We start from the raw sequence: 59777 nt of genomic DNA on the forward strand, positions 1-59777 counted from the left end.
TGGTGTGGGCTGTTTTGTCCAAAAATGGCGGCCCATAAACCTGGAGAAAAAAACCAAACAGATTCTGTCCGTCGGAATGCACTGAAATTGATGGTAATGCCTTTCCCTTTAGGACATGGAGGATGTATGAGTCCAGTGTTGGCTTTGAAAGTGTGTGTGTGTGTGTGGATTGGGAAGACCGGGGGAGAGAGCGGCGCAGTGTGTGTGCTCTCGATCGAACTCTCGCGCAGTGACGTCTGCCACAACTCATGTCGGAACACCGTGATTCACGACCCTCGAGACGGCCACCTATACACACACACACACCGGTGCGCGCTCGTGCGGGCCCTCGTTCGCAAACGACTCGCGGCCGCATAAACACGCGGCATAGACGCGCGACCTACGAAGACCCGCGCACCACAGTCACCTCATCGCTGACTCGCCCCGTCGAGGACATTTGGTTCACAAGAAACCAACGATTCCCCCCCTCTTCCTGCCTTCCTCCCTTCCATGTCCCTCCCTCCCCTCCCTTCCTTCCTCTCTCCCCACAGAGCTGGACAATCCCGAGGCCAGAGTGACGGAGATCCACAGCATTGTCCACCGTCTTCCCGAGAAGAACCGTCAGATGCTGGAGCTGCTCACCCAACACTTGGCAAAGTAGGTTTGGCGAAAAGGCCCCCCTCCTCTCTCCGCCCTTCCCCTCCACCCCCCCCCCCCCCCCCCCACGCCCACCCCCCTTTTAACTTGGTAACAAAACCCCGCCCCCTCCTCCTCCACTCCACTCTCCTCCGCTCCGCGCCCCGCTTAAGGCTATAAGCCGATTGGCCGGGTAAAGCGCAGGGTGAAAACACCTTTGTGGTGTTCACATCCAACCCAGCTTTGTTTGTCTCTATCTCCCTCTCTCTCTCTTTCTCTTTCTCCCTCTCTCTCCCTCTCTCTCTTTCTCTCTGTGTGTGTGTTTGTGTTTCCGCATTTGTGGGAAGCTGTTGTTGTTCATCGTATTCGAAGAGGATTACAGAGAGGAAAAGCAGGCTGTAATTCCCTGGTCTACATGCATTAAAATACCGTAGGCCCATGAATACGGACAAGTCGAGGACATTAACCAGATGTCGGTCCTCCCTGGGGGTCTGTCTCTGGTTTGGGATATCGACATGGGTAGGGTTCCCTCGGGTCTGTGTTGGACAGCACAGCACAGATATTATGCATTATGATGCCGAGTTTTTAACTTCCCCTAATCCTTCCCCCGCCCAGACAGGATTAACCGTTAACGAAACAACAACACTACCATAACCCTTGAAAAGTGAGCCCCCGTTCAAAACAAACAAATAAATACAGTTTTCCGGGGCGTGGTGCCGGGTGGTCGAGGAGGTCTTGAAAGGTGTTTTAACGCTAGTTGTAGCTTCAGCGACGTACTGCCACTCTCCCTCTCTCTCCCCTTCTCCTCCAGCGTGGCCAGCCATCACCCACAGAACCTCATGACGGTGGCCAACCTGGGCGTGGTCTTCGGCCCCACCCTGCTCCGCCCCCAGGAGGAGACGGTGGCGGCCATCATGGACATCAAGTTCCAGAACATTGTGGTGGAGATCCTCATCGAGAACCACGAGAGGGTGAGGACCCGGGAGGAGGGCTTTTTGCAGGAGGCGCGAGAGAGAACGGCATGAACGTGACGAGGGGGAGGGGGAAGCCTGGGAGGGGAGGGAGGAGGGAAGGGTAGCAGAAGGGAGGAAGGAAGGATGGAGGGACGGAGGGAAGGGTAGCAGAAGGGAGGAAGGAAGGATGGAGGGACGGAGGGAAGAAAGAAAGAAAGGAGAGGAATGAGGAAAGAAGGGATAGAAGAGAAAGGATGGAGGGAAGGAAGGAAGGAAGAAAGGAAAGAAGGAAGGAAGGAGAGGAGGAAGAAGAGAGGAAGGAAGGAAGGAAGGAAGGACAGGAAGGAAGGAAGGAAGGAAGAAAGAGGAAGAAAGGAAGGAAGAGAAGTCTTGAGGAAAAAGACGATCCCTTCATTCCCCCAGGGTTGTGTTTTTTCCCGGAGTCACATGACATTCTCCCTCGGAGCCCACCGACTGTCGCTTCACATCAAGACCCCCCCCTCCCCTCCCCTCAAATCTCTCTCTCTACACCAAGCTGCTTAAGCCAAGCCTCTTATGAGGGTCACTATGGCAACGGCCAAAACAGTATATGGTGGTCAAGAAACTGGTGTTACATGTGATATCACACACACACACGCACAGACACACACACACACACTTATAAGCACACAGCTGGACCTTGCGATACAGCATATCCTTGCAAGGTGACCCTGGACTGAGTGTTCAGTACAAAAAGAACATACAAATCTGTGGCCGGCAGGATGAAATATCAACCTTCACTGGTGTGAGTGTCCAGTTAAACATGAGGGGAATTCGCACAAGAGTTTCTCTGTGCTTGGGAGCGAGACGAGTGCAGGGCAGGGCAGATCCTGAACTCGGGATCCCTTAGGCTAGACTGCAGTCAGTGTACACATTGGGGGGGGGGGGGGAGCCATAACTGTACCTTTAATCCTGTTAGCCAGCAGAGCTTGGCCCTGGGAGAACTAATGACCTACTTCGAGTGAGCTAGTCATGTGGGTCTCTCCAATGCGCTGCATGGCTGAATGGCCTGCCATGTTGTTAAGAGAGACACCATAGATTCTGGGGCGTGCTAAGATGGCGTGCGACTCGACTGTGAAGGTGGGCCGAGGTCATCGACGAGATATTCCGAGTTCTCATGTTGTCGTTTGAGAACGGTTTGAGGCCAAACACAAACTTTTCCACGTGTTTTCAAAACATTTACATTTCAGAAATCTGGAGCGACTGGTGGCTTTATAGTTATTTTGGTCCGATGGTTTCAACAACGTGTTTGTGGTAAAAAATCGTCTCATTACACGATTCTATCTCAAACTAATTGTTTAGTCTCTATTCATAAAAAGGCCCATCATCACGTCATAATAAAAAATAACGTGTTTTCACACGTTATGATTACAGCTCGGCTTGTATCTCCTGTGTTCCAGATCTTCAGGGACACGCCCGGCGTCGGAGGCGGGCAGGCTCCCCAGCAGGTCGACCCGACCCGGAGACGCAGCGGCGAGAGCAAAGCCGCGTCCTGCAGCGAGAGACCGCTCACTCTCTTCCACACGCCCACGCACTCCAAGAAAGGTAGGCGCGCCGGTCGCACCCTTTATACACGCCGGGGCGTCGAATATGTGGCGTCACGCGTAGACGCGGGCTTTTTCGAGGCTGCACTCCTCGGATCGTTCCAAAAAATCAATAAAAAAAAAAATCAATTAAAAGATAGTTCAATGTTTACAAACTCTGTCACTTCTGTATGGCCGCTTTCCACCGAGTAGAGAAGAGAAACAGCGTGGGGGTGAACTCGGTCTCCGAGCCCCCGGCCCCGAGCCAGGACAGCCAGTCCTCCTCATCGGTCCACTGCAACAACAGCAGCAGCAGCAGCAGGAGCCGGACGCCCCGAAACAGCCTGACGAGCAACGACGGAGACCCCGACACCAGGCCCAGCCAGAACAGGCCCAACTCCCTGTGAGTCCACCACACACACGCGCACACACGCACACTCTTATAGACGCCCTCCCTATCTTATCTCTCTGTTCCTTTCTTCGCCTGTTTATCATCAGACAACTGGAGAAGGTTGGGTGTGGACAGACGTGTAGAGAAGGGGAAAGCAGGATGAATGGAAAGGGAGTCCAAGCCAAGTGCACCCTGTGGGGAAAAGCGGCGTAAAAGACGAGATATTTCCCTCAAAGACTCTCTCTCTCACTCTCCTTTTACCTGTCGCTCGCTCTCGTACTGTAACGTGAGACATCCTGTGACGCTCGCACGCAAACACATGCCATGTTAGTCGGGTCTCAAGTATCAAAATCCACTCTCTGCCTCTCTCGCTCGTCCATCTCTCTTTTTGTGAAATAGATGGGGCCGCGGCTAATTAAGGAGAAGTGATTGATTTCCCGCTTGGACCCGGTGGCATTTTTTAGCAGACTTAATTGTCGTCTGTTTAGAGAGAGAGCAGGTGAAACGGAGACAGTCAGAGAGAGCGCGAGAGAGAGATTGTTTAGGCTGCCTCCGCCAACCTGTCTCTGCCAGCCTATCTTTGAACCTCCCCGAAAAGTTGAACAGCAGCATAATTGCTTTCTAGGAACTCCTCAAGAACCTAATCTTTGAACCGAGAGGGGGGGGGGGGGGGGGGGAGGTCAAATTTTTTACGTGCGCCCTCTCCCTCCCTCTCTCAGAGGGATACAAGTTTGACCTGAAAGTCCCTGTTTTGCACCTCTCCCTTTGTTTTTGGCACCTTCTCAGATGGCGAATGCCCCAAACGATGGTTTTGGGTATCCTTCGGGGCTATTGTGAGTTTTCAGCAGACAGGCCCCTTGGTTGGCATGTGAGACCAAGGTAGGCTGAGGGGTAAAGGGGGTCAGGTCGACTCTCCTCCTCCTCCCTCTTTCGGGGAAATCCCAGGGGAAGGATTAGAATCTCTTTTGAAAATACAACACATAGTTGAGTTCGAGATAATGAATATGAGAGGGGAAGAGAGAGAGGGGGTAGAGAGAGAGAAAGAGAGAAGGGTTAAGAGAGAGAGAGAGAGAGAGAGAGAGAGAGAGAGAGACAGAGAGAGAGAGAGAGAGAGAGAGAGAGAGAGAGAGAGAGAGACCAGCCCAAGTGACTCATGCTAGAAACTTGTCCTCAATTATCCACTTCCCTGTAATGAACAATGCCGGTCGGAACACGCTCTGCCAGAACAACTGTGAGGATTCTCTTCCACTGTTTCCACTCCGCGGAGGTCTGTCCTTGTTCTCTCTCTCTCTCTCTCTCTCTCCTGAAACAATAGAATTATTGGTTCTGTGGTCCCCCATGGTAGACTCCCCAGAGGTCCACTGTGAGTGGCACATAAATGTGGTGGCAGTGTTCCTGATGCTACAGCCTAGGGTTAGGGATAGTGTAAGGGCATGTGTGCATTGACTGTAGGCACATCGACATTATCGGTGTTTATACCTTTTTATTCATCTAGACATTTCAGTTCTTGGTCAGTAACAACCTTACTATCTTTCAGATGTGTACCAATCACTCGCATGTAGACCCGTATGGTTTGCCCTTCAGACCCATAAACTGAAATCCTTGCTGACGTAGTCATCAAAATGATAGGTATTCAACCCTTGTGTTATCTTCGGGTCATTGGGACCCTTCAGTCACTGTGACCCACCCACGTGCTGCCACAACCTCACCTCATACAAAAATAAAGTGAAGCATTTTCTGTCTCATGCTTTTTATTTGTTGTTGTATTGGGTAGAGTTGTCACAGCACAACGATGGGTCGTTGTGAACCTTCGGGTCACTGTGACCCGAAGGCAGCACAAGGGCCAAACTGTAATATATAGGAGCCCAAGCCTCTAGAACATGCTAGACTAGTGGCTTGGGTCTGGCTGGCTGTCTGGCTAAATGACTGAAGACCGAATTAACAGTCGATTTCGCCTCATTCAAAATGTAGCCATCTCAATGACAAACAGGCACCACAATCTGTGTACAAGACACCACAATCTGCCTGCCTGGCTTATGGCGCAGAGTTAAACCTGACCGACCTTTGTCCACTGAAAACAGATGAAGTCCCTGACGTATGTGACCGTCCACGTGACACGAGATAAGTTCCAAAACAAACACAAGGCCCCTCATTACATCACTAACAGGCCTTTCGAATGCTTTTATCATGCATGCTGAGATCATCCTCGGCTACACAGTTCTCAGCGGTGACATTCAGCCATTTTTTAAAAATATTTTATTACGTGCATCTGCATGATCTGGGATCGTTGGATTCCAATATCGGGGGATTCATTTCTGCCCTGCCTGTGTTCGCCCCGTGAATACAAGGTCCACTGACACCACTGGTGTTGAGTGTCACTCCTCCAGAGAGGCAGCTGAATAATGAGCGTTAGAAAAGGCACTCTGCATGATAAGGTAATCTTTATTTACTCTCGTTGGCTCCCCTCGTAAAGCTGCTGGTTGGGGTGGCTCCTTGGAACACTGTGACTGAATGATGTTGTGGAGATGGATGAAGGGGGAGAAAAAGAAAGAACTTCCGTGATCACTTTGATTAAAACCGCTCAAGTGGACCAGATTGTCGTTTGCGAGAGCACATTTCTAAAACAAGGTGCTAAACAGACGACCAGAAAGAAGAAAAAAAAAGAAAAGAAGAATCAACACCTTGGTGTGTAATTGATGTTTGGGTTCATTACCATGACAACTTAAGGTTGTTGCTATGGAAATGAAGCATCACCGAAAGAGCAGTTTTTTTATTTTATTTTTCCGCTCCAGAATGGTGAATGTGAATGAGCTGTTCGGTTCAAAGACGGTTACGCAAGCTAGCTAATAAAAGCATGTGTGGAATGGTCATCCCAGGGCGCTGCCCTGGAGAGTGATGAATGTCGCCTTGGCTCTGAGTCATCCATGGGTCAGTAGGGCCGCAGAATCAGATATCTATCCGCTATCCGGGGTCGAACACATCACCACACAATCTACCTCCTCCTCTTCTCACCGGCTACCAGCCCGCACCCTCTCCCCCCTCCTTCCTCCCATTTTTCACTGACATCTTGTGTTGTCGTCTGCAAATCTCGCAGGAAACCCCATTTCGGTCCACCCACTGATGGAGGAAGGACAGTCCATAGCGCGTTCGTCTTTAACACGAATGCACATTACTGTGAGAGAAATGGAGAGATTGTAGGAAGGAGAGAGTCCAAAGGAAAGGGGGAGGGGGGGTAGCGGAAGTTATAGTGAGGGACAAGCAAAGACGGAAGCCTCAAATGGAAATAAAGATCTGCACGTTCAACCTTCTTTTTATTCCTTCCCACGGTGGTTGTAAACATGCGTGACTAATACTTCCTCCTCCTGTGTTGTGCTGTTCTAGGTTGAATCCAAAGAGCCGCCCTGCTATCCCTACAAGGTATGCCTTGTGTTTTTATGACCTCTCGATCTCTGTTCGTTTGTTCGGCGGAGGACTTATTTCTCTGGTCACAAAAAGAGTTTATTGCATCTCTCACATCTCTCACTCCTTGCACTTGAACCCAACTGATCCCACATCTGAAATGTAAATATGCTAATATGAATGCCTCCAATATAACTGCCAGTGGAGGGTTATTATTATTTTTTATTTTTTTATTTTTTTTACCACAAACAGTAATGCTTGTTGGCTCACAAATCATTTCACCTCTGCCTGGTTGCAGTGACACAGAGTGTGCGTGTGTGTGTGTCTCAGATCGACCTGCCCCAGCCCCCCCTCACCACGCTCACCCTCATGGCCGATGTTCTCCGCACCCTCCAGCCCCCAGCCGACCTCATCCGCCTCCAGCGAATCCTCCCCAGTCAGGTCTGTCTCCCGTGCCACGCCCCTCGATACTCATCCTCTTCCGTCATCTTATTAGAAGTCATTCCTTATGTGACATAATGAGTATATTACTGTCGTGCGTACGTCAGTGCAGTCAACGCCAGTCATCTGTCCGCCAGGCTTCTCTCACTACTACAGGCTTTGTTGACGTCTCCAGCATGACTCACACTTCCCCTCCCTGCCTAGCCCTAGCGCAACCCCGACTCTCTTCTCCCTCCAGGGCGCCTCTCCTGTCCCCACCCTGCCCCGACCACTCCCTCCTTAGACCTGGGACCCCACCCAGCACCTTCCCTTACCTGGTCGTCTCCGCTTCCCCCCAGGGCTCCTCTGGTCCGGCCTACATTCTTCCCTGCCCCCACTCTACTCCCTCCCCTGCCCTTTCCTAGAAACCCACTAAGCAACACCTCCTGTCCAGTATCAACGTGTATAGAGACTGTTTTGGGGGGAATTGGGTTATACACTTACATTTCAAGAGAGTTTGCGTTTGCATTGGGGAAAAGAGAAGCCTTAACTGTTTCATTGCATGGTGATGTCATTGTGGCTATTCTTAAATTTTTCTGAGTGTATTGATTGGCCTTTTTCTCTCTTTGTAGTGGCCCAGGCAGAAAGGCCAGAGCACTGTATGCTTGTAAGGCTGAGCACGACTCGGAGCTATCCTTCATCGCAGGAACCATCTTTGAAAATGGTGAGCCTCTGACGACTACAAATGGCTCCTCTCTCCTCCCCTCTCCTCTCCGCTCCTCTCTTCTCTTCTCCCCTCTCTTCCTCTCCTCTCCTGTCCTCTCCTCTTCCCCCCCTCCTCTCCTGTTGTCCCCTCCCCTTTCCTGTCGTCCTCTCCTCTCCTGGATGCTCTCTCTAGTCTCTGCAGCTTTGGTGCTATCTTAATGAATCTGAAACCTGACACCATCTCCTCATGGTAAATCTACATTCTTCTACTTGTCAAAACCCCTCCACCCCCAGCCTATCTTAACAAAAACCACATTCACACCGTTTTTAAAAGGATTTATGCCGTTCTATCTTCTCTGGTTGGTATTGACTTTGTCACACTATGTTTTAGGGGAGCTATGAGCAAACAGCCCGAGGTGTGAACTTGCTCCACATAAAGACCCTTGGGGTTGCATGTCCTTGAAGTCCTGAGCATAGCATAGCTATAACCCCGATCCATCCTCTGTAGCTACGTGCCTTGTACACATACAGTTGTGTTTGTACCCCCCCAGTTCACCCCTCGAGGGAACCCGGCTGGCTGGAAGGCACACTGGACGGTAGGACTGGACTGATACCAGAGAACTATGTGGAGTTTGTATGACCCAGGACCTGGTCTGGAGGCCTGGACAGACCCTGGAGCTGCACTGGAAGAAAAAAATATCACTTATTATTGTTTGATCTGAAAAGGCTGTTTGTGGTCATGAACCTGGAATGCGTGGGGGTGAGTGCGTGCGTGCGTGCGTGTGTGTGTATCAAGGGACAGTTTGAAATCTTCTGACGTTGCCATGAAGTCTTGTATATCTTTTAGTCTTTGCTTTTATTCAAATTCACTGCCACTGATTTGAGTGTCTTAAATTGACAGGTACAGAATCAACTGAACTTGTGTAAGATGTTCTGGTTTGTAAAAAAAAGAAGAAGAAAAGATTACGTTCAAAAGTGACTGGCCTTAATATCTGTAGGTAGCAGCCCTTTGCATGTCCTGCAGTGTACTGCAGGTATGAAGTTGGTGGTGTGGGGGACACTTTTGTAACTGAATGACAGTTTTCCAATGTGTGTCTATAAATGTGAGTTTTTGCTCTCTTAGCAACATTAGCCTGCTATTTCATTTAGCGCTTTTGGCATTTGGTTAGACAGGACAGGGCCTGAGCCAGTAGGAAGCTAGTCCCTAATGCTGATATTATTTAATTTTCCTATTGAATGGTGACATTTAGAATTAAAGATAGGGTAACCCATCAAAAGTAAGAACTTTCATTTTGGGAACGATTTTAGTCCCTTTGTTATAGCTGACTTGTCTTGAGGCCCATAACTACTTGGTCTCATCTATCCTGGAAATATCTTACCCAAACTTGGTTCACTTTGAACAAGTATTTAACAGAACTTTTTGCATAGTTTTGTTAAGGTATAGGGAAGAATGTAAAAAAAAAATGTTTTAATGTGAAACTAGACTACTTTGTTCATATGTATTTTATTTATAATACTTAAAAATGTGATCATGAACTGAATTGTTTTGGGTGTATTAACAATGTAAATATGATGTTTGATAAGGTATAATTTTTCAAGTCTAAAATTTTATATTTTGTATTTCTAGTGTATTACTAACTTAATTTTTTAGCATCTCAGTTGCTCATTTTGTATGTATCTTTATTGAGCCTTAAAATTCTTTCAGATCAAATGAATCATGAACAAAGTTGTAAAGAATATCACCTATTAAAGAAATATCAAAGTTGAACTAGCACGGTTGCTTATTAGTGTGCTTACTCTTAGCATTGGATACAATCAAGGCCGTAGCCATGGAGTCAACATTGGGGGGGACGAAATCTGCTGGGGAGTCTGATGGTCCCCCCCCTGAAAACCTTTTACGATTAGTTATGAATAAGATTAATTTTAATGATAATTTCGGACAGTGTGCATGGTTGCGTCGTAGCATAGCACATTTATATTTTATTTATATTTGTATATAAATATATTGGGGGGGGAGGGACATTTTGACCAGATTTGAATTTTGGGGATGTGTCCAATTGTCGTCCCCCAATAATATATATTGGGGGGGGACAATTGGATACAATTGATATCTCATGTATATACTTATTGCCATTATTATATTTATTTGACTGTTCAAACACACCTGATTAAAATTAATGGTCGTTAGCAGGCTTCTGCATAACTAGATAACGACCCATTCATTTGAATCAGGTGTGTTGGAGCAGGGAAACGTCTAAAACATGCAGGGCAGGGGGTCCCGAGGACCAGGATTGAGAACCACTGCACTAGGCTACCAGGGACTCACTGCTTTATCATTCGGAATTCAAATGTATGTTTAACCCTTGTGTTATCTTCGGGTCATTCTGACCCATCAGTCATTGTGACCCACCGTCGTATTGCGGCAACTTTAACGCATACAAAAACAAAGTGAAGCATTTTCTTTTAACCGTTGGGCTGTCTCAGACCCCCCACATTGCGAAGGTTAAAAGAAAAATATTTGTATTTGTTTTTGTATTGGGTAAAAATTTCGGTTCGTTATGAACCTTTGGGTCATGTGACCCGAAGGCAGCACAAGGGTTAAGAAAAGCCCACATTAACCCTGTAAGACCCAAATATAGAAACAATGTAAATAAAATAAAAAGTCAGTCAGACAATGTTGTAGGAGTCCTCTGATGCAGATAATGAAGGATTAATTAAAAATAAATGTTTTTGTACGTTTTTAGGGAAACGTAATATTGCAACGTTGGGCCTAGTTGGGAGCAGCATTTCAGCATTTGCTCTCAACCTGTCAGGACAAATACACAAAACAACTAATGGTTAATTTGGAGTGTTGGTTGCTTACATAGCACTATAACAGTACATTTCATTAATACAGTCACACTTGCTCATAATCACACACTTGTTTTTGAAACACACCTGGCGGTTGTTCGCGTTGATTGGCAATTATATCACATGACCAATACCACCTATCCAGATAAATGAGATCTAATGCAACAATCACCAGAGCTAGATGTTTGCCATGTTAGTAATAAGCTAATTCTTGACAATAATTTGCAAAACTGAAACATTTTCCATCTGCAAGCTATGTAGGTAGCAAATGACTTTAGCCTTACCTTTAAACAACCTTACAATGTTGTATACTTTTTAATAATGCAATCTTCATCATAAATCTAACTATTCGTTTTAAATATCTATAAAAATATCTATGTCTATCTAGATCTATTTATATATATATACTATGTCAGATGCGTTTGTCCTTTCGTAACATGAATCAAATAATCTCCAATTATTTGAACATGATGGGCATTTGATATTAATTGAAACAATAGGTTTGGAGGTGATATAGTTAAGTTGCCCAAGCTGTGCTGCAAGCACACTTCACAATTTCCCCAGAAAGGGTACCCTCTCTAGTTCTTCATACTATTTCACAGGAATGACACTGAATGGCTGTTTGTCTTCCAGGACACTATTAAAAACTTCAGTTGCAGAAACTTCGAACAGAGCATAGAGAACGTATTATATGTGAATGAAAAATCCTTTATTGTGTGAACTGTTTAATGTGGAAAAACAATTCATAAAATTACCATAACTTCCTACCATTACTGACAATCACATCAGTGATTACCAAAAGCCTTTAGCTCCCTACCAAGATGTTGAGAAACTACACAAACACTTAAGTCCAACATTTAATCAAATAGGTCAAAATATCGACATTGACTGCTGATGAGGTAGTACAGAGATAATACAAACAATTTTTAACAAATAGACACTGTATATTCTTTACATTGGATTACATTTACATAACTGAAATACAAACAAAACATACATCAATGAAAGCCATATATACCAGTGAAATATGATCTGCCCTTAAATCTTTAGATAATATTTGCATGTATTTTCAACAAAATATACTTTTTTTGTCCATTTTTTTCTTTTTTCTTCTTTTTTTTTTTGTTTTACCAATAAGAGGGTAGTGCAAATTGCCAGGCTCTGGTAGATTTTAAATTTCACACAGTTTTGACTTTTTTATTTTTTTTAAGTGACTGCTTTGTCCTCACAGCAATATACTGTACGAGACACCAAAGCCTATACCTTTAAAAAAGATACTTTCAAACAAAATAAGTAATATAGTCGGATAATAAGTGCTACTGTAAATGTAACTGCTTGAATACTTCTGTTTTTTTTCTCTGCTTTGGTCACTCTGTTGCACTATACAAAATATGATTCAGTCCCTTACCCCTCCCCTCCCCATCATTTATTATAACACAGTGATCTTTCATTTAAACTTTCCCACTGATTTATAGAATTTACATACTTACAAGTCAGACATGTTTTAACACTTTCTAAGCACATAAGCAATACATCTTTGTCAAACACAAACCAACTAACAGAAGAAAAAAAAAAAACGTATTTACTCTCTTACTCATTCAATATAAAAAAATGTTAGGTAAAATGATTCATATCAAAGAGGATCAAGCTGATATATTAAAAATTACTGAAAATATTGTTGTCTTCAGTAGAAATCAATTTCAAAAAAGCATTGTTAGTTGTTACATTTTGTATTCCTGAATTTAAACCCAATTTCTATGGCTCTCTGTCTCCTTTTTCACAAGGCCTTGAATCAATCAATGTTGGAACTAAAAGAAGGAATACAATATACAGGTATGTCCTTGTAAAAATAGTCTGTCAAACATTTAGTTATGAAATATGTAAGAAACACTCTGGTTTAAATCGAAGTGGATATGTTGTGTTGCTATGTACAACTATGGCAAGTAAGTGACCATCGGGGGATATGATTAAGCTGGTCGGCCCATATGACACCAGAACAGAAAGATCTGCGAGCCCTCTATAATACTGTACTTCAGGAGCGAGTCGTTCCTCCCAAGCTGCTTTGCCGTGCCCTCTCGATGGGGCCGGCAAACCAGCGGATACGTGGCGTATGCGCAATGACGGCTCGAAGGAAACGGGCTTTACGAGTCTTCTCCCGGTGTCAGACTCGATCCGGACCGGTTCGATTGGGCCGGAGTAGCTGCTTACGCAGCAGCGAGACAGAGCGACGCCCGAGGACTGCGCCCCCTTCACAGTAAACGTGGCCCCCGTCGTACAGTAGAGGCACTAGTGTTTTACATGGGAACTCTACCTCCTGTTTGGAAACATTATGGGTTCGCTGCCTTCGTTTGAAAATGTCATCTGTGAAGGCTTTGATGGTTATGAAGACCGAGGTTCTATGAAACATTCAATGGGGGGGGGGGGGGGGGGGGGGAACCCTATGGCTTTCACATACTGTAGCTGGTGTGTGATTGGTTACCTCAGAGAGAGGGGCACCACTCAGGGAGGGAGGACTTAGTGCGCCGTAGACTGTACACTTTACCACAAAATTCGACGCCCCCAAAAATATATGGTCTGTGAAGGATCTTCAGGAACAAAATCTAATATCTATGACATGATTCGAATTCTATTAACAAAAAAACCTCTGCAATGCACTTTTGGCACTTAAAATCTATCCCTGCTATGCGATCAGGCCCAACTTGGGCACGTGACAGAGGACGTGTACGTCCAGAGCGGATTTCTCCGTCTCCCTCCGTTTGTCTGTTCTGTCATGTTCTCTCGAAGCTTCCCTTTCTCTTCCTGGTGACCACACAGAGGCACTCTGAATTAGATGGCCATTATAGGACGGTTTCAAACACACAGACCTGCCCAGTTTCATCCTAATAAACGCTCGTACTGTAGGGTACTTTACCTACATTTAAAAGTACAACAAAAGCAAACATCATTTCACTGCCGACATAAAAGAAGGGGAAAGAACAAATGATCAAATTAGAATAATTAATACTACAAATATTAACATTATAATATTTCATTAATTATTCAGCACATTAATGGCCTTAGCATGTTCATTTCCAGATAGACAAAAAAAAATGTTGTACCGTAGGAGAGATGTTGACTGCTGCGTTGAGTATAGGTGAGCTGCCACGTTTACAGCTCAAACATGACTGCTTTGACAAAAAGCACAACACAAACTGCCGGTGGAAGAAAAAATAAAATAAAATGAACATCCAATACCAGAGTACAAAGGTTTTTAGATTCCTATGTAAAATATTCGCTTTTGACAGTTTTGAGACAATAGGCTATTGACAGCCTGCAAAGCTTAAAAAAGGCACAAGTTTTCCCTTTTGTCATAATTCTTGTGTAAACAATTCCGCTGTGTGTGTGTGTGTATTGGGGTGTGCATGCATAAAATCAATAGAAAATATTCCTTTCTTTTCTCTTTTTTGGGGGGTTGTCTGAATAGTCCCATTTCACAATAGTTTAGTGTTTTTAAGTGATTCACAGTTCAAACAGAGTGTGGCGGCAACTCTTGATTCTAGAAGGGTCTTTTTTGTTTGTTTGCGAGTCTCCCAAGTGTCATTTCCACACTCCCCGTTTCTCATTTTCCTTTTCCTCTCTCTGGTTGAGTCCCCTGGGAACCAGATCCAGTAACGTCTGTCAGTCTATTGATCTGTTCAGGTAGAGAACGTGGTGCTGGGTTCTGGGCTGGCTGATGAAAGGTGGTACAGGCGCTGGGGCTGTTGGATGGCTGAAGTGGTGCTGAGTTTTGGGGCTGGGGCTGGCTGGTTGAGAGAAGTGGGGCTGGGGCTGGCTGGTTGAGAGAGGTGGGGCTGGCTGGCTGAGAGAGGTGGGGCTGGGGCTGGCTGGTTGAGAGAGGTGGGGCTGGGGCTGGCTGGTTGAGAGAGGTGGGGCTGGCTGGCTGAGAGAGGTGGGGCTGGGGCTGGCTGGTTGAGAGAGGTGGGGCTGGCTGGCTGAGAGAGGTGGGGCTGGGGCTGGCTGGTTGAGAGAGGTGGGGCTGGGGCTGGATGGCTGAGAGGAGGTGAAGAGCATGGGTCTGGCTGGCTGATGGCTGCTGGGGTCCTGGGCATCAGGGAGGCAGAGGGCTCAGACCAGGGCCTCTCTCTTTAAGGCAGGGTGTCATCGGTTAAGGCAGTCATTTCTGATGGAACAGCAGTGGCTTGACACTGCCGTCCTTGAATTTTGGTAACTGGTTGCTGATGATCTCCGCCAGCATCTCGGGAAACTCCACGCTCAGCGACTTGTTGACAAACGTGTAGAAGCAGATTTGAAGCAGGCATCCCACCATCTGAGGAGACAACACAGCCTCGGTTACGTAGCTTCGGGGCTAGCTGGGTGGCTAAGCCCAAACCTTTTTCTATTTGAGGGCACATCCACAGCTGTCAGACACATCTCTGGGCTGGCTACCCTGAACCCTAACCGTCTGAGAATACACACACAGCTGTCAGACACATCTCTGGGCTGGCTACCCTGAACCCTAACCGTCTGAGAATACACACACTGCTTGGGTAACCCTAACCCTTTCTATGTGAGGAAAAGGCAGAGGGTCTCTCTGAAGACATGGCCTGCTTTGGCTGGCTGGGCTCGGCAGGGTTAGCCCTGACCCCGGACATTCACACGGCTACTCTCAGACACAGACTCAGACTCTCTGACCCGCTGGCTGGCAGCCTAACATGGACACTGTCATCTGAGAAGACACTCACGGCCTCTGTGAGACTCTTTCCTGGCTCGAGCCAAACTCGTCCATTCAACAAGCCATTCATTAGACGAGGGAAACTGAAGACGTTGGCTGAGGTAGAAAGGCCCCTGACGTCCATTCATCATTTTCGCCATTTTCAACTCTTCCTTCCCCTTCCATCTCAAAGCACATACAACCAATTGCGGGCACAAACTCACCGAATGCCGCCGTAAAAAACTACGAATGGCGTAGGTACGGTTTAAAGCAAAACCCGCTGGGTGGGATTTGTGCAGTGTTGGTGAGTTGGAGAGAGGATGTTGGATTAGGCACAATCGAACACAAACACATCCCCCACCACGCTAAATTCAGACGTGAGGGCACTCTGTAGAAATGCCAAACCCAGAACACGCATTTTAATGAACACATTCAATAAAGAATACAAAATTCAAGAGCAATTACCACTAGCGTTAGTTCAGCCAACTACTGGAGAGTAGATGAGAGGAAAACAAGTGAAAGTGTCTACGTGGGAGGATGTCGTTTGGCTCGATAAAAACATGAATAGCTTGGAGAACTGTACGACAACCCATCGGAGCCCAATACGCTTCAATAGAAAACGACTTTGGTGAAAGGTGTAACTTTCCAACGATGCCACTTGTGCGCACTCTGTGCCCTGTTCAAATGTAGAGAGTGCACCCCTTGTCTTCCGGGGCCAGCGTGACACGGAACCTTGACCGTAACAATGGGGCGGTAACATGAGGCGCAGAGTGACACTGGGGGGGGGGGGGGGGGGGGGGGGGGGGGGGTCAGAGTGACACTGGGGTGGGGGGGGTGGGGGGGGGGTCAGAGTGACACTGGGGGGTGGGTGGGGCTTGAGACTCACCTCTTGCATGGAGTCCAGTAGCTTGGTGAGCTGGTAGAATCTCTGCCAGTTCTGGCTGGAGTTCTCCTCCCTCTTCACGATGGCCTTGCCCAGCTCCTTGATGTACGTCATCCTGATCTCGTCGAATATGGCCTGGCTTTTCATCCCGTCCTTCGGCACTGCAGGGGACACACACACACAACATAAGCGAGGGGGGCTCAACTCTGACCTGCGCCCAGGCTTGGTACGAACATCCCATCTGACTCACTCCCCAACCCTATTCTAGACAACGAGCAGCCTGTTCTGGATGGTGTCTGTCATACAACAGTGCCGGCCTCCCCCCTCCCCAACCACAAACACAGGCGAAGGGGAGACTGCCGATGCAAAGCGCCGTGAAAGACAGGAAACAGTCATGCCCCGGACAGCGGACTGGCTCAGTACTGGAACAGTGCCCAGGCAAATCCGGCACACTTTACAGACAGGAGATTATGCAAAAAAAAAAATTTAAACCCTACCGTAGCCAGAGAAGTTCAAACACGACTGATTTCCATAGCAGATGGGTGATACGAAATATCTCTGAGGCCAGAGACCACCACCTCCCTTAAACATGTCAGAGAGGCGCAGGGATTTGGAGCGAGCTGGAGGAGAATCTTTGAATTGGTTTTGCGAATGAATCAAAACTTTCAGTTTAATACAGCGATTAAGTTGACCAATCCAGGAGCGGATTCCTCCGTGTCCATGTTCCCCTGGTGGCTGTCTGTCCGGGTTCCCATCCGTGAGCCAACAAAGAGACAAACTGTCCCGGCAAAAACACCGTCTGGCGAGGAACCAACCGAAATTGCTCGCGGGTATAAAAATACATGGCGAGCATGTAAAATGTCATTTCCTTTTAAGCCACAATCAAATCACGCAAAATGCACTCTTTACCAAACCCATTCATTTTCCAGTAATAAAAAATAAAAATAACTTGCAAACTCAAGCCAACATGGAAATGTATATGGAAATCCAAGGTGCTATAACTGCTTTGGTAATGATTTGTCACGCTGCTGTATTTCCCCCCCAGAGAGCTCTAAAGTGCCAGGGTAATCACAGACCGGTTGTGGCCAAACTAGTGGATTTCCTCATCGCTTTCAAAACAACACCTGGTAAGGCAACACATCCAAGTCCTCAAAAGCCAGCGGGAACGCCTCATCACATTCAACCGTAAGTGGTTGTCCATGTGAGCGGTTCCCGCGATCAGGTTTGACGTTCGGTACATGGTGCACATTTCCTGGTCCGAGCGCGGATTGGAAGAGCAGGAAGTGTGTGTGTGTGTGTGTGTGAGAGGGAGTCAGTTGGCTGAGCGGTGAGGGAGTCGGGCTAGTAATCCGAAGGTTGCCAGTTCGATTCCCGGTCATGCCAACTGACGTTGTGTCCTTGGGCAAGACACTTCACCCTACTTGCCTCGGGGGAATGTCCCTGTACTTACTGTAAGTCGCTCTGGATAAGAGCGTCTGCTAAATGACTAAATGTAATGTAAATGTGTGTGTGTGTGTGTGTGTGTAGGTAGAGTCGCGCTCGGCCGTACCTGTGCTGAGCAGAAGCAGGACCTTCATGCAGAGGTACTCGTCGTACGACACCTGCAGCTTCACAAACTCCTCCGAGATCTTCAGCATCTGCACGCACTGGTCCGTCATGAAGGGAAGCTTCATTCGCTCCCTGGCACAAACGCACACACACACAATCCATCAACCAACCAACGCGTCGCTCGTTTCGAGGAACAGTAACAAAACGGTGAGACGGCAAAGCGAACAGGCGATTGTGACTCATCTATTCTTGGGGGTTTAGCAAATCTCTCCGTCACAAGAGGCAAACAATACTCTTTAAAATGCTCAAGTCTAAAGCTTGTGTGTCCTCTTACACAGGCAACCTGAGGATTGTGCGCCATTGTGGCCTGGCTGGTTCTCTGCCCTCCCCTGAACCCTGAAGCGAACCCCGAGGCCAGCGCTAAGCAAACCGCGCAACGAACCTCACTTTGAATCCTGTTGAATCCGGTTTCTCATTAAAATATTTACAGCTTGCGGTGTCGACTTAACTGCAAGTACCGGTGGCGATGTAAAAAATAAATAAAAAAATACTAAGTTGATGGAGTTGATGTTAAGATGTGGACGTATGGAAGTCAGTCCGACATCGAAAATGCAGCCGATAGGATGTTGGAACAGATTCGATGCATTTGAAGTCAATTTGAATGGCAAGATTTCTGTTTTCAAAGGTGGTATCCACTTTTGTAAATAGGCGAGGGAGGGAGGGGGTTGAGGGACGGAGGGGGTTTAGGGAGGGAGGTGAGGGAGGGAGGAGGTTGAGGGAGGGAGGTGAGGGAGGGAGGAGGTTGAGGGAGGGAGGTGAGGGAGGGAGGGGGTTGAGGGAGGGAGGTGAGGGACGGAGGGGGTTGAGGGAGGGAGGTGAGGGAGGGAGGGGGTTGAGGGAGGGACGTACTCGTTGATGACCAGGTCGGGGGCGAAGCAGAGCATTCCTCCGTTACACTGCTCGTAAGACCGCCAGCCCAGACTGAAGGACATGAGGAACAGCCAGGAGCACTGCAGCAGGGTCATCTGGTCATCCAGGTGAAGGTTCCGGAAACCTGCGCATGTGCACAAGTATCCACACACACACACACGCACGCACACACAAACACGTTCACAAATGTCACCATGGATAAGGCTTATCAACCAAGCAGATGGCGTTAGAGGAATGCATCATTCGAATGTTGTAGCTGTCCAAACAGGTGCCATAGAAAACGAGACATTTTCGATCTGCCTTCAGGTCTATTATTATTATTATTGTTATCCAGATGTCTCGGTTCTAACAGTACAGTTGTCACTCTAGAAGTATGAACCACAAACAATCTTCTGTAAAGGGAAATCTATTAAAGTCAATGTTCATAGTGCCCGAAACTAAGGTGTAAGTCATTTAGGACCTTCTAGAACATACTGGGCCTAACTATGCAGTGGTACAGTACGATAAGAGATAAGAGTATGTCTTGGTCTCTCCCAAGAGCGGATGAAATACCTGTAGCCATGAACTAATCCCTAACCCCCTCCTCCAGGTCGGAGGCTCACCTGGCAGGGACTAACCCTAACCCCCTCCTCCAGGTCGGAGGCTCACCTGGCAGGGACTAACCCTAACCCCCTCCTCCAGGTCGGAGGCTCACCTGGCAGGGACTAACCCTAACCCCCTCCTCCAGGTCGGAGGCTCACCTGGCAGGGACTAACCCTAACCCCCTCCTCCAGGTCGGAGGCTCACCTGGCAGGGACTAACCCTAACCCCCTCCTCCAGGTCGGAGGCTCACCTGGCAGGGACTAACCCTAACCCCCTCCTCCAGGTCAGAGGCTCACCTGGCAGGGACTAACCCTAACCCCCTCCTTCAGGTCGGAGGCTCACCTGGCAGGGACTAACCCTAACCCCCTCCTCCAGGTCGGAGGCTCACCTGGCAGGGACTAACCCTAACCCCCTCCTCCAGGTCAGAGGCTCACCTGGCAGGGACTAACCCTAACCCCCTCCTCCAGGTCGGAGGCTCACCTGGCAGGGACTAACCCTAACCCCCTCCTCCAGGTCGGAGGCTCACCTGGCAGGGACTTGGCCCACTTGACGGCCGAGATGACCTGCTGCCCGCCCAGCCGGTTCAGCGTGGTCATGAGGCGCGTGGACGTGTCGGGCACCGTGCTGTCGTAGCCCGAGTAGATGACCTCCGGCTCGATGGCCTTGAGCAGGGACAACATGGTGGGCACCAGCTGCGGCATGGACTTGGGGATCAGGGCGCAGGCCTGCTCCACGGGGCCGGGAGAGGCGGACTCCACGCTGGGCTGTTGGCCCTTCAGCTTGATCATCTTCTTGTTTTTCCTTGCTGCCCAGGGGGGGGGGGGAGGGGGAGAGCAGAGGAGAATAAGAGAGAGAGATGGGGGGGAGGGGGGGGACACGGGGAGATGTGGGATGAAGAGAGAGCAGAGGAGGAGAATGAGAGAGAGAGAGAGAGAGAGGGGGGGGGAGGGGAGGGGGGAATAGGTAGATTGTGAGTAATCCTGGAAGGTCACATAACCCAGGGGGTCAACCTTGGAAGCAGTAGTAGACCAACAGCACCGGTGAAAGATTATATTTGTGGAAAAACAAATTTAATTTGTTTTATGCGTTCTATCTGATGTCGCTGTGCACACAGTTGCAGATAAGCGAGCTTATCTCGGCTTGTGCGTGGCTGAAAGGCTTGAAGAAGAGTCATCAACAAGTATTTATGGACAAAGGCAGATTCCAGTTGACGCTGTGATGTGTTTTTCTTAGAATGGACGTTGAAAAGCACATTAAACAACAGTAACTGTGAGTGGCAGGCCGTGCATTGTTCTCTCCGCTTATTCCCCTTACCTCATTCAGTAAGCTCTACCCGGTAAGCTCACGGGCCACACGTAGAGAGGTTACCATCGACTGCCTCTTTCTCTCTCTCTCTACCGCCCCCCCCCCACTCCCCCCGTTTAATTTCCTTCACGTGCATTGCTATGGCAACTAAGAGCCTTTGGTGGATGCACCCGCATGGCCCCGTGCAGTCCCCCACCCACTCTTCCCACTCTCCGATTCATCCGGCACAGAGGTAAATGAACATACATAAATGACATTAAGTGCATGAGCACGAACATACAGAACTAACATCACGCGGCAGGGAGAGGCGCCCAGCATTATTACCCCCCCTCACCCCCACCCCCACCAACAAACACTCGTCCTTATTCCTTTTAGCTTAATAATTTAAGACCCTCCGGAACACCTCATCTCTCCACCCAGGGGGGGGATGGGAGGAGCCTCGCTCGTTACCTTCCAGGTTCATGCCGGCCTGCAGACACTTGCGAAAGCGGCAGGCCGGGCAGTTCTTCCGGCGGATCTTGTCGATGATGCAGTCGTTCCTCCCGGCACACAGGTAGTTGTGCTGTCCTGTGGGGGTGGGGGGGACGGGGTGGGGGGACAGAGGAGGGAGAGGGGGGGGGGGGGAAGGAGGGAAAGGTGAGCCCAACGGAAATTCCTCCCAATTTCAAATTGTTCTACCGTCACCGCCTCATATATATATATATATGTGGGGGGCCGGATGTCCGTCGGTCATCACGGTCGCTTCATTTATCATAGAGAAGAAGCGCCCGGCTTGTGCGAAACGGCCCTGGGGGGTCGTCAGCTGCATAGCGACTGTGCTGGATCGACAGGGCCTCCAGGGGGGGTGTGCTGTGTGCTTAAAGGGGCGGTCTGACTGCTCTGCATAGCGACTGTGCTGGATCGACAGGGCCTCCAGGGGGGGTGTGCTGTGTGCTTAAAGGGGCGGTCTGACTGCTCTGCATAGCGACTGTGCTGGATCGACAGGGCCTCCAGGGGGGGTGTGCTGTGTGCTTAAAGGGGCGGTCTGACTGCTCTGCATAGCGACTGTGCTGGATCGACAGGGCCTCCAGGGGGGGTGTGCTGTGTGCTTAAAGGGGCGGTCTGACTGCTCTGCATAGCGACTGTGCTGGATCGACAGGGCCTCCAGGGGGGGTGTGCTGTGTGCTTAAAGGGGCGGTCTGACTGCTCTGCATAGCGACTGTGCTGGATCGACAGGGCCTCCAGGGGGGGTGTGCTGTGTGCTTAAAGGGGCGGTCTGACTGCTCTGCATAGCGACTGTGCTGGATCGACAGGGCCTCCAGGGGGGGTGTGCTGTGTGCTTAAAGGGGCGGTCTGACTGCTCTGCATAGCGACTGTGCTGGATCGACAGGGCCTCCAGGGGGGGTGTGCTGTGTGCTTAAAGGGGCGGTCTGACTGCTCTGCATAGCGACTGTGCTGGATCGACAGGGCCTCCAGGGGGGGTGTGCTGTGTGCTTAAAGGGGCGGTCTGACTGCTCTGCATAGCGACTGTGCTGGATCGACAGGGCCTCCAGGGGGGGTGTGCTGTGTGCTTAAAGGGGCGGTCTGACTGCTCTGCATAGCGACTGTGCTGGATCGACAGGGCCTCCAGGGGGGGTGTGCTGTGTGCTTAAAGGGGCGGTCTGACTGCTCTGCATAGCGACTGTGCTGGATCGACAGGGCCTCCAGGGGGGGGGTGCTGTGTGCTTAAAGGGGCGGTCTGACTGCTCCATCAGATCGCCGCACTCGAAGCCGGCGGCGGCGGCGCGATGCCATCGCTTCATTGTAAGTCTCTACAGATAAAAGTGTGGGGCACGCTAATGAAAGTCTCTTTCCTCTTAATAAGATTGCGTGATGTCTTTGGGGGGGGTGTTTAGTGATAACTGAGTCACTGCTGAAACAAGTCACTTCATCTGTTGAGCCACTGCTAATACAAGTTACTTTATCTGTGCACGTGATGTTATCGTGCGATTCAGAAGAAAAAGGTGCGAGGGAAGAAGGTTAGCAAGAAATACCACAAGTGCCCCAATCAATTCAGATTCGTTGGAAATAGTTTCTGCTGAAGCACTTCCTTTGCCTGTTTCGCAAAGAAAGGACTGAGTATGACTCACTGAGGGTTAAAGTGGCTCCACCGTTGTCCAACAGCCTTCTATTCCTTTCAGAACTACGTGGCCAAACTTCCTTGAAATGAAGCTAATTCGCACAATCGTAGCATTAGCGGACGACACTAGGCTTAGGGAGTCCCGCCCTTACGAGCGTTTGACCTCCAGGGGCTCGTCTCTGACCTTAACAAGGCCTGAACATTTAAATGTACATATCAAACACAGGTCTAGACATCTTATTGTTTCGTTGCATCTGAAAGTCTCAGTGGGGTCAGGTGGCTGAGCGGTTAGGGAATCGGGCTACCAATCAGAAGGTTGCAGGTTCTATTCCCGCCCGTGCAAAATGACGTTGCGTCCTTGGGCGAGGCACTTCACCCTACTTGCCTCGGGGGGGAATGTCCCTGTACTTACTGTAAGTCGCTCTGGATAAGAGCGTCTGCTAAATGACTAAATGTAAGTGTGAGGTGTGGGCTGGTGCCCATTCAGGATCTAAACGTGCTTTTACGTTTGACAATAGGCATAATGGGAATAACAGTTTTTCAGGCAATTAAGAACAACCAAACCAGGACTGAATCATTATGATGCACCCATGAAAAACAACTGGGCTACCAATCTGTACCGCCAGACAATAATAACCACTCGTGCAAATTGAGACCTGGTGGTTCTCCCAAGTTTCTCCTAAAAGCTTTGCTTGGTTCCTGGTAAAACCTTATGTTGATGACTTGTTGATGTAAAAACAGTGTTTTGTCTAAGTAGGTTATCAAAAGGTTCCTGCCACAGGATCACAATATGACTTCCATTGAAATGTGTCTGGTGGTGTAGAAGTGACTAGTCATGGCAAACTGTCATTATCTAACATTAGTCATTTTTACCCCAAGGAGTGGTTGCGTCAGTACAGTGTGAATCCACTACTAAACTGGAGTGTGGTGCTCTCTTTAGTGGTGGGTTTGAACTAGCAGGAAAACGGTGGCTAGGATACGTCAAACGTATGCTCAAATGCAGGCATGACTAAACGAATTCAGTAGTCAGTCATGTATCGACCAAGTTCGAATTTACAACTAGGTGTTTTAGCCCAGTCCTGATTTGAAACCGAGGTGGAGACAACAGGGAGTAAGTGTAGGGGAGGTGGTTCAGGTCTACATGGTCATAATGACATCTGGGGCGTGGCTGACACGTGATGCAGCCCTAGGATGCCTCCTGCAGCCCTAGGAGCAGGAGAATCTGCTCTTGGTTGAATGACACATTTTCGATCATTGTTTAGTGTTAGAGATCTTGATCATGGTTTACACAAGGATACACAAGCTTCTTTTGGCATGCTCGTCCAGGGTTCAAGCTCAAAAAAAACCAAGGCACCCACCACCGTGTTAATCCCAGCTCAAAGCGAACCAGGGCAGCTAGATCTACAATTACAATCATTTGATTTGGTTGGGAACAAAATTATTATAACAAATGTGGTTATTAGACAGGGCGTCTTGCGGCGGTGATGCACACACATTCACCTTTTTCAAAACCCAGCCAAAGGCGCACACAGGGAACATTGTAGTCAAGTGCAAAAGTGAAGTGCTCCACCAAGCCAAATCCCATAAAACTAGAATTGGAAAGGACTATAAAAAAAATAAACACAACATGCATGAAAACGGCCCAAGTGGAAGACAGGGCCTCTTCCCTGGGTCGGAGCCTCTCAGACGGGAGTGATTGGTGACAGGAAAGGTGACAAGTGTTGCTGTTAGGATGGAAGGTGAGTTTTATTTACCATCTGTGTTTTGCCTCGCTCTCCAACCTTCGCCAGCGCGACAACAACCGTAGAATGGGGCGCGGAGGAAGGAAGAACAAAAATAACAGATATGACTTTCTCATTGCTGTACAGCTCTATTCAGTGTCATATTAATTACTTGAAACCCACACGTACACACCAGCATACATTTACTTGGTAATCAGCATGAGGACACAAGGGCCTTAAACCCGACGTTGCAATGGACCTTGAGCAACCATGCGCACAAATTCAGAAATATCTGTTATTTTTGCATGTTCGGTGTTTAAGACGAGAGTGTCCGTGTCGAATGACATCCCTTTTATTTGTCTGGGACCCGGGCCAAACTTCGAGGCGTATAAAAAGAAGACCTTGGAAGCAGATCAATCCGATCTTCCGGTGAGCGGTACTTAGGTTAACATATGATGCATTCGGTCCTTCCTAAAAACACTCTGGAGTTCCTCCATGATGTGTGTATTCGAGGGGAACTTGGAAGCCCGGTGCAGGGCACATGCGCGCGGGGGCAGACACGCTGAAAGTGGCAGATATCCGTCACGATAAACATGCCAAAGAAAGGAGAAGAGAAAGCCGTCTTTGAGCGCGCCCTAAACACTGACGCGGTTGAACTACTCCGGGCATGAATGAGCTGAATGCCATGCAGGGAGAGCAAAGGGGGGGGAGGGGACGGCTACTTCAGCTAGCACCGGAGACGGCGCTGTAGCAGCTTGTCAGATCAGAGGGCTAGCTGAAGTAGCCCTCTGCTGTCGTGTAGCCACGCTGCTCTACCTGGCTAGTTGGAATTTCTCACGTCAGGGTTACTTTCTGGAGGTGGATGGGTGGGGGCCTGTGCTGTCAGAACCTAATCCCTTTCGCTCAAAGGCATTCCTTCGCCACAGATGCTAGCTGGGGCAATAAATCATCGGCACTTATCCTACGCAGTGACTCTGGTCACCATAAAGCACTGCTGTTTGGAGGTTGACAACGCCTTTAGCGTTAGCTCTACCACCATGTGTCGGGGCAACGTTCAGTGTGATATAACCCGTTTTATGACACGCAGCGAGGAGTTTTCTGCCAATGAGAGACACTTTTATGGATATCAGGGTTAGCTACCTTGGTCAATAGCATCTCACTGCAAACAACAATGTCCATACAGCTCTCGAGACAGGAATGGGCGGCTACCCAAAAGTACCGCTGAGGAAACGTGTGTTTTTCTTTCAACGAAAGAGACTTAAATAACCGATAACGTGAATGAATTCAAAGAACAACAATGTGAGGAGTTTGCAGGTCGTTGAGACGATTGGGAGACCTTGATGGACCGCGCTGAGGTAAATGGGAGGTGAAAACCATGTCAGAGGCTTCCAGCGCCGAGGACGCTGTTAGTTCAACGTGTGTCATGTGTCCTGTAGCGATGCGGCCTCATGAAATGATTAGGTTCTTGAGCGAGGAGTTTAGCGTTTGACATGCAGATTTGTTCTTAAGCACCTGACAAGTTGACTTGACCGTTAAATCCTCACGTCTTCAGAAGATTTCTAAAAGTCCACCGAGTCAAATTCAAACGCGACGAGAGGCACGGCCGGGGGGGGGGGGGGGGGGGGGGGAGAAGGCGTGGAGGTTTTGGGGCGTGAGGCCCAGTCCTGTCGCGAGCCAGCCTAACTGTGCACGAGCGTTCTCGAGGACTCCAGGTGCTCCAGACCTGCAGGTCTCGGGGCCCTCGTCACTCCTTAACCTTAACGACCCTCGTGTGTGTGTGTGTGTGTGTGAGGAGCATCCGCGTGCCGACCGACCTTCCACAGCCCTCTTGAAGAAGACTTTGCAGCTGCCGCAGGTGAGGACCCCGTAGTGGCACCCCGAGGCCTCGTCGGAGCACACCAGGCAGATCTTGTGGGCCGGGCCTCCGGGCTTGGCCGAGGACGAAGACGTGGAAGCGATGCCCTCGGACGCTCTGGATGACGGGCTGCAACACGGGCAAAGGAAAACACACGCACACACACACACGCACAGGTCAAAGGTCATATCCAGAATGTGCGCCTTCAAAACAGACCCGTGACACAGCTGTCGTGACCTTTCAGGTTCGGTCAACTCTCGATAGTGAGCTAGTCTAATATTATAGGTCAGCCTCACTCGACATTATACTCCACACTCCATTATAGCCTTGCACAGTCAAAACATACAATTTGGCGCAGCGCTAGCCCTGTATAATGAAAACCGACAATAACGACGCTATGGCAATCATCCAGTCTGAAATGTGTCTCGTGTTTTGTCCATCAATAGTGGAGCAGGTGAGCAGAGGTCGACCTGCTTCGCTAACGAGGCACCCAATGACCCCCCTCACAGCCGAGCTAAAGCTACTTGAAAGGGATTTTCAGCTAGCTTACTAACAGGGGCTTGTTGTAACCTCATGGTCTGCCGTTAATAGCCTCAACCAGGGGTGCTGGGAAAACAGGCAGTCTACTACCTGCCCCAAGGTCAACATTCCTCCCCCCCCCCCCCCCCCCCCCCCCTCCCCCCCTGTCTGAACCTAAGAGCTCCACATCCAACCGCGTTTCAATCGCGGCGCACTCGTTCCACTATCGACGCGCACAATACCGTTATTATGTCTGCGCCAGGGTAATTCCCCACCTTGGGTGCTGGACTAAAATTAACCATAACACCCCCCCCCCACGTGACAGTCCCTCGATTAAGCGATTAGAACGCTGTCTGGTCCAAAGCCAAAAACCCAAGGGCGACCACAGGCGACAGTGCAGCCTCAGGTGATTCACTTTTTTTTTTTACGGGGGGGAGAGACAGCATTAGAAGGTAAATCCCTCCCACGGCAGAGTTTGCTTTGACAACAAAATAGGCGTAGCTTAAGGCCTTACGTAAGAGGTTAAGGAGCATTCAATGTCTTGCAGTGTCCGGGTTCCAAGAGCTAGGCTATGCTAGGATTAATTCTTGGCCAAGCTAACCGCAGCATGACCTTTTTTGAGGGAGTCAGGTGGTCGCAGGCCCCATCCCTCCACCCCCCCACCACCACCACCGGAGCATGACCTAAATTCACAGAGGGGGTCGGTTCTCTAATGGCCACTGGAAAGACGACACTTGTTGATGGGAGTCCGAGGTCCAGCTGGCTGTGTGCTTGGTGGCCCTGGTCACTGAATCTCCAGAGTTTCAGAAACAGCGGGGGCCTACAACTCCATTCATGCCGTGTGGACCTAGCCCCCCTCCCCACCCCACCCCCCCCCACCCGAACGACAGTCCTCACGGCCGAAGCTACAGAGCACCGAGGAGAGGGGGGGGAGGGGATCGCCTAACCCTCGACGACGGGCCTCAGCTTCGGGCGCGCCCGAAGAGGAATCAAAACATACATTTTCGAACATCTTTATGAAAGAACCAGCAGGGGGGGTTTTCCCTGGGACGCCTGCCTGCCTGCCTGCCTGCCTGCCTGGCTGGCTGCCTGGCTGCCTGGCTGCCTGCCTGCCTACCTGTCTGCCTGCCTGCCTGCCTGCCTGCCTGCCTGCCTACATACCCGCTCTCTCGCCTTTGTCCCACTGTCTCTCCGAGCTTGGTGGCACGCTGCCATGCACAGGCAAGCCTCATTAGAGACACCTCCACAGTAGGTAGGGCACATAGCACACACACACACACACACACGCAAGCCAATGCACACGACGTAGGATGCAAAATCAAACCCAGACAGGCCAACACACCCGCACGTTAACACATCCACGCACAGCCAAAATGCAAGCCGGCAAAAAAAAGAAAAAAAAGCCGGCTAGCTAGCGCGCCGTAACACGACGCCGGCTCTGAAGCAGCCCTCTGTGCTGCCGTTTAGTGACCTCGGTATGCTAATGCCTCCCACACTATTCTGATTACGTGTGTGTGTGTGTGTGTGTGAGGAGTGTGTGCGTGTGGGGGGGAGTGGGAACACAAGGTTCGACTGAAAAGAAAAAAAAGAGGAGCAAAGGATCAACAAACAAGTGCGAAATCGTAATGGCCGCCACCGCACACACGCATGCGATGTTTGTCTAGCGACCGAGCTATGGAGCAGCTTGTCGCCGCCAGCAAACGCGACGACAACAAAAAGACTGACTGTTGACAAAACAAAAGATTGGATTTTGGAAAAGAAGCAGGCCGATGTCCCAGGTCCTCTCAAAAAGAACATTTGGGACGGTGTATAGTCAACATCCGGATCTTTCTATGAGGCACTGCTGTGCTTTATGTGTCGGCAATTCAAGTCCCCATCTCTGGCTTTGAAGGAGCAGGTCTGACTAGTCGTTGGGGACTGCAATAGGAGTGCAGGGCCTTTTCTGTCAGTCTGACTATCTGGGGAGTGCATGTGTGTGTGTGGGGGGGGACGGGGACGGGGACGGGGGGGGGGACGACGACAGAGGGGCCTCCCATTTGTGTAGGAGGAAGTCAGGGCCCAGGGGGTTCTTATAAATAGTCCTGTAGCAACCTAAGCCCTAGGACAGTGTTACATGAGGATACTGTATACACACACACACACACACACACACAAGCCTGCCAGCTGACACCCACAATACCCTGTACACCTCTGTGTTATCGCTAATCATTTGTGGGTTAGTAGCGTTTGCGTCAACGACGCGTAGAGAGGGCACCGGGGAAGTTAGCGGTCGTTTGGAATAACGAGCAGAGAGGAGCTCAGTGTGCTCCGCAGGTTCACGTTCCCATGACGTCTGCCATGCCAACTGAGCCCTGCTAGGGCTCCCTAACCCAGGCTTAGGGGAGAGGGCCTACCAAGAGACTGTCAGGGACAGAGAGAGAGAGACAGAGAGAGAGACAGAGAGAGAGAGAGAGAGACAGAGAGAGAGAGAGATTGTGATTGTCAGAGATTGTCAGACACAGAGAGAAAGAGAGAGAGGGAGACAGAGAGAGTGAGACAGAGAGATTGTGATTGTCAGAGAGATTGTTAGACACAGAGAGAAAGAGAGAAAGAGAGAGAAACAGAGAGAGACAGAGAGTGAGAAAGAGAGAGAGAGATTTTGATTGTCATAGAGATTGTCAGACACAGAGAGAAAGAGAGAAAGAGAGAGAGAATGATGGTAGTCCTCTCCTAAACCACCCATCAATCATCTGACAGCGAGACAAGGTAAATCCCACAAAAGCGCCTTTGCTGCCTTCACACCTACTGCGTTTCAACGTACGTCTCAGCGGGGTCAGAAGCCAGACGGGGGCTGCGGGCAAACAAAAGGTAGAGAGACAGAGAGAGAGAGACAGACAGAGAGGAGGCCTGACAGCCAGTCAGCGAGTCTGGACAGTTCCACTGCAGAGCTGGCGGAGGATTGTGCGTGTTGGGCAGGGGATATCAACCGGTGGCTCCCTCGATGGATACCAAGGAGATTTAGCTCGGTGTTCGTCTGAAAAATGCTCTGGAAAGAGGCCTTCTCGTTGAGAGACCGCATTAGGTACACAGTTCCCTCCAGCTATTTCCCCCCTCCCTCTCCCACCCGCTCGGCCCTCCCCCCTCTCTCCTGTTGAGGTTATGTAATATTCATATTGGCGCTGCCGCGACGACGGCCCCCCCACCCCCACCCCAGCCAATCCGCTCCCACTACAAGCTCGGAATACAGAGGAGGTCAGGCAAATCATGAGATTATCCGACTCATCTACCCGGAGACAGACACACACGTACGCGCACGAAGCACTTACACAAACACACACACACACACTCGACCAGGCCCTACTCTGCAAGTCTCTGTTCTGCTGCGTCACTCGGAGAGGAGCGTTTGTTGGAGAGGAACCCGGGCTACGATAAAAGCCACCCCCCCCCCTCCTCATGTGACTGTTGCGCCGAGACACTGACTGCCTCGGCGGCCGTTCTGACACGCCGCGGCGCCCGCCACCCTTCACCAGAGGGGCGGAGCAAGGCTTTTCCACGTATCGCTGCGCGGGGGCCTGAAGAAAGATGAAGTGAAAGCTTAAAAAAAAAAAAAGAGAAGGAAATTGACTTTTGTCAGATAGCCGAACGACGGCTAGGCTGGAGAGTTTGTTTTCTGTGCGTGTGGGTTAACAGGGCGTTTGGGACGGCACGAATCGTTACGCGCTCTTTCCCACTACTGCTGCCAGTGAGCGAGGGGGGGGGGGAAACGTTTCATTCAGAAACGCGGGCACCCTGTTCCTGTTCCCCCCCCGATCCTCACCGGCCGAGTGCCGTCTCCTGAAACGGACGTCAACCGCCTCGAATAACCGGCGAACCTTCCCAGCGTTGGTTTATCCGCTCGGTACTGCCGAGCGGGTGAATTCCCCTAGCTTCCAGAAGTGAAAATTGAACAGAAACATAAATAATAAGATACGATATCGATCGACGCGGGGACATCGGAGAGCCATCGCACGGTCGCATGCTGAAGTTAACCCCTGGGGAGAGGGGGGGGGGGGGAGAAATGGCCGGAAAGCCACAGTCAATACTGGGCCTACCCTGTAAAACATCCGCTACACGCCGAGCCCTAACTTCCCCATTTCGACCAAGCCGAGAGGGACGGCGAGAGAGAGAGACGGAGGAGAGAGAAAGACGGAGGAGAGAGAGAGAGATAGGGGGGGGGGATCCTGTAATGAAGCTGTTTACGGGGCCCGGGCCTCGTCGCGGGGGAGACGTCTGCGTCTCTAGCGCTAGCGGGGGGAAACCTTCATTTGCTCCCTCGCAGATCGAGTTAGCCCCTGACACTCGTCCTGCGCTAAAGCAGACGGATGACTTCGGACCACCTGCACAAGGGGCCATTTCCCTCCCTCGGCCCCCCCCCCGCGGGCTATTAGCATTCGTTTAGCACATTAGCGCTTCTCCCCCTCAGCTAGGGGAGACTGCCGTTTTATTGTAGGCGCCCGAGTGGAGTCACACCAAAAAGAAAGGAAGAAAGAGGGAGTATGGGGAACGAAACACCGCGGGGCAGACAACACCCTTCTCACTTGCGGCTCTGCCCTCGTCGGGGGAAAACGAGCCACGCGGGCTTCTTCGCCGGCCCCTTTGCGAGCGTTCGCGGCCGGACGCTTGGCCGGATTCGAGAGGGGCCGCGTACAACCAAAGCGCCTCCTCGTCCCCTCCGAGGGAGGCGGGAACCGAACGGCCTCCGCGCAGCCGCCCGCGGCAGGGACACACCCGCGGCATTCACCGCACACTGAATAGCTGGCCTCGACGGAGGGGCGGGGCGGGACAAAGAAGACGAAAAAATATAAATAAAGTTGCGATGAGAGGAACCTGGGAAATTCACAAACTCGAGTACAATATTTTATGGGGAATAAGCGAAACGGGGACAGAACACAGAGTTGCTTTGCGAACGCCTCACTCCCTTTTACAGCAGTCATGGTGGGGGCAACGAAAAGCCCCAAATACATTCAGCTACAGTGGAATTGAAATAGCAACCGTAACACTAAAGGCTATATCTGTTAGAGTTCACTATGTGGCCCAGCAGGATATCTATTCAGTTCAAATCACTTGACGCAGAAAAGAACCAAAATGCACACAAACTGTATTGAAAATGTTAAGAAAGACACCTTTTTTCCAATTCTTAAATCATTTGTGTCAGATTTCTATATGGAGACACTGGTATTTTCTTTTTGAGCATTGTTGTTCGAAAAATTTCTAGGTTTTTTCTTTTTGCTGTTAGTGACACTTTCCTCGCATATCAAGCCAGATCTGTCAAACCGGTATTTCAGCGCAAACAGCTAGCAAGCTGCAACCGAATGTGGCTCACCTACACGTGCTTGTGGTACACACACAAGAACAAAAACACGCCTGCGACAAGGGAAGTCAATCTCACGTAAGCAGGCTATTGTGGAAATGGCTCTCGGCACAATAGGAGTAGGAACAGTGAGAAGATGAAGAGAGAGAGATGGGGTTGTCAAGGAGAGCTGAGGAGTGCAGAAAGGACCCTGCCCCTCCCTCCACTCGTTCTGCGCCGTGACAGATTTGTCAGAAGGCAACTGAGCCGGCCTCTTAAACAGCGTGTACAGGGGGGGGGGGGGGGGGGGGGGCTGGGGGAGAGAGAAAAAAAAAAAAAACTCAAGAGAAAGTATTTTTAGAAACGATGGATTCTAATTAGGAGGGCGGGGCAGGACGCTGGCCAAAGTCCAGCAGGACTGCCCTACAGTGAAGGAAAGTGTACACCCCCCCCCCTCGAAATCCAAGAATCAATCAATCAATCCCATCAGACATAAAGGGAAATCACGCGAATTTGACATGGTTGTGAGGGATCCAAAATACCTGTGGGGATGTCGGTGAAGGATGCTTTTTTTTTTTCCTATCAAACGGAGTGTACAGTAGATGTTATGCACCATCTTAGTCAGTACTGTGAAGAAGTGAGGCCTGTTACAACCTGATCCGAACCAACGTTCCAGTTGCGAGCAATTCCTTGCGAGCGCGTGATTGACTACCGACATGAGTTTATTGTTCAATGAAGCAGCACTTGTTGAAAACACCCGTCCTCTGAGCGTTGAAAGCCCTTCAAGACAGACATTATAAACACATGTAAAGAACTTTGTTTTCTAGTACACCGGAACCTCCGATTGGAGGGGGGAAAAAAACGGCAAATGAGCACGGATTTGGGGAAAGTCAAATGCATTAAAAAAAATAAGGCCATTGAGCACCTAACCTGCCTGCAATAGAGTCATTTGTATAGGGCCAGCCAGTATAGAAAGCAGTCTTTTGTATAAACCAACACAATAGGCCATATGAGCCTCGATAAGAGGCTAACTAACAATGTGATTCAACTGCAGAAACACTGATCAATAAAGCTATAGGGAAATTTCCACATGCTCTGCAAACATCTGGTCTTGGCTGACGTTTCCCGGAAGATAATGAGCCCGGGTTTGTTTATTTGGCGCCGTTAATTAAAAGTATGTTGAATCATCTTTCCGTTCTTCGAAGCTGGCATCTGATGCTAAGCGTAACTATGTACAGTGGCTAAGAATAAGTGTCTGATCTTAGATATGCAGGTGTTTTTTTTTCATTTACTTTTTAAGAACACAACCAAGGCGAAATAAATGACAGGCAGTCTAATCACCAGCTAAGAAAAAGCTATTTCAGTTGTCCAGGAAACGCAGTAAAAAAAATAAAAAATAAATCTGAATGCAGAAAAGCATTGGTCATTGCCTTTTTCCGGATGCTTCTAGCCTAATGGCCTAGACCACAATAAAGTACAACAAGGAAGTCATCAAAAGGTATACAGGCGAGGGGCAGGCGCACTCACGCACGCGCCACAAATGCCTTTTCCATGGCAACCGATGTGGGAGAGAGAGAGTCCCTCGGGCATTAATGGTGCGTGTTGAAAGCCACACGGCTCTGGGAGAGCAGGCTCATGCCTGTAGCGGGGGGAGGGGGTGGAGTGGAGGGGGAGGGGGTGGAGTGGAGTGGAGGGGGGGGGGGTGGAGTGGAGGGGGGGGGGTCAGACCTGGCTGGAGAGAGTTATGACTATTCATGAGTCTCTCCGCTGCCAGACGGAGAGGATTCCACGAGACCCACTCGGGGGGGGCACGCCGGCACCTCGCCCGACGACGGCACGTCTTTCCCGGAACCTTCCGTCCGGTGGCTACGCCGCCGCCCGGCCTGCCCGTAGCGGTTCAGCGCTAACCTCAATACAGGTTTGTGCACGTTTAGGATTGACATCATGTCTTTAGGGTTTGTTAAACTGTAGGCCCAATGGCGGAGTCTGTGTGCAGCAGATAGTGTGTGTTGAAGAAAAAAAAAACTGGTTTTATTCAGTAATTACATGAATTGGTTCAATCACTGTGAACAGAAGGCCTGAAAGCCTAATGGGTAGTAAAAAAACTGCCACTTCAGCGGCAAGCAAAACAATAGGAAAGGGGGCCATAATTATGGGATGAATAGTTTGTTGACTAGCACAGGGGAGGACAGAAAATGGTGGACATTAGCAAAAGGGCCTCCGACTGGACTTCTCAGCACGAGTTAAATTCCTTTATTCCTGCCGAAACAGGAAAAAACACTCGTACACACACACTCGTACACGCACTTGACGATAATCATGTAAGAATGACAGCAGCAAAGGGCAAAACAGAGGGCCTCAGAGGAGAGGGAAAATATGACGATGGGGGGGGGGGGCGAAGGTGAGAGCATCCAAGTCGACACGGTGACCGAACCGCAGACAAGCTACCATCTGGGGGGGAGGGGGGGACAACAACCAAACAACCAATAATCAGGGGAAGGGGGAGGGCAGGGAAGGGAAGGGCATAAATGCTGATTCGACTCGGAAAAAAGGCCTCTGGTCATTGGATCAGACGAGCAGAGCCAGATGTAACATGAGAGCCCGCAGGGATCCGAAACCCCTCTGCAAAACAAACAAGACGAGCAGGCAGAGATGAGCGCCGTAACCTTGAGGCCAGAAGCTGAACCGTTTGGCCCAACTGGCTCCGGGCCCGCGTACGGCGAGCTGCCAGATTTCCCCCCCCTCTCCACCAATCACGTCCAAGGGGAGGGACCGGGAGCCTCGGCTGCGAACCAGACGAACAACGCTGCCGGCTCATCCTCTCGGATGAGGTCTGCTCTCGGACTGTTTTGGCCGTTGGCATACGACCCGGGTACCATGACATGACAAAGTTAGGTATTCATTAAGCCTGGGGTTCGTCTGTTTGCCATGTTTGTTGCAAAGTCCTCGACTCCACTGCCAATGTATAAACAGAGGGCTATCTGGGGGTACACAAGTAGCCCATAGTAATCAGTCAAAGGCTTAGGGGAAACTGAAACATGTTATTTTGTCACTAAATAACATGGGTCATATATGACACCACATACTCCACACAGGCCAGAGGCATACCCTACCACTCGTATTACATAATCACCACAAATGAACCTTGTCACTTCCTATTTCCGAAGTATAGAACCGCAATCAGAAAAAGGACCAGCGTTGCACCACAATCGCGCAACCTGAGAATATCCCACCGCCCCCACCGGCGCTGTCCGAAAGACGACGGGAAGTTCGAGACCCGCGGACATTTCGAGGAGCTTTCCTAAAGAGTGGCGCAATCAAACCGCCGATCGCACGCTTCCCTCTGCACGGTCGGTAACATCCTCCTGACATAACACTGCCCAGGGATGCTGTCAAGACTGTTATTGTGAAAAAATGCAGAAGGGGGGTGGGGGGGCGGGGGTTCAACAGAACTTCTACTGTGAAGTATCGCGTGGAGGAGGAAGAGTTACGGCTGTTTGCACAGCGCCGGGCCGGGCCCTCGGCCCAGGCTTGGCTCCAGTCGGGATGCGGGCCGAGGGAGCCGGAGGGAGGCTGTGGAAAGCCCGAAACGCGGCACACAAAGATGTCGCCCCACAGTTCCTCATTTCAAGTCGCGTCCAGTAGACCCGTCTCAGTGAGGGCTTGGGTTACCACATGTTGTTCACAAAGGATCACTAAATGTACAGTATGTCACTGTCCACAGTTGTTTGAGTTATGAGGTAAGACACGCCCAGACAAGAAGGGCTGACCCACCACAAGAGAAGCTAGGTTATTGGACAGCCCTGCGTTAAACTAACCAGCGGTTACATAAGCGGGCTCTCGATAAGACCTTAAACAAAGCACTCGCAAGCCTGCTAAGTGTGCACGAGTGAACCACAGAAAACTGAATAGAGCAGGGGGAAAGTGCAATGATTTGAATGAATCCTACACTAAATCTTACTTGACTTCCATTTAGTCATTTAGCAAACGCTCTTATCCAGAGCGACTTACAGTAAGTACAGGGACATTCTCCCCGAGGCAAGTAGGGTGAAGTGCCTTGCCCAAGGACACAACGTCAGTTGGCATGACCTGGAATCGAACTGGCAACCTTCAGATTACTAGCCCGACTCCCTCACCGCTCAGCCACCTGACTCCCTGACTTATTGGGAAATGTAAAACATTTCACTTTTGGAATAGTATTCGACACTGCCATACATCCAACGAAGACAGGTTCTCTAGAGAGAGAGAGAGAGAAATAGAGAGAGAGAGAGAGAGAGAGAGGGGGAGTCAGGGAAGTCAGGTGATTTACTAGCTGAAGCAGCAGAACCTGCAGAGCGTGTTCTTCAGAAGCCAGGCATCGCTAGCCGATGCAACGGCGGAGAGAAGCGTGATGCAGCAAAAAAAAAAAAGAAATACAACATGTGAAAAACAGTCAGGCTAATCTAACGACAAGAAGGGAAGCTAGAAAGAAGAAAAATAGTCACCATAAAAGATGGTATTTATCAGTCAGTCAAGGTCCGTACGGATGAACAAAAAAAACATGCTAGATGTGTTAATGATTAATATGCGAATCGATGAATCTCTTAAGAATTGCATCAATGAACCAGGAATTTGAGCACTGCTGTGGAACATTGTAGGGCCGCTGGATGCATATTTTTGTTCTAAATGAGTAGCACATCTGCCCAATAAATGTTTAATGAAGACTGTTATTGGAAAAACTGTTAAATCTATAACTCTCCACAAAAGGCATTTCACTGTGCTAAAGGTGTAAACAACTCATCAATTAACTGATCTTGAATCGAAATAACAATCGAGAAAATTCCAGAAAATTGAACTTTACCCTCATACAGGCCAGCTTGAATTATTGATGTTATTGATGTTGCCTGAAATCCATCAAACTTGACTCGTGATATCTGGGTGTTCTCCAGGCTGACCTGGGTTTCATATCAGTTCTAGAATGAGTTCTACATTCAAGCATGCGGCCTACACTGTCCCTGTTCTAAACAATAGATCAACCACATGTAGCAGCAGAAAATATATATAAAAATCTCCACATTTCGGCTGTGTGTGAGAACAGGCTTGGGAGGGCATGAGTCTCCATTTGGAAGTCGCTTCATTTCAGTGGATATCTGGTCAAAATCAAAAACACGATTAAAATACATAAGGGCCACATAGAGGCGACATATACTTTCTCCCTCAAACTTACAATTGAAAACTTGCAATCAGGTATGCATCTATCTTCTGGGAAACGCGTGGCCTATGACGGTAACCAAAAGGGTTTGGTGATTAATTACGCGACTGTGAACGCCCCTCAAAATAACTGCAGCTGCCACAGAGTGGGTTGAGTGTGTCATAGGTCAACGTGAGTTTATCAAGTCGTTTGCCTATCTCGTGCATGACATGGATTGGTTGGAGCCTGCCATACAGACTGGCGTACACTTGAATCGTTCAAATGCACCGTGCACTGCTGCACCAAAAAGGTCCTCGCCACATCAAACAGCTGAAAGGTTAGTGGCGGTGCCACCGGTGGAAAAGGTTTGTCCGGAGCACATACCTTCTGGAACATACTGCCAATGTGCAGCCAAATGGTGTCGTCTATGTGGGCACTATTCATAAAGGACAGAAAGTGAAAATAGCATTTGTGCAATATTTAGGCCCCCGTGTGACGAAAGGTCACACAATCATACTTTGTCAACACTTCTGAAGAAACGAAGGCTGCTAAAAAGCTTTCCATAATCCTTTGTAGCCGGTTAGCGCCTTGACCAAGTGCGCCGACATGCTGTTAGCAAATTGGTAATTAGCGGCTACATGTGTGTAAACCCTTTTCACCAAGTGCGACTTAACGGTACAATGAGCTCTTTGAAGTCCCTGCATTCCTCGTCGTGCACACGGAACTAGCCAACGAGAAGGAGGGAGAGAGCGAGAGAAGCAAATGGCAGATTGGGAGGTTGGGTGGGTGGGATGAAAAAGGAGCAAGGACACTGGGGGGGGAGAGAGAGAGAGAGAGAGAGAGAGAGAGAGAGAGAGAGAGAGAGAGAGAGAGAGAGAGAGGGAGAGAGGGAGAGAGGGAGAGAGAGAGAGAGAGAAAAAGGCTGCCAGAACGCAAACAGCAAAAGAGAAATATACACTGTAAACTCTTGTAACATGCTGCATACCAAGCTAAGGCAGTGTGCGTGGGCAAGCTTCAAACATTATGATGGGGAGGGGGGGGGGGGGGTTTACAGTGCCTTACCCTGAGAGAGAAAAAAAAGGGAAAAAGAGGTGTGACATGGTGTAGATCTCTTGTCCTGTTAATCATTCACCATTCAAACCTCTGGCATTGGGGGGGGGGGGGGGGGGGGGGGGGCTGTCAAATGATGGCTGCCGGTCACAGAATTCCAAGCGCCCATGCTACACGGCAACACCGACGCCCTGCGTAGCAACCTCCATTGCTGTAAGCCTACCTATTCGTCTGGCTCAAACTCTATTTTTTCCTCCAGCTGTACAACAAGCATTTATCTGCAATCCACACACTTTAACCCCAGTTTATTTCGATTGGATTTTCCTTTTCAAGACCAAAGAATTGCCCAGATAGTGCATTAGTGTGGGTGGCCACAAGGCAGACCTTATGAACATCCCTGTGTAATTGCATTTGGCCAAAGCATTTCGACTGCTGTATCATGCCTGGCAGTCACAGTCCAAGTACAGAAACAAAACACATCCACACAAGCCCCTCAGCACTCCTAAATGTCTGGTAAATAATCGTTTTTGGGCAGGTTTGGTCCTACCACTGAAAGACTACAGCTCATTCAAAATTCTGCAGCTAGGTTATTAACCAAAACTAAAAGGAGAGAACACATTAGTCCTGTCCTAGCTACTTTACACTGGCTCCCTGTTACCTTCAGAATTGACTTTAAGGTCCTTTTCCTCACATACAAAGCTCTACACGGACAAGGACCTAGCTACATTGCTAACTCCTTTATAAACTACACACCAGCTAGAACACTGAGATCATCAAATGCAGGCCTATTAGAGGTCACCAGAAGCAGTCATAAGAAGATTGGTGATTCGGCCTTTGTCAATTACGCCCCAAAACTATGGAACAAATTACCCATAAATATTAGGGAAGCAAACACTCTAGACATTTTTAAAAGACAGCTTAAAACCTACCTTTTTACCGAAGCATTTAAGTAATTTTATCTCAAAAGGGTTTTCCTACTTTTAAAGTTGTTTTCTCTCTTGAACAGAGATCTTATTGGGATTTTTATTTTTGTTTGAATTGTTTATCACTTGTATTATTGTTTTTATTGATTTTATGTAAAGCACCTTGAGCTACAATTCTTGTATGAAATGGGCTATATAAATAAAGTCTTACTTACTTTACTTACTTACTACAATTGGTCGGTTTGTCATTTCAAATGGGATTCCTAACGCAGGAACGCACGTCACCATCTTTGGTCAACAGGCGTCGTTTAATACGATAACGTTGATTGGGTAATCAACGTTACGTCAACGTTACGTCACTTCACACAAAGTGACGTACAGGGGAAGGGATGTGAACCGGTGACCTCTTGGATCTGCATTCTAACGCTCTACAACCGAGCTCTACCCATCAACCAAGAGTCCTCTTCAGCAGACGGGCGAGTTGGATCTGTCCCAGCTGCTCCACCAATGGAGGATAACCCTAACCCTGCAGGTCGTAACTCTTCCACACAGAGATGGAAGAGGGGAACCTAACCCCGACCCCTTCGACCTCTCTGTGCCTGGCTGGAGGTAACACCATCCCGTGGAAAGGGCGCGCGAAATGTCTTCGCAACGTCCCACCGAGCCAGCACAATGAGACGAGGCGACGGCTACGGCGACAGAACTAGGCGTGGGTATTTAACCAAACAAAGAAGCCACGAATGAAGACTGAGACTGATACTGTGCGCAAACAAATAAGACAGATAACAGAAATCCCCACAGGCAGACAAAGAACAGTAGCCCTCCGCGCCCCCTGAACTCGTGCTGAGAGACCCAATATCAGAGCTGTACCGCAGGGAACTGAGGCCAGGGCAGGAAATTCCAATATCTTGATTCTGAGATTGGGAGAACAAGTTTCAACAAAACCAAGAATTCACATGAGGGAACTTGAAAGAGTTCCAGCGAGAGGAGCCGAGAGCAACATGTTAGACTGCGGACGAGACTGCGGACAGCCCGTCCCCCGTCCCCCCGATCTCCCTTCTTAACTTTTTTGAGATCCGACACCAATTAGGCAGGCGGCCCTCCAGGAGTTGCGTGTGTCAGGCCTGACGCGACACGCATGTGACCCGACCCGTGTCGGGTGTCTGTCACGCGTGTCAACGTAGCTACGTTGGAAATACAGCCGTGTCGTCGGAACCAAACGAACTTAAGTTGGGCCTCCTCCTCTAGTTCTCTTATCGCTGTCATTTCAGACATACATATACAAATGGCGAAATGGCGTCCTCGATTCTGGCGTGCATTTATTGGCCACTGTGGCACTCCTCTGAATAAGTCTGTTTGCCTTGTTACAGTTTGGACAGCCCATGTGAAGTATATCCGCAGAAAGGAGTACAGCCTATTACCCTCTAATTGTATTCTATGGAAAAGGCAGCCATGGAATAAATGAGTGATGATAAAATAAATAAAATAGGTCATAAATGATTCCTTACTTGCTGCCTACTAATCATGCAGTCTATAGGGTTACTAAGGGATGCAACATTTCCAGAATGTTTCCCAAAATGTTGCTTAAGGAGGTGACTTTTTTCCCCCCACTATTTCCACTGATAACTATTATATTAAATCAGTAAGCAGACCGGGTATTAGAAGGTAACAACGAGAATTTTGTTACACTTACTACATCACATGGACAGTCAGTTCTTTGCATTTCACACAACCGAACACAATCAAGCACACACACGACAGCATTCAGACCAAAGAGCTCTGATAGATATTTGTCCATGTATAACTAGCAAATACAAACAAGAACTAATATTGCCGTTTTCAACATCCATTTTTGATGTCATGCACAGGTTTGCACTCGGATAGCGTGCCAATTTGTAGAGGTCTCGTGTATTCGTCACGTCAAAAAGCCCTGCCTAATCAGATCCACTGACAGAACGTTGAAAATAATTCCACGGGAATTCCTGTCAATTCACACATTCCTGAGAACTCCCCTGGAACTATTCCCCCTTTCCACCAGCTTACGCGCTTCCCTTTCTCGCCGCCGCAAAACGGAGGCCCGACCCGGCGGAAGCCTCCGGAAGCCAAGCGTCCTTTACCGAAAAGAGAGAGAGAGGGAAACAGCTTGGCCCGAGGGGGAAGTAGTCTACGTTCTTACCCTGGCCACGGCTCGGAGCCTGAGCCTTCGTGAATTAGTTCTAAACATCGTCGTCCTGTGGATCAGACCACTAAACAAGGTACTGAGAGTGAAAGGAGCGTCTAAGCAGCAGCCCGGCCTAAACCCAACCCACATGAGGAACTGTCCTACACATGTAACAAGTGTATGGAAATATCCAAGATTGGAACAAGTTTAATGCCATCCTGAAATGAACGATTAGAACAGGCTACCCTTGGCGGACATCTGTTTTAGATAGGCCTTCTTTTTTTTTTTTATTAGCAATCATCTGTGGCGTTATAGATTATGAAGTTATCAAGACAACGGTGGAATTCTTTGAACTGAAAAATGTAGCAACTGCAGTGCATCGTGAGAGCATGCCGTCGGAAAAGCTCTCCAAACATTCCCACAAGAAGCCAACTTGTAGACTAACTATACCATAACAGCCTTGTGTGTGTGTGTGTGTTCCTTCCTGTGTCTCTCCCTGTCTCTCTCTCACTGACTGTCTCTCCCTGTCTCTCTCTCCCTGACTCTCTCCCTGACTCTTTCTCCCTGTCTCTCTCTCTCTCCCTGTCTCTCTCTCTCCCTGTCTCTCTCTCTCCCTGTCTCTCTCTCTCCCTGACTCTCTCTCTCCCTGACTCTCTCTCTCCCTGACTCTCTCTCTCCCTGACTCTCTCTCTCTCCCTGACTCTCTCTCTCTCCCTGACTCTCTCTCACTGACTCTCTCTCCCTGTCTCTCTCTCCCTGTCTCTCTCCCTGTCTCTCTCTCCCTCTCTCCCTCGCTCTCCCTCCGGAATGACTGGAGTTGTGGAGCTCGGAGAGAGGCCCACGTGTTAAAGCTGAGAGAGATCTGAAGAGAGAGCGAGACGGCACACCGGAGGCCACGGCCCGGCCCACGGCATGCCCGACTTGAACATCCACAAAAACAACCGGGCCAACTGGTGTCAGCATGAGTATCGAATGACCCGATTTCTGAAAGGATCCCTGGTAGCAGAGGAACCCCACGCGGCAAGGACCTCGCCAATCGGATTCACGGAGCAGGTGAACCAAACACAGCCTACCTGCCGTAGCTGACGGGGAACGCGGCTGAGGCCGACGCCCCCTCGGCCTCCCTCTGCATCCCCACGCTGTCCCCATATCCATTCCCTCGACTCCAGCCGTTGCCCACGGACGACAGAGGGGGGTACAGGCCAAAGAGAGGCTTCTGGTCGGGCTGCTGCAAGCCCAGAGCGGCCGAGCCCGGGTTGGCCCCGTAACCGTAGCCGGGCCCCCCCAAAGAGCCGCCGCCCCCCGGCAGGCCCAGGCCCCCCGAAGGCCCGGCCAGGTCCATGCCGGAGACCTGGCAGTAGCTCCGGTTGTCCTGGGTCTCCTGCTTGATCACGCCCGGCGTGCACAGCTGGAGGAGGGAGTCGTCCGCGTCTTTCTCCGTCTTGATGACGGGCACGGGGAGGACGGCCTGGCCCCGCCGGTCCACCCCGTCCCCCTTGCCGCAGCTCCCCCCGGAACCGACGCCGCCCGGGGGCTTGGCGTCCAGCAGGGAGTCGTCCACTGACAGGGTGGAGAGGAACGCGGCCTCGTTGTCCCCGTAGAACTCGTTGAGGTCCGAGAGAGAACCGGGCAGGTCGAGGTCCCTCAGGATGTCCAGCGTGTTGTTGGCGCTGAGGCGGTCGCCACCGTACGAGTCCTTCTGGCCCCCGAAAGACGAGCCGGCGTCCAGCCGGTCCTTGTCCATCGAGGAGAAGTCTTCGGTTTTGATGTGGAATGGGTCGAGTGGGTGAAATCCCATCCTCGAGTTCCCCAAGGTGGCGGGCGACCGGTTCAAACTCGCGATGCTCTCCTCCAGGAGGGAAAATTCCTCTGAATACAGACCCAAGTCCTGCTGTTGCTGCTGCTGCTGCTGCTGCTGCTGCTGCTGTTGTTGCTGTTGCTGTTTCTGCGGTTGCTGCATTCCCAGAGGAGCCGCCCCTAGAGACGAGACCTCCCTCTGGGCTTTGCTTCCCTCCAGTCCGTTCAGGGCCTCCCCACGGCCGGGGCCCTGGCTCTGGGCCCTGCAGCCCGGCAGGTGCACGGCGGAGGCCGAGGTGGCGGGGGCAGCCCCCGCCGCTTCCCTCTCCTCGCCGGGCCTCTCCTCGAACGGCGAGCTGTCGTCGTGGGTGTTTCTCCGTTTCGGTCCACCCTGATCCATGTCTAGATTCTGTTGACACAAACACAGAGGAGGTTCAGTCAAGGTACACGCCCAGGTCAAAGACCTAAGACTGGGCCTTTCCTGAGCCAGGACCCAACACATTACATGACACAGACAAACCAGAAGGGGGTAAAAGAAAAGGCTGAACTGAATAGGGCTTTAACATTTAGTGTAGTCCAGGGTAATTTCCCTCTTCCCGATTTAAGATCCACGAGACATATCGCAGAAACGAGCATGGAAAATCCAAGTGTTGATTCACGTTATAAGCAGGCTTTGACTGTACCCTTGCATCACCATGGAGGTTCCTTAACTAAACTGTGGAAGCATGTCAGAACCCAAACACACTCAGCAAGACAGGTTCAGTCAAAATAACAAGAAGATTTACTGTCATCAGTATTGGGCAATACGTGACCAACAGATCCATGAGACTTGCGGCAAATTGAATAATTGCGGATAAATAAATAGGCTATGAAACATGCCAAATATATATACATAAGCGCCCAGTCTTCATTGAAGTTGTGATCAAGTTTCTACTGTCATGGTCAGGCACCCTGAGGGCTTCTTAACTATTCTGTGGAAGCATGTCAGAACTCAAACACACTTAGCCTGTATTTCAGGCAGAACCCCTTTCGGTGCTACCAAACTTAACGGACGAACAGAAACTAAGCAGCAAAATAACCTTGATAACAGCTGCAGAATTGAAGCTGCTACTGCCTGTAGCGGTTGGTTCAACTGAGTTTCAGCTTTCCTTCATTGATACATGATGGTCATAAAAGGCCTATAAAGACATCTTATTATGCCATTTCTAACGTCAAATATGCTATAGTTCCTATACCATTTGTATGACTGATGCAAAATTGTCCATGTTAAAGTAGCCTTAGAAAGATAACCTCAAGAAAATCATGCAAGGCAGTTTAGAATCCAAGCACTATGTGTCTATAGCAATAGAAAGATAGATAGCCTACCTAAAAGCAGTGTCGGTCCATTTTACTTTCGTAGACAGAACCTGACGTTTTACATCGGGGGAAAGAATATCTAAATTGCGCAAAATGTAGAATACAAAATGGAGCCATCGACAACAGAATATCGACGACGGTGACTCGGTACAACTACATACAATCTACCAAATGTGCACGGCTATACTAGGCTGCTACAGTAATCTACAGTAGAAACGATAGAACAGCCGCAGTAGTGCAACCTGTTGGCTGTGACGGGTAACTGCACTACAAAAACTAAACTTAGGTTAAAATAGATTAGATGAATACATGATCATGTAAAAATAATAACTGCATTACACAATACACACAATGATCAGATTTAACGTTAACAGCACACAACTGTCAAGGTCGGAAAAATACCAGCTAAAACATGCCTAAAGTTTGAGCTTATAACAGCACTTGAATAGTCAATAGTCTGGTGACAGTTCGTGTGAAAGTCATACATTTCAAAAACCAACATCTGACTATTCTACAAACATATGACACGTACCTGATTTTATAAACGTGGGTTCCAAGTACGCGAGGTCATCTCCCGTTCGTCTGAAAGTTGGATGGAATTTTGTGTGTGGCCTTACTTTTTCTTCTGCCAGCAAATAGAGCTATCTGTCAAGACTTATAACGATTTTCCAATCCCCCTGTCAGAATATATTAAAGTTTTAACGCCCACCGCTTAATTGTAAAAATAAAATAAAACTGTTCGCAATGTAGTATATCCTCGCACGAAACAAATCCACAAGCAGAAAGATACAAGTTTCTGTTTTTGGTCTATGGAATCGTAGATCATTAATGTTACATAATGACCAAGCTAGCCAACTACAGTGCAGTTTAAACCCATGGGCATGGCATAGCTGGATAGGAGGGCGGCTAACTAGCTTGACAGCAGTAAACGCCCCTCTAGAAGCAAACTCTACAGTCGGAAACACTGAAAACACAACCTTGCTCTTCGACTTGTCTCTCTGAACAAAGTTATAAATTACACCGCTAACACGTTAGAAAAAATTACAAGTAGGTCACTATGAAAGTGTTTTATATATAGCAAGACACTGACGTGCTGATGCAAGTTGTGCAAAACTTGCTCACGTAGCTAGCTCTAACGTCGTTAGCAAAAGAACGCTAGACTATCTAAAACCTCACTGAACTAAAACTAGACTAAATGCAACACAGTCAACAAACTTAATAGTTAAAGACGATGTGTATGTAGATAAAAGGCAACTTCCGACACTACGTTGGAAAGCTAAATAGCTAGTAGCGAAACATCTAGCTCCTTGGCCCAAGAAGGTTGTGCTAAGCAGCAGTCAACCAAACGCAGAGGAAGCGTCGGAGCCACCGAAAGCCGAGGACGAGATCGATCAAGTGCGTGCATAGAACTTCAACGCAAAAGTAACTTCGAAGAGCGTTCTCACCTTTAATGGCTTGAAAAAGTCAATCCTCGTGAGCAACTAACTGCACTACTCTATTATCGTGTGCATCAAAACACTAAACAATATTTCATGACTTAAAGTTTTAAATCAGAAACGCATCGGTCAAAGTAACTGACAAGCAAAACGTTCGATGGCGCAGGACGGTACTGTAGATAGAGCGGGGCGAAGGGCACGTTGACAGCCGCTCTGGAAATAAACAAGATCTGAAGACAGCTGGATCCGCGGCTCCGTTTCCCTCCACTGCGTATTGCTGCTCAAAAACAGCTCATCTGCAAGGGATAGCTAAACGAGTCGACGTCGACGGCTTGTTCGACAACACTGTGTTTAACCGAACAGAAAAATAATTCCGAGATTATGCCTGTGAAACTGCCTCAGCTGTCAGTCCCGAAATCGGACATGCGCAGAGAGAGGCTGGGAACAAATGGCAGATATAACTGATTTAAATGGACGCATTTTTCAAAAAAAACTTATATAATAAACTGCTATAATAAGTTGTCAAGATGATATTTCAATCACAATGATTAGCCTATACTAACGCTTAAGAAATATCTACGGCTGTATTGTATTCTGTTAAAGTGTAACTTTATTCTAAACAGGCCTAGTTTTAATCATTCGCTATAGGCTACTTTCTTGATGATATATTTTTATAGCCTCGTGTCAGCTTCGGTGCATTCTTAGTTATTGTCATGCACTCTTTCCCTTGATTGTGTGTAGATGTATTTACCATTGAGTGATGCTGTGAGACTTGGACACGGTTGGTATCAGGGTAAGAGAGTAGAGAAAGAAGATATGGGAGGGGGAAGAGTTGAGGTGGCAGGCAAGGCAAGGGGCTCCATGCAAACCAGCCGATTAGGAGGGGCAGCGTGTGTCCTGAACATGTGGATGATTCATTAGCACACAGCCCAGCTTGATGGAGGCTGGAACATGCCTAAGTCTCCCATGGGCAACGGGGAACACCACACTGTTCTCAGCCAGAGAACACATTGTCTGTGCAAACCACTGTGGATCCTCCAGTTTACCGTTGTGTAATTATGGTTTCAAGGAATATAATGCTAGATCTAATATAATGCTACGGCAGCAACACTGTGTCAATAATCAGCATTCTCCCCTGATTTATATTATAATGTATGCTTGTTTATCTTTCACCATTGTCTTCCATTGTTAGTTGACAATCAATATGGTGTGCATTAAAACATTTCTGTTTTGACTGTACTAATACACAAATCCCCACCTTCCTAGGCTCTCGCCAAACCTATACCCCCACCGTTGCCACCTAATCTAACCCACGCACTCAGTTTTAGACATCAGGCAATAATGACATCGTATGACAGTCAAAGTCCTTCACTGTCCTCATGTTGAGGCATCACTGGAATGGACGGCTCCACTCTAAAGAGGTTGTATGGCCTGATAATTGCTCACTTGGTCCTGTCTGTCAGGGACCAGCAGCATGGAGTGGTGACCTGATTTAACATGAACAGGGGCAAAGGCGATGTGGTGGGACCTTTGATTTCACTATTCAGTTGACTCGGATCCGTGAGGGAGAATGTGGACACAGGTAGGCGTATCCAGACGTAACCCTCATGAATAGGATGGCGTTTTTTTCCCTCAACAGCAGCAGTCATCTACCGAGAAGGGAGGGTGTTCCCTCCGAAAGCATCCCAGGAACTTAACTGACCCAAATGATCAGGTCGCCCGCTTATAGCGCAACAGAGTGAAGATTCAAGAGCTGCTATTTATACAGAATGATTTATCGCATCGCGTGTCAGTTCATAAGCTTCTCTTCCAACCTTTTTGGGATCAAATTATATTTTTCTATTTGGATAAATGTATGAAGTTGTTATTTTTTAGACACTCAGTTTGAGGAAGTATAAATAAGGCTTGTTTGGACCCCAGACATTAATAGCCATTGACATGGTCTAAATTTGTTTAACAGTACTAATGAAATTGGAAGAAAACTTTTCAAATCTGTTTATACATTTTTACAGATTCAAACTATAGGCTTCCTACCAGGCGTGCATTTATGCTTTGCATTGAAGTCAGTTTCATTACCCTTACCATATTACTGTCCTGGTTACAAGCTGCCAGTAGATTGCCCTCAAGTCATGTATTTATATTTTGCCCTGTCTAAATGTCACAGATTGCATGTGTGTGTGTGTGTGTGTGTGTGTGTGTGTGTGTGTGTGTGTGTGTGTGTGTGTGTGTGTGTGTGTGTGTGTGTTTGTGTTTGTGTTTGACAGCAGGGCTCTGCATTTTGCACACTATGCACAGTTTGAGATAGCATTACATAGCATAAAATAGATATTTCCCCCAAAAACACAATGTAAATGGTTCAAATATGGTCAATAATACAGATGTACTTTTATCTTTGTACATACCGTACTTTTAATTTAAGGTAGTTATAATATGTGTTTTGACAATTCTGGTGAAAAAAACATCTTGAAACATATAATTATGAAAATGTTGTTGAAGAAATATAGTTTTTTTTATTATTACTTGTGCAATAACATTAACCTTTAACTTTAGTACTATATTGTAAAGTAATGCAACCGTACAATGTCACTAAACAATAAATACAACATACAATATTTAATTATTGTCATTTAAACAGTCGTTTTACAGCAAACCTTAATGATGGGAAGACCACACACCTTTGAGGAAATAAAGGAATTTACTGTGATGTTCATTTTACAGCTAAATATGTTGAATATGTGTTGACCATACTGTATTGTGGAATGTGTTTCTGATATAAGAAGTGGTCGGCCAACTACAGTTTACTACGGTTATTTACTGGATTTACTATGCAATAAATACAATCAGATCAAAACCTTTAGCAGTGCTGCACCTCCCTTTAACTCAAAACTCATCTTCAACCAAACAATGTTGAAAAAAAAAAAAACTTAAGATTGAATATGACTACCAAAATCTAAATCTATCCTGCAAATCCTGATTAATATTTCCTACTGTAGTACTCACTGTCTCACTGTATAATCACTTGCTTTGCATTGTACACTGTTTCACGATTCTACTCATGTTTCTTTCTGGTACATGTATCTAGGACTCTTCCTGTCTGGTGTTAAAACACCTCCTTCTAGCCAGGCACGAAGCACTGTAGAGATGCCAAGTGGCACTTGCAGAGAGGAGGGTGGGAGATAGAGAGATACACACAAACAGAGAGAGAGAGAGAGAGAGAGAGAGAGAGAGAGAGAGAGAGAGAGAGAGAGAGAGAGAGAGAGAGAGAGAGACAGAGAGAGATATGCACAGTAGGGTTTTGGAAATATGTCAGTAATGTCTGTAATGTTTGATGATGGCAGTAATTAAGTGGATGTGTTGGTGGTAAATAGAGAGATTGGTTGCAGCTAGTGACACACAGAAAGTTCAGACATTTACTGTAATTGTTCAGTGATTAGTTTATGCCAATGCTATTTTAATTTACTGTAAGTAAAAAAGTATGGTTTTGTACGTTTGCTTTAAGTTGCAATGTATTTTCTGTAGCTTTTTAGTAGAAGCTGGTAGATTTGGTTTGTGTATTCAAAAGTAACCTGAGACTTGATTGTCTTTAAGATAATAGCACAGAAACAGTTGAGGGAATGCAAGAGTTGCTTGGAGAATGTGTAATATGAACCAACAACTCTATCAAGTTATTTCTACGGAGATGGTAAGCTCCTTTGCTTTGACAAAGGCTTTCCGTTTGTTTGACCACAGCAAGGTGTCATTCTGTTTTGATACCACTGCTGTCAATCAGGCTTAGTTCAGCCATTGGTGCAACAACTAGCTTGATAATACAACTGGACGAAATCCCCTTACAGCCACAGAGGCGAAGGCTGTCAACAGGAGCGTGATGCTTGTCACGCACTCACAAGATCCTGCTTTTAAACTCCCAGGGGTGAGAGGTCAATTGTTTTTCGTTTAAAGAGAGGGAGGGTAAACGTCCCGAACGAAACCAGTTGTACACGTTTAACTCTGTTAAGACACACACAGCATGCGGGAGTAGGTTCAACAGCGGAATCAAAACATTGACTTATGGGTGACGGAGTCGATCGGCAGTTTGTTCCCCCCCTCAGGTAAAGGTACAGCTGCGGATACAGCCGTGGGTACGGTTGTTTTTTCGTGATTCAAACTGTTGAGCTGAGCAGGCTGTGCTCAAACAAACGAGTGCCCATCACAACAAGTGTGAACGCAAATGTCACCTACAACACCGTGTATTATTTCCTCGAAGGTTTAGTATCTCAGCAGCATCGTCCACTCTTTCGGGAGAGACTGCAGGTGAATCTGGTTAGTGCCGAAACAGGAATGGGAGACCAACTGGTTTAAGGAAATCTTAAGACAGATCAGTGGCTCCATGTCTGGGGTAGAACCTCACCTCCTGTCCCCTGATGCATGAAACATTCCTGACGCTAGTTGTCTTTCTTTGTATTGGTCATTCTCTGAAATGCCTTTTCCCTGCCCTAAAAGGCAGTCACGACACTAAAAGTGACAGTGATGGCTGAGAATGATCCGTCTGTGTCAGAGGAAAGATCTGGAAATCTGTCTTGTAGGGGACGAAATCAATACTTCAGCGTACAGAATGAAGGCACTTAGCGTTGGTCCCTGAAGGCCTAAACATTGTGTTCATCTCAAATAGGTACATGCATGGAAATCGGCCTGCTCTCACGGTGAACTCAGGGAAGGGGTCTGTCTTGAGCGAGATATTGTCCTCATGGAGCTGCTTCGGAAAAGTATGTACTGTAAGAGTGTAGGTCAGAGCATGCCACTCCTAGTTTGGTTTACTGTAATCAAAGTCTCAGAATGGAGGTACAACTGCACACCGAGACATATTTGTAAAGTGGAGACTCCATGTGGAAGATATTCTACAGAATATTAATCGTGTGGACTTTGGGATCCGCATACTGCGAAACCTCTGTGAATTACAAACATGACATTACATGACATTTATGCATTTAGCAGACGCTTTTATCCAAAGCGACTTCCAAGAGAGAGCTTTAAATAAGTGCATAGGTCACTGAACATAACAACGAGATAGCCCCAAACATCGTGGGTAACCAAACATGAAGCATACATTGTGAAAACCAAAGAAGTCGCAAAGCGAAGAACCATAAGAGCATGTAGTTAGACAAGTTACAATTAAAACCTGTGGAAAAAGCAAGCAACAATAATATATTTCACAGCGAGTCCAATCATTTTAAGTCAGTTACAACTAACCAACAAGAGCAACAAGTCTCACCCAACATAATGAGGTTGGGTGTATTTAAAGTCTGGTGAGCTGAGAAATCCTATGAGTCAATTTCATTGGAATTGCATGCAGCACAGCCGTATGGTGGGGATTCGGAAAGATTTTGTATGAACAAGACACAACAGGACTCTTCCGGTAAAAGTGGGCTCAGGTGTTGCTGGGGCACAAGGTCAATACTCCATACAGGGTGTTTTCAACCTAACAGGGCTACTGGAAGATACCAGAGCAGACTCCATGGGAACTGTACACTTTCTTTTCAATCAGATCAATCAGCCGGAATCTTTTTGATCCAAATGATGTGATCCGTTAAGGGGCCTACAGTGCAATTCCAGCTCTGCAAGATATTAAACTGGTACATACTGTTGTGTGATGTGACACTACACTTCAATTTACACAGAGATGGGAGCACCGAACCACAGTGTTACAGTGATCAAATCTTTTTCAGACTAATAGCTTTACAAATCCAATTGAATCAATGGAAATTGGGCACCCCATCCTTCATCGATTTAACCCCTCGACCTTCCTTTCTTCAATCCTAGCCCCTTCCCGCTAATCCCATCTCCTGATTTACAATTCTCAAATCATTGTCATTCCTTCCTCTGAATGTCAAAGGTTGTTGGTTGTAGTCCTAATAGTATCTTGCCTTGCCTTGCCTAATGCTACATATGATATCATAGTTATTTCCCTCCAAGTTAGGGATGACACCATTATGCCAAAGGCATTTGACTTAGATGCAACCAACATTTTTGAGGCCAGGCAAACACATCCACACAGATAAAAAAGATTTTGAAGACAAGCAAAAAAAGAAGGAAAAAAAAGAGATCTGCTAAGGCTGCACACACTGTACTCTATTGGCCTAGATCTATTGGCCCAGTTTATAAACCAGTAAATATTTATCTATACAGATTTTTAAAAACATTTGGTAAAATGACGTGTTGCTGTGGTTGGATGGAGGAAATTGGGTTGAGTCTAAACAAACCAGCATGTTCTAGTAAGCAGATGACTATTCATGACATGGTTTTCATTATCCTGCAGATGGGTAAGAGTCAGTTACCTTGCCCTGAAGAGATAGGGTGTGTGAGGTTGTGCCAGTGTGCGGATTTGTGTGCATGAGTGTATTCTTAGTTTCTGTTTGTGTATAAGTGTCTTTCTTTGTGTGTGTGTGTGTGTGTGTGTGTGTGTGTGTGTGTGTGTGCATGCGTGTGAGTGAGTGTGTAGAGCCCCAAGGCCAGAGTGAGAAGTTTGTGATGGGATTGTTTGTTCATGTTTACTAACAAATCTGTGCCCCACCCTCCCCACAGATTTGTTGGAGGGAGCCCCAGTAGTGTAGCTGCTATTTGAAGAAAGAAAAAAAAAAGCTTGAAAAAGCATATGAAAGAAACTTGTATTTTGGAAAGAAATCCACGCCTCGAAAGTAGACAGTGCCATCAATCCAGATGGTATTCTGCCCACCCACATGTAAGGTTAGTGACATTGAGAAGTCCTCCAAAAAAACAGACTTTTATTACCTAGGTAATTGGCCCAGTAATAAGATGCTTGTTTATTTGTTGAAGCAATTTGACAGGGGTATTAGGGGCTATTAAGAGGAGAGGGCTTTTAATCAGTGTATTAGAATGCATTGTGAGATGTGTTCTCTTGCTATCTCTCCGTTGGACACAGCTGCTACTAGGCCGAGTTAAAATCAACAATTTGATCTCATTTACGGTGAGCCTCTGGCCTACTCTTAGACAGCCAGTCGCCGCTGATACAAGACTCCGCCAAATATTAACAAAGGTGAGGCGAACGGTGAGAGGCTGAGTGTCAGAGCTTGTTCTGAACACCTACTGTGTGGAGACTAACGTCCCACTAGCGCGCGTCGTGAAGTCCAGGGCTGGGCAGCTTATTTCCCGGCTGCGATGATGCGGCAGATCCGACGGTCACAGAAACAGGTGTCAGGGTCGTAGGCCAGAGATTAACGCCTGGCTACGCTGTGGGAGCACTCGGCTCCTGATCTGTATCCGCTCACTAACAACAGCTCTGAGAAGGAGGAACGACGGCTTGAATCCACCGCCACCGCCACGACAGCTCGCACGGCGCACAGTTCAACCAACACAAAGGTAAATTATGTTATGTGTGTAGACAAGCTTTTTGGCCCAGTCAAGACAACAGGAAAGTGCCGAATTCAACTACGGATATGTCAGGTGGCTGAGCGGTGAGGGAATTGGGCTAGTAATCCGAAGGTTGCCAGTTCGATTCCCGGTCATGCCAACTGACGCTGTGTCCATGGGCAAGACACTTCACCCTACTTTCCTCGGGGGAATGTCCCTGTACTTACTGTAAGTCTCTCTTATCCAGAGCGACTTACAGTAAGTACAGGGACATATGCGTGTTCGTTTCACTATTGTTGTGAAAATCATCTCTATTGTCAGCTCCTTTTAAGCACATAAACACATACTCTATATAACAGAAGCAAAGGAATAACGGCCTTTGCGTAATTTGTAAACTATAATATACAAGTATATATAAAGAGACGCCGCTAAAATACATCGACGTGTTTTTGTCTTCTTTCTATCTGGTATGTGCATATTCTATACATGAGTAGGGCAACAGTAGTGTTGTTCACGTCATCTCAGTCAAAAACCCTACGTGTGGTGTGTGCGACAGAGGCAATAGAGGTCCAGTTCATGTGACACATGGGAGTAACATGACTCTCAGGGCGGTAACCCTGGTAACACCCATTGGGCCTGAGGCTGAGGGCAGAGAACACGAGAGGCAGAGGCCGGGCCGGGTGCAAGGAGGCAGCCGAACCTCAGGGTGTGGTCAGCGGAGGCCCTCGCAGGCGAGGAGAGCAGTCGAGGCTAGGGAAAAGCATCAGTCTGTGGGTGTGCGTCTCTCTACGTCCTAGCAAGCCACATGATGTGTCTACTGTATGTGTATGTGTGTGTGACAGAACGGCGGTTGTTTCACCTTCCCGGACCCCCAAAAAAATCCCACGATATTTAACATTTGAGGTGTGACGAGCGGTATTTGGAGTATGAAGCCGTTTCTTTATGCGGTCCGGCCTATTTCGCTCCGGCGGGTTGTTACACGGTACACTTCTCTGAGTGTGTGTGTCACTGTGCTCCTGTAACTATCGCAGCAGTGAGAGCACAACGATCCGATGAGGTCTTAAACGGTCTGTGTTGTGTACGCATGGTTGAAAACATAGAGGCCCAGTCTGGCAGCGACGCGACACAGATAACTGCAGGGGAGAGAAGAACAAAGGAATAAAGGTTCCAGTCACATATACAGTGCGCAAGCCTGGTGAGGGTGCTACGTCGAGCCCCCCCGAGGCTTTGGAAAGATAGTTGTAGATCTCTCCGATGTTCTTCTTGTCAATGGTTGTTTTGTGTTGCCGTGCCTTTCAAGCCGTTTTGCCGAAGCTGCAATCTTTGCTCTTTCAGGAACGAAAGAAAACAAATCGGTTGATAAACTGATACGTGTGTGCTGGTACATGTGTGTGTGAGTACTGAATACCACTTTAGGGAAGGTATACATTTCATTTGTTTGTCGAACTTGTTTCTCATTATTATTTTCAGATATTGTCAAATGTCTGGCCTTTATGATGTCAACATTTATTATTTATAGTTCAAGTCACCACGGAATGTCTATAATTAGGCCAAGTTAATAACATCTGTTTACCAGGACTTGTGAAGAGATGGTATGTCCCGATGACGCCAGCATCAGCACAATACCGTGCACAAGGGCCAGTGACCTTGCTTCTGCATGAGCACCCCACAACAACTCTGACAGCTGCACAGGCAAGGCGGACGGATCTCCGAGTGTGTTCGCGTCAATATGTGTATGTGTGTGGTGTGGGGGTTCCCCCCCCCCCCCCCTTGTCTGTCTTGTTCTGGAGTTGAACTCTGGTTCTGGTTTCACCCCTCGTTTCTGCGGGTGTACGTGTGGGGGGGGAAGTCATCCTGGTGTGGCCACCCAGCCTCAGACGTAAGAACACACCGTCTTCGTTGACGTTCGTCAAGCATCAAGTCAGCCGGCCATCAAGAGGACAGACAAGCAGACGTATGTCGGGAACAAAGGGGCGACTTAGGAACACCCTGTTGCACATCCAACCGGTCCACGCGCATTCATTCGCCCCATCTGGTATGGGGGTACGAGTGGCCACACAGCCAGGAAAGGGCTAAAGGGAAAGAGAGGCCCTATCCAACACCAAGTGAGGGGGTGAGCTCAGCTAGTAAGTGTATATCTCTGTGTGTCTGTGTGTGTGTCTGTCTGTGTGTGTCTGTGTGTGTCTGTGTGTGTGTGGGGCCAGCCACGGACGGCAACCATGTGTGTTGAGCGGCCGCTCATTAAATAATGTACAGTAGGGGCATGGGTTTAGCCGAGGCTCCTGTCAGAGCGGGTTATCCACGCGACTGCCCCGCGTGTGTATCCCACCCCGTACTACCTCTCCGAGACGTCAACACACACTGCGCGTTACTTCCAGGTTGCTGGAGGGGAGGAAAGGGGGAGGGGCCTCGGGGCTTCCGCCGCTTCAACCGCGGCGACTCTTGAAATAATCATGACCTTATCCCCGCTTCGCTGAGCGCGCCGCAGCGGAAAACGGATCGACGGGGGGGGGGGGGGGGGGATATGGCGGAGGCCAGACAAGTGTTTGTCGTCAGTCGGAATGGGGACACGTCCCGACGCGTCCGCTCCGCAGTGACGAGAGCTGTTGGGATGGCAACGACGTCGAGAGAGTCCAAATCCACAGTTTGATTGGAGTCAAATGAATCGAAGATCAAGATGTGTATATGTGTGGATTGGGATTTGTGGAGTAAGCCCCCGAACTCGTGCACTGTAGCTATGTGGCGAATTGGGAATGACAAATTCTTCATTTGCTCAATTATCCATCGCTCCCTCCACCCATCTCGTTGCAAAGAACGGGATGCGTGAATTCTATCATGCTCACACACATCTACATGCTATAATAAACACTTCAACACACCCAGATTAAAAGTTAAGTAACTGAAGCTAACGAACAGCATGTAATTAACGTTAAAAAAAAAGATAAATGAATAAACAACTATATTTCTGCAAATCCCTGGATTAGCAGAACACTTGATGTTCATTGTGATGTGAATAGGCTAGCCTTTTACTGCCTAAGCCAACATTCCAAACATTCCATATGCTGTTGAAATATGATATTCATATTAATATGCAAATTTTATGAATTTTCATATTAAATCATACACCTTAACTGTTGACACCATATTGAAGAACAGAACTAGGGGATTTTTATGATGTGAATAAATATATGATTACTTAAGGCAAATCATATTTTATCAAGGTGATTTCAGGCAGCCATTTTTTACAAAAACTTCTCCATCCACCATACCTCATCAGACAACTTCATTTTTAACCACTTTAATTACAAGATGGAGGAAAACTTTGAGCAGGTGGAATATCCACACATCTGTGGGCAATGTGGAACAGAAGACAGATTAGAAATATCATATTTTGATTAAAAGTTATGACCATTCTAGTGACTACATGGAAACACGTGGAAACATGGGGGAAACCTACATTTCTCTGCCCCAAAAGTAGCTAGCGCTATGGCTGGATACTCCTCTCGATAACTAAAAAACGTTGGAGTTTCTTCCACAATCGACCGAATTGGCCAAACAAGGCATGTACATTTAGCTTACAGTGTATATAATCTAGCTAGTTAATGTTGTTTTTCTAAGTTTTTTAGAAATCTGCTCAAATCGAGGCTAAACAATGCTACTAACGTCATTACTGCCTGTCCTGCCGGACACGGCAGAACGCGAGTTTTTTTCTGGAAAAAACTCGCATCACTCCCACAAACAAATTCTTCGTATGTAAAAAGTTTAGACTTTTAATTGACAATATTGACAACACATATTAATAAACTTGTCTTTACTCAGAATATCGTCTCAGATTTCAATTCGAAGCTGTAAATCTAACACTGTAGGCAATCTCCCATGGTCTCCGCTCTGGCTCCGCCTCGAAAAACAATGGCTGCCGTTGCAGACGATACATTTATTTTCCCCTCCCAGTAACCCCTTAACCAATGATATGTACTTTGAGCTTAACTTGTCATGAGTATCTGGCAGTTTTCAGAAATAAAATCGGTGATTGGACGGCAAAGATATTAAGGCGGGTCTTATGGGTCTTTTTCGACCCATATTTGAATGGGCCGGCTAGATAGGGCTAGCTAAACCCAGGAATATAATCTACAATCCAATGAAGGATGTGAAACATACTCAAGTATTTCAAGCCTATTTTCATGTTGCCAAACTTAACAGAAATCCCTAAAACCAAGTAGCATGATTCCTAAAACAAAAGGACTATGGCCTAAAACTCAAATCAATCTGGTTCTGAAAGATATCTTTGGACAGTGTTTTGACCATTGGAACTGATCCAGTATCCATTAAATCCATTTTCCTCTCCTGTCAAGTAACAGTCCCACATCCAGTTTACCACCATTAGTCACACTTTTTAGGGATGCAATACTTGTATTACTGTATAATAATGTACTACTAATTCTAGGGGGTCAGATAGCTGAGCGGTTAGGGAGTCCGGCTATTAATCAGAAGGTTGTTGGTTCAATTCCCGGCTGTGAAAAATGACATCCAGTGTCCTTGGGCAAGGCACTTCACCCTACTTGCCTCGGGGAGAATGTCCCTGTACTTACTGTAAGTCGCTCTGGAAAAGAGCGTCTGCTAAATGAGTAAATGAATAAATGAAATGAATTCTTACTAATGTAAGAAATGTAATAAAGATGCCTCTGAATTGGTTCACTGTTTGGCAGAGTCCAGAACAGTTAGCTCACATTAAATGAACTAGAAATCATCCGTGGACAATTCAATGATATAAATGTCTGAGTGTGAATGTTCAACTTGCAGTTCTCCGTCCGTCCAACGGATCGTAAGTCATTGAGCGTGGAGTGGATGACCTCGTTACCGAGCAGAGTGCTGCCGTCATGGCCTCGCGCCTACATGAGGTTTATAAACGCGGCCTGATGAAGTCGCGGGGCGCATGCGGCCTTCCAAACGATTTTCCGCTCATGAGACCGCAACAAGTTCGGCTATTCGTGTACCACCGCATGCATTCCTCGTTGAACGCATCGCGGCGACGCCGTGAATAAATGCATGCACTCTGCGACGCGTGCGTGCGAAAGTGTGCGTGTCTGGTGGGGGGGGGGGGACTCGGCTAGCTTCAACGCACACACAAACGTGAAATGATCCACCATGCGAGTGTGTCTTCACACTTGCGAATCACAAGACGAGGTCTGACAAACCGTCACCCGGTCGACCCTCCCGTCAGAACTTCTGACGAGCCTCCTTAGGAGGCCTGATTGGTGCTCGGAGCCAGTTCATCGAGTTCCAAATTGACCGAGGGGCCCATGCAACGAGGCCGCGACAATTAGCTTAATGAAGTGCAGAGGCAGCAGGAAATCACACTCAGTGCCCGAGTCAACGGTTGCCGAGTGAATATTCATGTGCTGTCGGGGCTCAGAGAGATGCACAAGTCCATGCGCATCTGAATACCAATGGCTGCATTTACACCCGGCGCTCCGCGCTCCCCTGGGCGAAGGCACACTCTGATTGGACTGATTTCGCGCATCGTTTTTAGAAACGCTCCTCGCGGACGCGACATCCGTTATTCCGGACGGCCGAGCGGATTATTCTTTTGATCGCAGGCCTTTATTGTGAAAAGGTATCAAATGAAATAGCCCTATTCTGCTTCTTTGCTTTGTGGGCACCCTCTGACTACTCTGTAAGGCGGTTGGGGTCAATGGAGATATACTTGGGAGTGTCTTACCAAGGTATCTGGCAAGCATTTATCATTCTGCCAGGGCAAACTTGTGACTCTTAATCCCCTCTCCCATACAATCAGGCCAGCATAAGGAGCATGATGGACCTTTCACAACAGATGAACTGTGCAAGTTTGAAGAGGGACAGCGTGCGTGACCTTCCACGACGGCAAAAGCAACTCGCGCACACACACACACACACACACTTCTCCGAAGTCCCATGTGACTCGGTAAATGTGTCATCTGAACAGTGAATAACAGAATCAGTCAAGGACGGGTCATATCTTAGCCTCAAACGGAAGGGAAGATATGCGGTAGAAGGAGGAGGATGACACCTTGTAACTCCCCCAACTGCCATTGGCACTGACATCAATGGGTTGCGCCAACCAAAATACAAACCACAGCCACCTTTTAATCCCGCTGACGAGAAAATTGAACACATTCTTTCAAGTTGAATCTCGAGCCTTTATGACATGACACATATCGTACTGTGCT

General features: G+C 48.1%; 2 protein-coding genes across 6 annotated transcripts; one reads left to right on the forward strand and one right to left on the reverse strand.

The window, feature by feature from the left end:
* Nucleotides 1-530: 530 nt before the first annotated feature.
* LOC136933638 (rho GTPase-activating protein 26-like) lies at nucleotides 531-9799 on the forward strand (the record flags this gene model as incomplete). Of its 3 annotated transcripts, none has more annotated exon segments than XM_067229109.1 (8): nucleotides 531-636; nucleotides 1427-1586; nucleotides 3008-3152; nucleotides 3341-3533; nucleotides 6903-6938; nucleotides 7251-7361; nucleotides 7973-8064; nucleotides 8597-9799. In XM_067229109.1, coding segments are annotated over 8 exon segments (932 nt in total), but the record flags the coding sequence as incomplete, so codon positions are not given.
* A 1789-nt stretch (nucleotides 9800-11588) lies between these two features.
* LOC136933711 (glucocorticoid receptor-like) lies at nucleotides 11589-46635 on the reverse strand. Of its 3 annotated transcripts, XM_067229215.1 has the most exons (11): nucleotides 46237-46635; nucleotides 45324-45416; nucleotides 42712-43844; nucleotides 26467-26636; nucleotides 24686-24712; nucleotides 21284-21400; nucleotides 20055-20333; nucleotides 18926-19070; nucleotides 18018-18148; nucleotides 16472-16629; nucleotides 11589-15201 (listed from the first exon to the last, which is right to left on the reverse strand). In XM_067229215.1, the coding sequence occupies exons 3-11, from the start codon at nucleotides 43833-43835 to the stop codon at nucleotides 15049-15051; spliced, it is 2304 nt and encodes a 767-aa protein (XP_067085316.1). In that variant the 5' UTR covers nucleotides 43836-43844; nucleotides 45324-45416; nucleotides 46237-46635; the 3' UTR covers nucleotides 11589-15048. The 3 variants fall into 3 exon arrangements, with proteins under 3 accessions (XP_067085316.1, XP_067085317.1, XP_067085318.1); XM_067229216.1 differs by lacking the exons at nucleotides 45324-45416; nucleotides 46237-46635 and adding an exon at nucleotides 44801-44841; XM_067229217.1 differs by lacking the exon at nucleotides 18018-18148 and having other exon boundaries at nucleotides 45324-46635.
* Between the last annotated feature and the right edge of the window lie 13142 nt (nucleotides 46636-59777).

This window comes from Osmerus mordax, chromosome 25 (assembly GCF_038355195.1).
Source record: "Osmerus mordax isolate fOsmMor3 chromosome 25, fOsmMor3.pri, whole genome shotgun sequence".
NCBI lineage: Eukaryota > Metazoa > Chordata > Actinopteri > Osmeriformes > Osmeridae > Osmerus > Osmerus mordax.

Bases quoted from the DNA above. Each gene is read 5' to 3' on its own strand.
- LOC136933711 (XM_067229215.1), bottom strand. From the start codon at position 43,835: ATGGATCAGGGTGGACCGAAACGGAGAAACACCCACGACGACAGCTCG. The intron at 21,401-24,685 runs GTAAATAAAACT...CCACCCCCACAG, and splicing joins AGCGAGGCAAAACACAGATG to GACAGCACAACTACCTGTGT. The intron at 15,202-16,471 runs GTGAGTCTCAAG...TTGTCTCCTCAG, and splicing joins TACTGGACTCCATGCAAGAG to ATGGTGGGATGCCTGCTTCA.